This window comes from Manis javanica, chromosome 11 (genome assembly GCF_040802235.1).
Source record: "Manis javanica isolate MJ-LG chromosome 11, MJ_LKY, whole genome shotgun sequence".
Taxonomy (NCBI): Eukaryota; Metazoa; Chordata; class Mammalia; order Pholidota; family Manidae; genus Manis; species Manis javanica.
This window is the reverse complement of record NC_133166.1, coordinates 24,576,266-24,648,354: the sequence shown is the minus strand read 5'-3', so window position 1 is coordinate 24,648,354 and position 72,089 is coordinate 24,576,266. Positions and strand designations below refer to the sequence as shown.

Sequence of the window (72,089 nt, the reverse complement as noted above, 5' to 3'; positions counted from 1 at the left end):
GAAATTGCCAACAGAGTATATCTAAACAGAGAAGTTCAGGCTGACAGAGAAGCTGAAAGAAGAATGAAGAAAAAGGCCAGCCTCCTGGCAGGTGCCCTAAAAGAAAAGGATGACCAAATGAAGAGAAAAGCCAGCCACCAAGACAGGGGAAGCCTAGGATCCCCCCAACTAGGGACCAGTGTGCTCACTGTAAAGAAAAGGAGCATTGGAAAAGCAAATGCCCCAACCAAGGCAAAGACCTGAAGACCAGTTGCTACTGGAAGGAGCCTCATGGTGAAAGAATCATGGCCTGGTAGAAACAGACTCAGACTGACAAGGACCAGGCTGTCTCATGCTCAGCCCCCATGAGCCCATGGTCAAAATGAAAGTGGGGGGGCCAAAACATAACTGTTATGATTGACACAGGGGCAGAACACTCTGTGGTCACCCTCCCTGTAGCCCCTTTCAGTAAAAAGACTGAAACTATTCTCAGAGCCACTGGGACATCAGCAGTCCAGCAACACTTTTGCCAAGCCTGCCAATGTGAACTTGGAAGCTACAAGGTCCGACATGAGTTTCTCTACCTGCCCCAGTGCCCTGTTCCCCTCCTAGGCCGAGATATACTCTCAAAGCTAGGAACCCAAGTAATTTTTGAACCAATTGGATGCACTAGCCTCAAACTAAACCCAGGCCAAGAAAAATCAGGGTCCCTTGTACTGACAATAACCACACACAGGAAGAGGAGTGGAGGCTGTTCTGTGCCCAGACCCTCTCAGGTAACCTACCTGCATTCAGAGCTGCCTTCCCCTTGGTATGGGCTGAAGACAACCCACCTGGACTTGCTCATAACTGAGCCCCTTACATTGTAGAATTGACTCCAGGGGCCCAGCCACAAAGACAGCAGCAGTATCCCCTCTCACAACAGGCGAGAGCAGGCAAACAGGAACACCTGATCAGACTCAGAGAGGCAGGCATTCTAATTGAGTGTCAGTTGCCCTGGAACACCCCACTTCTACCCGTCAAAAGGCCAGGAGGAGGGTACCAGCCTGTTCAGGACCTGCGAGCCATTAACAGAGTGACTATTTCTTTATACCTGGTGGTCCCAAACCCGTGCACCCTCCTCAGCCAGATCCGAGGGTCTGCCAAATGGTTCACTTGTCTAGACTTAAAAGATGCCTTTTTCTGCCTCCTGCTGGCCCCCTTCTAGTGGATTGAACTGGACACAGGGCAGCAGATGCAGTCAACATGGACCTGGCTTCCACAAGGTTTCAAGAACCCACCCACTCTCTTTGGAGAGGCATTGGCTGCAGACCTTGCCAGCTTTCCATGGGAAGCCATATGCTGCACTTTCCTACAGTACGTAGATGACCTCCTCTTTGCCAGTGACACCCAGGAAAATTGTGCAAAAGGCACAAAGGCCGTCCTACAACTCTGTCAGACTCAGGATACTGAGCCTCATGGAAGAAGACACAAATCTGCCAGCAGCAAGTCCGGGACTTCGGCCTCCTCTTCCCCCAGGGAAAAAGGTCATTAGGGGTGGAAAGGGAAAAGGTCATTATCTCCTTATCCCAGGCCCAAAGAAAGGCATATTAGAGTTCCTGGGGGCTGACGGGTTCTGCAGAACATGGATTCCTGGGTTCTCGGCAATGGCAAGACACTTCTATAGCCTCCTGGGGGGACCAGACCGAGAGGCCCCTGTCTGGACAGAAGAGGCAAGAGCTGCCTTCCCGGAAATAAAGGCTGCTTTAGGACAGGCACCAGCCCTAGGCCTGCCAGATATAGAAAAACCCTTCAATCTCTTTGTACATGAAAAGTAAAAGGTGGCCCTTAGGGTTCTCACACAGACTGTTGGGCCCTGGCAGTGGCCAGTTGCGTACCTGTCAAAGAAACTGGGCCTGGTTGCAGTAGGGTGCCCACCCTGCCTCAGGGCCCTGGCAGCCACAGTTCTACTCATTAAGGAAGCAGATAAACTCACCCTGGGACAAGACCTAAATCTCAAGGTTCTCTGTGCTGTTGTGAACCTCATGAATATGCAGGACACTGCTTCCTCTCCAATTCCCAGCTGGCACAATATCAAAGGACTCCTCTGTGAAAACCCTTGGGGTACTCTTGAAACAGTATGGACACTGAATCCAGCAAGTTTCCTCCCCACCAAAGATGAGAAACCAGATCATGACTGCTCTGAAGTAACTGACGAAGTCTACACAAGTTGTCCAGATTTGCAAGATCAAGCAATACAAAATCCAGAACTCACACTGTTCAGTGACAGCAGCAGTTATCTACAGGAGGGTATCCACAGAGCAGGTTATGCAGTAACTACTGCCACTGAGGTCTTAGAAGCAAAGCCCTGCCAGCCAGATGGTCAGCACAATGGGCTGAACTGCATGCCTTAATTCAAGCCCTCACCATCGGCAAGAGCAAGTGAAGCCAACATCTACACAGACTCCCGACATGCCTTTGCCATTGTACACATACATGGGGCAGTCTACAAGGAAAGAGGTCTCACAGAAGTAGGAAAAGCAATCGAGAACAAGGAAGATAAACTAAAACTCCTCAAGACTGTCTGGCTCCCAAAGGACATAGCAATTCTTCATTGCAAAGGACACCAAAAGGGAAACGACCCTATAACACAGGGGACCTGGCTGGCGGATGAAGCAGCTAGAGCAGCAGCTAGTAAGGAGACAGGTAAAGCTCCTTCCCTCACCATGGCCCTAACACCCCCGGTGGAGGCCCCTCCAACCAGGTACACTGAAAAAGAGAAGGACTGGGTCATGGCTGAAGGAGCCACTTTAACTGAAAAAGGATGGTGGATGCTGTCTGACAGATGCATCTTCATCCCAACTGCAACTGGAAGGCATCTAGTCAGCAAATGCCATCAGCTCACCCACCTAGGAAAAACTGAACTGGAAGCCCTCCTCATAAAGCAATATTATATCAGCCAGTTGCCAGCATTATGCTGAGCAGTAAGTGAGCAGTGTGTAACCTGTGCCAGAAATAACATTCGATCTGCACCACAACCCCTACCTGGGTCCAAAGAGCAGGAGTTGCCCCCTTTGAAAACCTTGAGATAGACTTCACAGATGTCCAGCCAAGGAGAAGACTAAGATACCTCCTAGTAATAGTGTGTACATATCCCAGGTGGGTTGAAGCCTTCCCAACCAGGACAGAATGAAGCTGGTAAGTAGCCAAAGTCCTCCTGACAGAAATTGTCCCCTGGTTTGGCCTACCATTCACAGTAAGAACGGACCTGCCTTTGTAGCAGGTGCAGTACAGATTTTAACTAAATCTCTCAACATTACCTGGAAACTCCACTACTGCATACAGACCACAAAGTTCAGGGAAAGTAGAGCAAGTGAATCCTACCCTCAAGGGAACCCTAGCTAAGTTTTGCCAAGAAACTGGCCTGCTATGGCCCCTGGATCTCCTGTATGCTCACTGCACACCTGAGACTCAAGGCTTTTCCCCTTTTAAATTAGTGTATGGATGTCCTTCCCTATGTCTAGGAAGCCTCCCAGGGAACTTATGCCAGGCAGGAGATAAGGGAGCAAGAGAACAGCTCCAAGCCTTGGGAGCCACCCTAAAAAAGCTGCAACAATACACCATAGAAAGAGCCCTGATCTCCTTAGAGACCCCAGTACATTCCTTCTAGGTTGGGGACTCAGTCTGGGTCAAAGGTTGGAAAAGGGACGCCCTCAAACCTCAGTGAACTGGCCCTCACATTGTTGTTGTAACCACTACTACTGCCCTCAAAGTTGCAGGCATCACTCCGTGGGTCCATAATTTCTGAGTGAAAAAGGCCCATAATTCAGATGAAGAAATATATCAGTGGAAAGCCCAGCCAGACCTCCAGAATCCTCTCTGCCTCCACATCCGACTATTACCCTCTGACTAATGAACACCTATGTGCCATGGATCCTGCCCCTCATCAGAGTGGTATCTCATCCTGGTCATTGGACTCTCTGCTTTTGTGCACCTGAGCTGGACTATTCCTCAAAAAGTTGCCCTTTCTATTGTCTATTGGGTACTCATAGGTTGTTTGGTGTGCTTACCTGTTTCTCCTAACTATACTGAAGCCTCAGCCTGCATTTCCCCACTACCACGCCGTGATGTTATTTTTATACCTTCTTGCCCTTCCCTTCCTCCCCCTCATTCCCAGGGAACCTCCGTGGGGTTGCATAAAGTCAGACAAATGAGGGACTGGGCTCAGTGCCTGGTAAATGTTATGATAAGAACAGGGTCATCCTTTGCCTTAAAGACAGGAAAAAGTACTGGACTGGAACAATAAATAAATGGGACTCAGATTATGCAGTTAGGGGAAGAAAGAGATCCACTGTCTGCTGGACCTACCTCACCCACATTAGTATGTCTGATGGGGGGTAGTCCAGGCTCAAGCATGCAGGGACAGTGATGAAAAGGTCAAGCAGGCCCTAAAGGCACTGACTAAAGAGCCAGCTTACCACAATAGTGACCTCACAGGACTCTAACTCAGACCCTGGCGCCTACCCACCAGGTCAGCCAGGTCATTACAGCAGCCTACGAGTTAATGTGAAACATCAGCAGCCAGGTACAAGCCTGCTGGCTTTGCTTGCCCTTAACCCACAGGGCCGATATTGGAACCCCAGTGCCCCCATACTGGAGCTCCACTCAGGCAACCAAAAATAATATAGCTCAGAACCAAACCAAACTAATTGGCCCGGAAGCCTACAACATCCAGCTCCAATCCACCTCAGACAACATAACGTGCCTGACCAACTCAAAGGCAGGCAACATTAGCTATGGCTCTGTCCCAACCCAGTTGTGTTCCAAAAACTACACCACCAATCAATCAGAATTATTGTGCCCCCCCCCCCCCCGCCCGGGAATTTTTCTCCTGTGCACAGGTACCATCTCCTGATGCCTCCAGATGAACTGGACAGGTTTACACATTCTGTTCTGACCAAGAGCTTGAACAAGCTCTCGGTCCCTTTCCAAGGATACAAAAGTGGGCAGCTCTAAGCATGGTTTGGTTGGGTATGGGAACACTTGCAGGAATTGGAGCTGAGGCAGCTAGCTTAGGCTCTTGGCTCCACTTCTATCACAAACATTCTAAAGAACTAAACGAGGACATGGAAAAGGTTGCAGACTCCCTCCCTTCCCTGCAAGGTCAGATTAATTTGCTTGTGGCAGTCATGCTCCAAAACCGAGGAGCCCTAGAGATGCTCACGGTGGAAAAGGGAGGAACCTGTGTATTCCTAGGGGAAGAGTGCTGTTATTATGTGAACCAATCAGGAATAGTGACCACAAAAATCAAAGAACTGAAAGAAAGAATATTAAAAAGGAGAAAGGAGTTAGAAACAGTGGGGATCTGGGGACTCAGCCAGTGGTTCTCCTGGTTACTTCTACTGGCTGGGCCCCTCATCTCCATCCTCCTCCTCATCACTATTGGCCCATGTGTACTAAATGCCCTCATAAAGTTCATAGAAAACACTGTTATAAATCGAGCCACCACTCATATACTGGCTCTGCAAGGCTATAGGTCTGTCATAAATCAGAATGATGTTCCCTGAAAACGAAGTGTTTAAAGGAGCATCAGAGCGGGGAGTGATAGGGAAATATTTACAAGTCAGCAACCTAGTACAGGTAGCTCCCTTCTGCTTCTCTTCTTTAGCAAAGTCAGCATAAATTCCCGGTTCCCTCTCCCCTTCACTCCCTCCTCCACCAGGCTTGCACTCCCAAAACTCACTCCCCCTTGCTTGCTGTGCTTGTAGAAATGCTGCAGATATGGAAGCAGAAAGATATATATTGCTCCCTTGCCTTTGTCCAGGGCTTAGACCTTGGGAGATTACTCCCCTCTGAGCCCGCTGGTATAAAATCTTAACACTCCAGACTTCCGAGTGCCGCTTGGTTCTTCTGTCAGCAGATCCAGTCCAGGTTTTTCAGGTTTTTTCCGTAACACCTGCATTACAAAAAAGAAAAACCAATGGTCAGATCTTATACTAGGTGGATTTATTGCACTGGTTAAGGCTCCACTGTAATTGTGGGCTGAAGTGATGAGAGTTTGCATAATTTTCTTATTATAGATCTCATGTAACATTCTTAACATTTCACAATTGAAGTATGTTTGCTAGGAATTTTTGTAACTATATTTATCAGAGAACTTGTTTACTTTCTATTTTTCATTTGATTCAGTGTTTTATCAAGAATAGATGCTTAATTTCATAAAATTATTTTCTGTGTCCTCTGAGTTTTTTTATGACCCACATAGTTTTCATTAATTATTCTATTAATAGGAATGTTAGGCAGGAAAACAGATATGAGTTGGGTGGAGAGAGAATTAAAGCCAGTAAAGCCCACTACAAGGAACTCAGAGTTAACCAGTTAAAACTAGAGAGCCAGAAAAGACTCAGAGTAAATGAGTTAATCAGTTAAGCTCAAAAGGCCAGAAGCAACTTGGCCTGGAATGTTTGAATATTCCCCAGATAAAGAAAAGTATCTGAGCACAGCCCATGTCTTCATTGTGTCAATTATATCATGCCATTGTGAGATTTACTTTAGCCTGCTAAAAGGCCCAGCGATAAACAGCATAATACATGAAGATTCCACCTTAAAGCTAAAATTGCATTTTAAAACCCAAGAAATTAAGAAGTAAGATTCTTTGAAAGGAAAGGAGCAACACACAGCAGCAATTCACCGGAGAGTTCCGCTTTATTAGGGAAAGGTGCTGGGTTATATAGGAAGGGGCATAGGGTGATTGTGGTGTTACTTCTACGGGGCTGGTGGCTGTTGGCTAGGTGCTGGCATTCGGAGGAGGGCCAGAGGTGATTGGGCTTCAGGTGGCGCTGGCGGGAACCGAGGACCCTGAAAAGAAGCCGGAAGTTTGCCATCTTACTGGTGGGGACCCTTCATTCCCCCCTTTCTCCTCTATGGGTTTGTGGACGTTGCTTTCTCTCTGACTGCTTCTTGCTGAACGAGGGCGTAGAAGGGAGTGAGGGTTTGAGGATTGGGAGGAAAGGGTTGACAGGACTCCCCACAGTAAGGATGAGTAGATGTGGACTTCTTCAGGTTGGAAATCAATGAAGGTTCCGTGTAACCATAGGTCGAGGACCTGTTGATTCCAATGGTGCCAAGAGGATATGGGTGTCAGGGGCCAGGCGTCTGCCGCCATTGTTTCCAGGAACAGTTTCCAGCAGAGAGAGGGGTCCATCTCAGCGTGTGGTGAGGAGGTCATGTGAGGGTGAGGGATCTTCTGTGGCCAGAAGCTGGTAGTTCCTGAGTAAAAGCTGGTTGAAAGCTTGATTAGAGATTTTTTTGATTTGATGAACTTTATTATACAGGGTAAGAAGAGACAGACGAGAAGAATGATTATTATGGGGCCTGCAATGGGCCAGAGCCAGGTGAGGAGGGGATTTGTTAGTATTGAAGAGAATGGGTTGGAATTGGAAGCAGAGTGGAGACTGGAGGCAAGGTCGGTGAGTTTGGTGATATCAGTTTCTACAATGCCGGATTCGTTGATGTAATAGCAGCACTCTTCCTGGAGGAAGACGCAGGTGCTGCCCTTCTCTGCTGTAAGTAGATCTAGGGCCCGCCGGTTTTGAAGGGTGACTTTAGCTAGCGAAGTGACCTGTCTTTGGAGAGAGGCTAGGGAATCGGCAGTGGATGTCAGGGCTCCCTCAAGTTTGGCTTCGAGATCTCTAACTGCCCACAGAGAGTGACCCAAGGCTCCTCCCAAAAACCCCACCCCAATGGCTGAGGTGATTAAAGAGATACCGACCATGATGGGAAGGAAAGCAGCCCTTTTTGTGCGTGAGGGCAAGGGAGGTTGGAGCTGAAGGAATTCTGCCATGCTGTAAAGTGTAAGATGTGGGATTAGGGTGACGAGAATGCAGGGTGTATCGGAGTTGAGAGGCAGTGAGTTGAAAAGACTGCCATTACACTAAAAGAAGTGTCCTGGTTGTGTAAAAGTCTTAGAGCCAGAGGTAGGGGTGTAGATAGAGAGGCAGTGAAGTGTGCTGGAGGGGGGTGAAGTTGGCCCTACACAGTGGTGGATGGTGAGATTATCTGCGTATTCTGGTTCCCATAGGGGTATGTCTGCCAGGGGGCGGGGGAGTTGTCCTTCTGCATGGAAAGAGTAGTTGGAAATATTAAGGGCATGGCAGCCAGCAGTGGGCACTGTAGTGATGCGCACAAGAAACAATTGGCGGTGTTGAGGGTGTGGTTGAGAAAGATGGTGGTGTCTTGAATGAGCTGTAACCAAGAGTAGGAGGAATAAGAAGATGAAGAGGTGCCATCAAGAGTTTGGATAATGACTTTCTCGGAATGTCTGATATCTGATGCAACTTGAGAGATCTGGGAATGAGAGGGAACATACTCTCGAGAGATATGAAGGGTACCGTGGGGGATTGAGGACCCCTTGTAGTAAACTGAGGCTGTTACTCCAGCAGCCCATCGAGAGTCTCAGGGATCTGGGATTGATAAGGAGAATGAGCCATTGGGATATTTCATGAAACTGTTGGAGGAGTAATACTGTGGGTACTGGAAGTCACCCATGTAGTGAATGGCACAAGACCAGTAGGGACATCCCCCGTAGGTGTCTTGCCATCGCCTGCAATAGGCTTGTCTTTGATCATAGAGGAAGCAGAGGTAGGGAGAATAAAGGTAGCTGTTAGTGAACACTTCGGTGGAGGGAGGAAAATGGAGGTATAAAGGCTCAGAGCAGCCTTTCAGAGGGCAGTCTGATGTGGCAATGAGAGCAGTAACTTTTGTTTGATGCTGTGTGTAAGTCTGCCTGACTTTGAATCACCATACAAAGGAGGGTGGGGTGGTGGGGAATACAATAGGAATGAGGGAAAAAAGCGAGAGAGCAGTAAAGGAGGAAAAAGTCATGATTCGGGTATGGATGGCAAAGGGGGTGCATGGGAGATGCGGAGCTTCAAGGGATCAGAGGGATGAGGTGTGGTAGAGTAGACAGCATCTTGGGCTGTATTCAAAGGACTCTGGATTGTGACTGATGGGTCTTGGGTGTCCAGAGAAGGTGGGTCTTGGGTATTTGGTTTCAACCTGGAGATATGAATCCAAGGGGTGACAGAGTTATCAGGCAGTGAGAGCTTGGCGGCTGAGGGGGTGCAGAGAATAACTGGGTGTGGACCTTCCCATTTCAGGGTGAGAGAGGGCCGATCCTCTGGTGGCTTATAAAACACTAGTTGGCTGGGCTGTAAGACAGGAGGATTTTGGGAGGCGGATGGATCAGGAAGGAGCCAATCCTGATATTTCCACAATTCAGTGTGGAGGAAAGAGAGTAGTGGAAGGGCTATATTGGGAGGAATTGGTCCTTTGTGGGAAGGGAGCCTGGGGGTAGAATTGGGCGGCCGTACATGATCTCAAAGGACGACAAGAAGGAAGGTTTCTTTGGGAGGGCCTGAATGCGTAGTAGAGCTAAGGGAAGTAAGCGAACCCAGTCAAGGTGTAGTTCTAGAGATAGTTTGGTCAGGATGTCTTTTAGAGTCCTATTGGCTCTTTCTACTTTTCCTGAAGCTTGTGGTCGATAAGGACAATGTAAATGCCAGGGGAGCGAGAGAGACTTGGAGAGGTTCTGGATAATTTGGGCAGTGAACTCAGGGCCATTATCTGATTGTAGGGAAGTGGGCATCCCGAACCTAGGAAATACCTGGGTGAGGAGGATAGAGGCAACCACGGACGCTCGTTTGTTAGTGGTGGGGAAAGCTTCGACCCATCCTGAAAATGTATCTACTAACAGGAGTAGGTATCTGGTACGTCATACAGGGGGCATGTTAGTGAAGTCTATTTGCCAAATTGCAGTGGGGACATTACCCCTTGCTTGATGAGCCGGGAAGGGTTGGGCTTTGAGGGGGCTATTAGGGTTAGTTCGTTGGCAGATGGTGCACTTGCAGGTGATTTGGTTAAGTAGGGTTTTGTCTTCAGGAGAGAGAGGAAAAAAAGATTTTAAAAAATGGATCAAGTATTGGGGGCTGGGATGGAACAGGTCATGTAAGAGGCAGAAGAGAGACTCTTTGTCCTGGGAACAGATGGTGTCTTGTGATAAGGCTAAAACCACAAGGGCAGACGGACTGTTGTCTGGTGTGTTTTCTGATAGGGCAACTGACCGGGCTACTCTGTCAGCTTTGTTGTTACCTCTTGCAATGGGGAAGTCATCTTTTTGATGTGATTTGCAGTGGACTATGCCTAGTTGGTGTGGGAGTTGTAAAGCCTCTAGAAGTTTAGTAATTAAGGCTGAATTAGTTATGGAATTCCCTTTTGTGGTGAGGAGGCCTCCTTCTTTCCATACTGCTGCGTGAGACAAGAGAATGTGGAATACGTACTTGGAGTCAGTGTACAATGTGAGAGACGTGTCCCGGGCCAGAGTGCAAGCTCTGGTGGCTGCAATGAGTTCAGCCTGCTGATTGGTTGTACCAGGGGGTAGGGCTCGTGCCTCAATGACATCTTCAAGGGAGACTACTGCGTATCCTGAGTAGTGGGTGCCCTCATGTTTAAAGGAGGACCCATCAGTAAACCAGATGAGGTCGGAGTGTGAAAGGGCTCCTTTGGAGATTGTGGAGTGGCACGGAAGGAAGTTGTGAAGGGCTTCTAGGCAATCATGCGAGGGAGTATGAGGAGAGTAGGGTAGAGGAAGAAGAGTGGCCGGATTCAGGGGCTGGCAGGGGAGGAAAGAAATGTTTGGATTTTGGAGGAAAGAGGACAGTAAGGTCAGGAGTCTGGAGGGAGGGAGAGTCTGTAAACTTTTGTAGGTTAAGAGATCTTTTAGGTGATGTGGGGACAGAATGGTAAGGGGCACTCCGAATGTTAGTTTATGAGCTTCTTTCTGCAAGAGCTGTCCCGTGGCTAATGCTCATAGGCAGGGGGCCCATCCCCGAACTGTAGGGTCTAATTGCTTAGAGAGATAAGCTACTGGGGCAAAGGATGGGCCATAATATTGGCCTAGGAGTCCTAGAGCTTGACTGGACCTCTCATGAAAGTATAATGAGAAGGGTTTTGACAAATCAGGGAGATGGAGAGCTGGAGCTTCTACAAGGGCTTGGCGGAGATTAATGAAGGAGTGTCGGGGTGAGGATGATAATGGTTCTTCAGGGGGGCCCTTGCTGAGGTTGTGTAGGGGTCTTGCCAACTGGGAGAAGTTAGGGATCCATGCTCTAAAATACCCAGCCAGGCCTAGAAAGGAAAGAATTTCTGTCTTGGTTTTGGGAATGGGCAGGTCAGAGAGGAGTCATTTTCTGTCTAAGGTAATGGACTTTCTTTGTTGAGACAGAAGGAATCCAAGATAAGTGACAGAAGGGGAAGAGATTTGAGCTTTGACAGGGGATACCCAGTAACCTCTGGAAGCTAGAAGGTTAAGTAGAGACGCAGTGTCAAGTTGAGACTGTTCCCATGAGGGACTGCAGAGTAGAAGATCATCTACATATTGTAATAAAGTGGACTCGGGGTGATCATGGTGAAACTGTTTGAGGTCTTGAGCTAGGACTTGTCCAAAAATATGGGGACTATCTCGGAAGCCTTGTAGCAAAACTGTCCAAGTAAGTTGTACAGAATGTCTGGTGTATGAGTCCATCCAGGTGAAGGCAAAAAAATCTTGGGAGGAGGGGTCTAGAGGGATAGAAAAAAATGCGTCCTTGAGATCTAGGACCGAGAAGTGGGATGCGGAGGCAGGGATCTGCGATAAAAGGGTGTATGGATTTGGAACTAAGGGATGGATAGGGACAACGGCCATGTTGATGAGGCGAAGGTCTTGGACAAGGCGGAAAGATCCATTGGCTTTTTTAACAGCTAATATTGGGGTATTAAATAGGGAGTGAGTGGGTCTGAGGTAGTTTTTGTTTAAGAGATCTTGAATGATGGGTTGGAGGCCTATGAGGGCTGAAGTGGTTAGGGGGTATTGGGCCTGACAGATATACTGAGAGGGGTCACATAATTTGATAGAGGCAGGGGGACATAGGGCCATGGAGGGGCTTGTAATGTCCCAAACTTTGGGATTTACAGGGTGTATAAGGGCGGAACCGGAGCTTTCATTGGGTAGAGGGGGGTCGTCGGCTATGAGGGCCATCAGAAAGGGAGTACTGGGGGCTGTGGGAGTGGATATAGTTATAGAAACATGGAGGAGGGAAAGGATGTCCCATCCTAGTAAAGGGATGGGACACTGGGGCATAACTAGGAAGGAGTGGGAGAAAGGTATGGGACTGTATAGGATTGTGCATAAAGGGGGGGGGGTTTAATGGGAAAATCTATTTACCTCCTACCCCAACTATAGGAGTAATAGCTGGCGTGGTAGGGCCCCGGTATTCTCACAAGACTGAGAAGGTGATTCCTGTATCTAGGAGGAAGGAGATGGGGCGACCGTCTACTGTTAAAGTAACCCTGGGCTCCTGTTTGGTGATGGAAATGGTCAGGCAAGAAGCCCCCGGGCCCCGTCAATCTTCTTCTGCCAGCCTCACTACGGCGGGCTTAGGATGGGGGTTGTTTGTCCAGCCTCCCCTTCGGGTGGTTGGGCAATCAGACCCCCAGTGGCCCTTTTTGTGGCATCTGGGGCATGGGGTGGTAGGAGATCTGGGGGAGGGGCATGCCCTTGACCAATGTCCCTCTTTTCCGCACTTGAAACAAGCTCCTGGGGGGGGGGCTTGTCTGTAGAGGGATGCCCAGGTTGTGGTTTTATCAGCTGGGCCAACATCTGGAAATTGGCCTGATCAGCTTTTTGTTTACGGCGTTCTTTCTCCTCTTCCTGGTTATGGAAGACTTTAAAGGCCACTGTTAGGATCTCAGTCTGTGGGGTAGCGGGGCCCTGTTCTAACTTTTTGAGTTTAGCTTTAATGTCGGGGTAGCTTTGAGCTAGGAAGTATATCATAAGGACCTGTCTTCCTTCAGGTGTTTCTGGGTCCAGGCTGGTATACTGTAATAGGGCTTGAGTGAGTCTGTCTAAGAACTTGGAGGGGGTTTCGTCTCTCTTTTGAATTATGTCTTGGAGCTTTTGAAAATTGACTACTTTACGAGCTGCCTTTTTCAGACCTGCTATTAAGCAGGAGGCAAAAATATCTCGAGAGTGGAGACCCACAGCGGTGTTATAATCCCAGTGTGGGTCTTGTTCGGAGACAGCAGTGGGGCCAGGGGGACAGGTGGGGTCAGTCCTGTGGGTTTCAGTAGCATGCGTTTGGGTGAAGTCCCAAGCTCGTCTACGCTCTTCAGGGAGGAGAGTATTGGCCAGGAGCATGAAAATGTCATGATGTGTGAGGTTGTAAGACTGGAGGGTCCATTGAAACTCCCTGATGTATGTCGTGGGATCAGTGGAAAAGGAACCTAGGCGTTTCTCTAGTTGGGCTAAATCTCCTAAGGAGAAAGGGATGTGAACGCGCACGATGCCTTCGGATCCTGCTACTTCCTGGAGGGGGGCGATAACTTTGGGAGGCCCTCGGGACCGAGTCTGAGGGGGACTGAAGGGTTCTGGCTCAGTCTGTGCGGGGGAAACAGGTGATGGGGGCAAAGCCGCGATAATTTTGGGAGGCCCTCAGGACCGGATCTGAGGGGGCAAAGACGGACGAGGCTCTTGGAACTTAGTTAGAGGGGGACTGAAAGGCTCAGGCTCGATTTGCGGGAGGGGGGAAGGTGAGGGGGATGGAGGAGGAGGGGGTAAGGTGCAGGAGGAGATGGTGGAGGAGGGGGAAGGGAGAGGATGGGAGGCTTCTGCAGGGGTGGAGACGCCAGTGGTGGCGGTAGAGGAAGGGGGAGGGGCTGTTGTAGGAGAAGAAGGGGAAGGGAGAGGACAGGAGGCTTCTGCTGCAGGGAAAGAGGCAGCGGTGGTGGCGGTAGAGGAAGGGGGAGGGGCTGTTGTAGGAGAAGAAGGGGAAGGGAGAGGACGGGAGGCTTCTGCCGTGGGGAAAGAGGCGGCAGCGGCGGCGGAGGGTGAAGGGGTTGTAGGAGGGGGAGGGGCCGAAGGGGGAAGTCTGTATGGCAGAGGCTCATTGGCCGGGTCAAAGGTAATTGAAGAGGGACTGGGAGTGTGTCGAAGGGAGGGAGACGGCTTGCAGGCTAGGAGAACTTGGGGTGGGGAGCAGGTGGTGCAGAGGCTGGGATTTTGAGCTAGGAGGTGAAAAGCTTCAATATAGGGAATCTCCTTCCATTTTTTCAGGCGCTGGCAGTAGTTAAAGAGATTGCGAGTGATGTTAGGATCAAGAGTTCTCCCTGCGGGCCATTGGTTGTTATTGTCTAGGGGGTACATCGGCCAATCTTGGGAGCAATATTTACGGAGAAGTTTAGGTTTTATATCAGGTGTCAGGGAGAGGGTAGCCAGATGCTTAAGCAGGCATTCAAGAGGTGAACTTTCAGGGAGGGATGAGGAGGCTCCCATGGCTGAAGGACAGAGAAGGAGACAAACAGGGGAAGATGAACGGAGATCCTCGGACTGGAAGCAGACCACAAGGAGACAAAGGGCATCCCTGATGATCCTTGGTGGTCTGTGGAAACTCATATACGAGTCGGAATTTCTTAGGAAGTGTGGGTCATCACCCAGACTTCCCTAAGAAGGCAGAGTGCCAGATTCACGAGGTACCTAGCGCTAGGTGTTTTTGGCGGACGGAGCAGAAGGAGGAGGGGGGGAAAAGGGAGCGTTCTCATCCACAAAGGAGTCACCTCGTTTATGGCTGTTGGAGGGGGGTGCCTGAGAGTCTGCCACAGCCGTGAAGGCCTGAGGCGGGGATTTATGGCTGTCGGAGGAGGGGCCTGAGGGTCCGCCGCAGCCGTGAAGGCCTGAGGCAGGGAGCGTTTCCTTCTTGTCCCCGAGCATCAGGGCCTTCCCGGACGATCACGGTCAATGGCACTGCGATAGCTCGGGGAAGAGTGGCCCACCCCGGGGAAATTTTGCTTAAAAAGTTTCAGGCCTGAGGCGGGGGCTTATGGCTTTTGGAGGAGGGGCCTGAGGGTCGCCGCAGCCGTGAAGGCCTGAGGCAGGGAGCATTCCCTCCTCGTCCCCGAGCGTCAGGGCCTTGCCGGACGATCATGGTCAATGGCACTGCGATAGCTCGCGGAAGAGTGGCCCACCCCAGGGGGAAAACTTACCTAAAGGCCAGAGAGGAGTGGTGAGTGTGATGAGCCAGCGCCGGAGGAAGACGAGGGCAAGCTGCTGCTGGTGTTGGGGTGAAGACAGGGCCCAGTTGGGGTGTCCCGTCTCCCGGGTTTCGGCACCAATGAAAGGAAAGGAGCGACACACAGCAGCAATTCACCGGAGAGTTCCGCTTTATTAGGGAAAGGTGCTGGGTTATATAGGAAGGGGCATAGGGTGTTACTTCTACGGCGCTGGTGGCTGTTGGCTAGGTGCTGGGATTGGGAGGGGGGCGAGAGGTGATTGGGCTTCAGGTGGTGCCAGCGGGAACCAAGGACCCCGAAAAGAAGCTGGAAGTTTGCCATCTTACTGGTGGGGACCCTTCATTCTTAACTTACTCTTTAGCAAACAGACAATAACTCAGCCCACCTTGGAGTCTGGGCAGGCATCTTGATTGATAGGTTCCCAGACCAGGCAGCTGCTATCCTGGGAAGGAACCAGAGAAGTAAATTTCTTCTGTTAAGCTAATTTTGCAGAATTACAGGGAGGACTGGTAAGAAACAATGCTTCATCAAAAATAAGCATCTTGAGCTCACTTAACAAGTCCACACCCCCAGCCCTTTGTCATATTCCTGAAAAATTTTTAAAAGGAGGAAACCCCCTATCTTTCAGTGTGTTCTTCTCTCTGAGGTTGCCCACACTTTCTAAGTACATAGCCTTAAACTTTTTCTCAAACTTTCAGGGTGCCTCTTTTCCCTGAGATTGCCTGTACTTTTTCCTCTTTTTAGGTAACTTTAAATAAAACTTTAGCTTTGCTTCACTACTTGTGTCTCCACCCTTCAATTCTTTGTTGCAGCGGGGACAAGAACCAAGGTGTAAGTCTGGGGAGAGGAAATCCAGAGGCAAAATACCTCTAAAAACCAAAATCAGTCAAAGGGAGAAATAAAGTTTAAAACCCGTTTATTGCTTATAAACTACAGTCCAGGGCTGTCTCTCTCATCTGCTCCTGAAGAAGCCAGCAGGCAACAATCCAGCCCCTCCCTTTAAACTCTCAGGTTCAGACATGCCCTTGGTTGCCCAGGTAATTACCCACTGATATGGAGATGAACTTCTCTCCATCAGAGTATGTGCAAATTCACTAAAGCCAGGTGAGATATTCTGGAAATCTTACAGTTTTAACCACATGAGGAAAATAAACAATGCCCCAGGAATAATTATATTGATTGATTTTAAAATATCAACTTTACATTTCTGGAGGGAAGTTAAAAAAACACAATTCTGGAGTTGAAGGGTCCCCACCAGTAAGATGGCAAACTTCCGGCTTCTCTTCGGGGTCCTCAGTTCCCGCCGGCGCCACCTGAAGCCCAATCACCTCTCGCCCCCCTCCCAATCCCAGCACCTAGCCAACAGCCACCAGCCCTGTAGAAGTTACACCTCAATCAATTCATGCCCCTTCCTATATAACCCAGCACCTTTCCCTAATAAAGCGGAACTCTCCGGTGAATTGCTGCTATGTGTCGCTCCTTTCCTTTCATTGGTGCCAAAACCCGGGAGACGGGAAGCCCCAACTGGACCCCGTCTTCCCCCCGACACCAGCAGCAGCTTGCCCTCGTCCTCTTTTTCCGGCGCTGGCTCATCATACTCACCACTCCTCTCTGGCCTTTAGGTAAGTTTTCCCCCTGGAGTGGGCCACTCTTCCCTGAGCTATCGCAGTGCCATTGACCATGATCATCCGGCAAGGCCCTGACGGTCGGGGATGAGGAGGGAACTCTCCCCACCTCAGGCCTTCACGGCTGCGGCAGACCCTCAGGCCCCTCCTCCAACAGCCATAAATCCCTGCCTCAAGCCTTTACAGCTGCGGTGGACACTCAGGCCCCTCGTTCAAAAGTCATAAACTCATTCACCGTCCCTTCCATCAGTGCTGAAACTTTTTAAGCAAAATTTCCCCGGGGTGGGCCACTCTTCTCCGAGCTATCGCAGTGCCATTGACCATGATCATCCGGCAAGGCCCTGACGGTCGGGGATGAGGAGGGAACTCTCCCTGCCTCAGGCCTTCATGGCTGCGGCGGACCCTCAGGCCCCTCCTCCGACAGCCATAAATCCCCGCCTCAGGCCTTCACAGCTGCGACGGACCCTCAGGCTCCTCCTCTGACAGCCATAAATCCCTGCCTCAGGCCTTCACGGCTGTGGCAGACTCTCAGGCCCCCCCCTCCAACAGCCATAAACGAGGTGACTCCTTTGCGGATGAGAACGCTCCCTTTCCCTGCCCCCTCCTCCTTCTGTTTCATCCGCCGAAATCTGTTCTGTCTGCTGAAAACGCCTAGCGCAAGGTACCTCGTGACTCCGGCACTCTGCCTTCTTAGGGAAGTCTGGGTGACGACCAGACCAGAGAAATTCTGACTCATATACAAGTTTCCGCAGATCACCAAGGATCATCGGGGACGCCCTTTGTCTCCTTGTGGTCTGCTTCCAGACCGAGGATCTCCGTTCATCTTCCCCTGTTTGTCTCCTTCTCTGTCCTTTAGCCATGGGAGCCTCCTCATCCCTCCCTGAAAGTTCACCTCTTGAATGCCTGCTTAAGCATCTGGCTACCCTCTCCCTGACGCCTGATATAAAACCAAAACTTCTCCATAAATATTGCTCCCAAGATTGTTTTACATACCCCCTAGACAATAACAACCAATGGCCCGCAGGGTGAACTCTTGATCCTAACATCACTCGTGATCTTTTTAATTACTGCCAGCGCCTGAAAAAATGGAAGGAGATTCCCTATATCGAAGCTTTCGGCCTCCTCCTTCCCCCGCCCCCTCCCAAGTTCTCCTAGCCTGCAAGCCAACGCCCCTGCAGAAGCCTCCCATTCACTCCCTTCCCCTTCTTCTCCAACAACAGCCCTTCTCCCTTCCTCCCCCACCATCTCCTCCCCCATCTCACCTCCTCCACCTTCGTCTCCCGCAGATTAAGCCTGAGCCTTTCAGCCCCCCCTTTAACTAGGTCCCAGGGGCCTCCTTCATCTTTGCCCTCATCACCTGTTTCTCCCCTGTTAGGGACCACCTTTGTCTTCTCACATGTTTGTAGAGATAATGGGAAAGCACCTTCCCCCATGTCTGAATGCAGCATGGGAAAGCACAAGCTAAAGAACAACTGGTGCAGTCCTTAGAAGTTATCTGTCCACAAAAACATGTGCAGTCCTTAGAAGTTATCTGTCCACAAAAATATATCTTTCCAAGACTCCTCACTCTGAAAATAGGGAGACCTTGAAGATGTATAGAAACACCGCCTCTGCTTCTAAATATGCCCTTCCCCCACTTGCGGATGTGGCAGGAATGGAGAACAAAGAACATTCTGTTTACGCATTCCATAAGCAATTAACTGGAGCCCTGCTGTAGCTCAGTTAGTAGAGCATGGGACTCTTAAACTCAGAGTCATGAGTTCAAGCCCAACTAGAGCAGCAGAGGCAAGAAGCTGGGCTGCTAGCTGGTGACACGTTGGTCCGATTCTATCTTTCTTTATTTTCTTTGCCTCCCTTCTGCACTTCAGGACCTGCTCAACTAGGCACGACTAGACCACGTCACTCCCCCACAGACTGAGCCAGAACCCTTCAGTCCCCCTCAGACTCGGTCCTGAGGGCCTCCCAAAATTATCGCCCCCCTCCGGAGGTAGCAAGATCCTAAGGCATTGTGCGCGTTCACGTCCCTTTCTCTTTAGGAGATTTAGCCCAACTAGAGAAACGCCTAGGTTCCTTTTCCACTGATCCCACGACATACATCAGGGAGTTTCAATGGACCCTCCAGTCTTACAGCTTCGCACATCATGACATTTTCATGCTCCTGGCCAATACTCTCCTCCCTGAAGAGCGTAGACAAGTTTGGGACTTCGCCCAAATGCACGCTACCGAAACCCACAGGACTGACCCCACCTATCTCCCTGGCCCCACTGCTGTCCCTGAACAAGACCCACACTGAGATTATAACACTGCCATGAGTCTCTGCTCTCGAAATATTTTTGCCTCCTGCTTAATAGCAGGTCTGAAAAAGGCAGCTTGTAAAGTAGTCAATTTTCAAAAGCTCCAAGACATAATTCAAAAGAGAGACGAAACCCCTTCCAAGTTCTTAGACTCACTCAAGCCCTATTACAGTATACCAGCCTAGACCCAGAAACACCTGAAAGAAAACATGTCCTTATGACATACTTCCTAGCTCAAAGCTACCCCAACATTAAAGCTAAACTCAAAAAGTTAGAACAGGGCCCCGCTACCCCACAGACTGAGATCCTAACAGTGGCCTTTAAAGTCTTCCATAACCGGAACAAGGAGAAAGAACGCCGTAAACAAAAGGCTGATCAGGCCAATTTCCAAATGTTGGCCCAGCTGATAAAATCACAACCTGGGCGCCCCTCTACAGACAAGCCCCCCCCAGGAGCTTGTTTCAAGTGTGGAAAAGAGGGACATTAGTCAAGGGCGTGCCCCTCCCCCAGATCTCCTACCAGCCCATGCCCCAGATGCCAAAAAAGAGGCCACTGGGGGTCTGATTGCCCAACCACCCGAAGGGGAGGCTGGACAAACAACCCCCATCCTAAGCCCGCCGTAGTGGGGCTGGCAGAAGAAGATTGACGGGGCCCGGGGGCTTCTCGCCTGACCATTTCCATCACCAAACAGGAGCCCAGGGTTACTTTAACAGTAGACGGTCACCCCATCTCCTTCCTCCTAGATACAGGAGCCACCTTCTCAGTCTTGCGAGAATACCGGGGCCCTACCACGCCAGCCATTACTCCTATAGTCAGGTAGGAGGTAAACAGATTTTCCCATTAAACCCCACCCCCTTTTATGTTAAAAAAACCAGTGGATCTTTCAGCCTTGTCCAAGACCTTTGCCTCATCAACATAGCTGTTGTCCCTCTCCATCCCTTAGTTCCAAATCCATACAGCCTTTTATCGCAGATCCCTGCCTCAGCATCCCACTTCTCAGTCCTAGATCTCAAGGACCCATATTTCTATCCCTCTAGACCCCTGCTCCCAAGATTTTTTCATCTTCACCTGGACGGACCCATACACAAGACATTCTGAACAACTCACTTGGACAGTTTTGCCACAAAGCTTCCGAGATAGTCCCCATATTTTTAGACAGCTCCTAGCTCAGGACCTCAAACAGTTTCATCATGATCACTCCAAGTCCACCTTATAATATATAGACAATCTTCTACTCTGCAGTCTCTCGTGGGAACAGTCTCAACTTGACACTGCCTCCCTACTTAACCTTCTAGCTTCCAGAAGTTACCGAGTATCCCCTGTCAAAGCTCAAATCTCTTCCCCTCCTGTCACTTACCTCAGATTCCTTCTATCTCAACAAAGAAAGTCCATTACCCAAGACAGAAAATAGCTCCTCTCTGACCTTCCCATTCCCAAAACCAAGACAGAAATCCTTTCCTTTCTAGGCCTGGCTAGATATTTTAGAGCATAGATCCCTAACTTCTCCCTGCTCCCTGTTGGCAAGACCCCTATACGACCTCAGCAAGAGCCCCCCCCCAAAAAACCATTATCCTCCTCACCCCGACACTCCTTCATTAAGCTCTGTCAAGCCCTTGTGGAAGCCCCAGCTCTCCATCTTCCTGATTTGTCGAAGCCCTTCTCATTATACATTCATGAGAGGTCCAGTCAAGCTCTAGGAGTCCTAGGCCAATATTATGGCCCATCCTTTGCCCCAGTAGCTTATCTCTCCAAGAAATTAGACCCCACAGTTCGGGGATGGGCCCCCTGCCTATGAGCATTAGCCGCTAGACAGCTCTTGCAGAAGGCAGCTCATAAACTGACATTCAGGGCGCCCCTTACCGTTCTGTCCCCACATCACCTAAAAGATCTCTTAACCTACAAAAGTTTACAGACTCTCCCTCCCTCCAGACTCCTGACCTTACTGTCCTCTTTCCTCCAAAATCCTGTTCACCTCCTTTGCCATCCATACCCAAATCATGACTTTTTCCTCCTTTATTGCTCTCTCGCTTTTTTCCTCATTTCTATTGTCTTCCCCGCCACCCCAGCCTCCTTTGTATGGTGATTCAAAGTCAGAGAGACTTACACACAGCATCAAACAAAAGTTACTGCCCTCATTGCCACATCAGACTGTCCTCTGAAAAGCTGCTCTGAGCCTTTATACCTCCACTTTCCTACCTCCACTGAAGTGTTCACTAGCAGCTACCCTTATTCTCCCTACCTCTGCTTCCTCTATGACCAAAAACAAGCCTACTGCAGGCGATAGCCAGACACCTACAGATGTCCCTACTGGTCTTGTGCCATTCACTACATAGGTAACTTCCAGTACCCACAGTATTACTCCTCCAACCGTTTCATGAAATATCCCAATGGCTCATTCTTCTTATCAATGCCAGATCCCTGAGACTCTTGATGGGCCGCCGGAGTCACAGCCTCAGTTTTCTATGGGGGGTACCCTTCATATCTCTCGAAAGTATGTTCCCTCTCATTCCCAGATCTCTCAAGTTGAATCAGATATCAGACATTCCAAAAAAGTCATTATCCAAACTCTTGACGGCGCCTCTTCATCTTCTTATCCCCACCCCTCTTCCCATTTCTCCTACTCTTCATTACGGCTCATTCAGGACACCACCATCTTTCTCAACCACACCCTTAACACAGCCAATTGTTTCTTGTGTGCATCACTACAGCGCCCACTGCTGGCCGCCTTGCCCCTTAATATTTCCAACTACTCCTTCCATGCAGAAAGACAACCCCTCTGCCCCCTGGCAGATATACCCCTATGGGAACCAGAATACGCAGATAATCTCACCATCCACCACTGTGTAGGCCCAACTCCACCCCCCTCCAGCACACTTCACTGACTCTCTATCTACACCCCTACCTCTGGCTCTAAGACTTTTACGCAACTGAGACACTTCTTTTAGTGTAATGGCAGTCTTTTCAACTCACTGCCTCTCAACTCCGATACATCCTGCATTCTCGTCACCCTAATCCCACAGTTTACACTTTACAGCATGGCAGAATTCCTTCAGCTCCAACCTCCCTTGCCCTCGTGCACAAAAAGAGCTGCTTTCCTTCCCATCATGGTCAGTAGCTCTTTGATCACCTCAGCCATTAGGGGCAGGGTTCTGATTCCCTAGCCTCTCTCCAAAGACATGTCACTTCGCTAGCTGAATTCACCCTTCAAAACCTACGGGCCCTAGATCTGCTTACAGCCGAGAAGGGCGGCACCTGCGTCTTCCTCCAGGAAGAGTGCTGCTATTACATCAATGAATCCGGCATTGTAGAAACTGACATCACCAAACTCACTGACCTTGCCTCCAGTCTCCACTCTGCTTCCAATTCCAACCCATTCTCTTCAATACTAACAAATCCCCTCCTCACCTGGCTCTGGCCCATTGCAGGCCCCATAATAATCATTCTTCTCGTCTGTCTCTTCTTACCCTGTATAATAAAGTTCATCAAATCAAAAAAATCTCTAATCAAGCTTTCAACCAGCTTTTACTCAGGAACTACCAGCTTCTGGCCACAGAAGATCCCTCACCCTCACGTGACCTCCTCACCACATGCTGAGATGGACCCCTCTCTCTGCTGGAAACTGTTCCTGGAAACAATGGCCGCAGACGCCTGGCCCCTGACACCCATATCCTCTTGGCACCATTGGAATCAACGGGTCCTCGACCTATGGTTACAGGGAACCTTCACTGATTTCCAACCTGAAGAAGTCCACATCTACTCATCCTTACTGTGGGGAGTCCTATCAACCCTTTCCTCCTGGTCCTCAAGCCCTCACTCCCTTCTCTGCCCCCGTTCAGCAAGAAGCAGTCAGAGAGAAAGCAATGTCCACAACCCCATAGAGGAGAAAGGGGGGAATGAAGGGACCCCACCAGTAAGATGGCAAACTTCCGGCTTCTCTTCGGGGTCCTTGGTTCCCGCCGGCGCCACCTGAAGCCCAATCACCTCTCGCCCTCCTCCCAATCCCAGCACCTAGCCAACAGCCAACAGCCCCGTAGAAGTGATACCTCAATCAATTCATGCCCCTTCCTATATAACCCAGCACCTTTCCCTAATAAAGCAGAACTCTCCGGTGAATTGCTGCTATGTGTTGCTCCTTTCCTTTCAGGAGTGGACACTTCACTTTATTTTTTCACTTATTTATTTCCAGATTTGATTTATTGATGTTCTATTTAGGATTTTTACATCTATGTGCATCATTGAGAGAGGCCTGCAAATGTTTTTGTCATGTTTTGCTATAAGATTATGCAGAGCTCAAAAACAACTTAGGAAATATTTCCTTTTTTCCCAACTGTAGGTTTTTGCATATAGTTATGTAATGACCAAGAGGAGGCCACCCCAAGATGAACCACTGGAACATGCAGATTATTTCAGAGTTGAAAACAATCAAGGCCCAAAAGTCTGAAAGAAAGTTTGACCTCTTCCACTGACCAACTGCATAAAAAGAATTTAGATAGAGGGTCTGTTATAGGAAGAAAGCTAATCACCATAGATAACTACAATATAATATAACCCAGGGCTGGTAGACAGGAAAGGATGTGGCAAATTCTGTTAAAATTCCTCTCTAAGTCCCATTGTTTCTGTTGTTTACCAAACATTTACTGTTTCATATTCCTGTGAATTGTTTCCCTTTTCCTTTGAAGCTCCAGACCCATACCCCTTCTTGCTGGTTCTGGATGACATACATACCTTACTTTCCCAGCCTATCTTTGGAATCTGTATCTATGGATTCCCCATAAGTATGTAATTAAACTTTGTTTTTTTTCTCCTGTTAATCTGTCTCAGGTCAATTTGATTCTTTGTGGGCAAAATTACAGTATTTCCAGAATCTCTCACCTGGCTTTAGTTCATCTCCATATCAACAGGCATTTCCAAGGGGTGGAGAGAAGTAGTTCATCTCCATATCAATGGATAATTACCTGGGTGAGCTAGGGCTTATCTGAAGCAGAGAGGTTGGGAGGAAGCTTCCTTCACTTCTGCTGCAGCAAAAGAGTTAGAGATGCCAGAAGGCTGTTTGTAAGCAATACACAGGTTTTAAACTTTATTTCTCCCTTTGACTGATTTCAGTTTCAGCCAGGTATTTTGCCCTGGAATTTCCCCTCCCCAGATTTACATTCTCAAACCAGCTAAAAAAACCTCAAGGGGTAAAGGAAATTTCTTCCTGCTTGGCATGATTTCTATATTAAATGGCTCTCCAAGGGTAGTTTTTAATTATTGTTTTGATAATAGTTAAAGGACAACTCAGATATTCTCCTTTGTCATTTGTGGAAATTATTTGCGGAGAGATAAAATTAGATTTTATTTTAAAACATTTATAGAGCTACTTGAATTATCTATTTCTCCCTTTGCCTGTTAAGTTTTATTTACCTAATAATGTATATTTTAGATACACATTTTTATATTTATTGACCAAAAGTTACATATTATATCTCTTTATGATTTTCAGTGTCTTCAGGAGAGATAAGATTGTGGCCTTTTCCCATCTGGTACTGGTTTTATGTGCATTCTTTTATAATTATCAGTCACACAGTAAATAATAATGTTATAGACCTTTCAAAAAGTCATTCATGAGAATTGCATTCTCCAGAAGTAAATACAGAGGCCAAATTTGGAATACAAGTTATTTAGTTGGAATCACCATTTGTGAAGGGGAAGAGGGAGGAAGTCAGAAGGGCAAAGAGAAAAGCAAAACTGCCACACAGGCCTGACAACGTCTTGGCCAATGCAAAGGGGTCTCTGAGGCATTACTCTAAAAGAATTTCCATATCAGGTGGAAGTGGCAGGGCATTTACATCCTTGCTTCATCCATTCATCTAATGGTGGGATGCCCTGAGTATGTGTAACCTCAGGGAAATGGCTCTGTAGGAAAGAGTATAAAACTTAAATGTGATTTATTCCCACTAAAATGTTTAAACATTTTAACAGTAAGGTATTAACAAGGCCAGGCGGTGGAAGCTGCTTGGGCTGAGAGTGGGGGTGGGGGAATTGATAAGGGCCTGGTTATACCTGTTTGAGTTTTTTAAACCTACCAATAAGATTAAGACAAATGTAAAGGAAAGATAAAACTGCGGCCGGGGGAGAATGTGAACCCTGTAGTACTCAGCCAATGAGGAACCAGGGGAGGGACTCACACACTAGGAGATAAATTATTGGCGCCAAACTCCCCAGGTGTGCCTGCCCATCAGACACTGGATCTTGCAAGTCCATCATTAAAGCCTCGCTCTGCTGTTCTCTTTGTCTCCACTGTTCTTTGTCCCTTTGTGTCCACTTATTGAATTTGGACCAGTGAGTGTGTTTCTCACAATTCACATCCTTGCTTCACCCATTCATCTAATGGTGGGATGCCTGAGAATGGGTAACCTCAGGGAAATGGCTCTGAAACCGAGGCAAACCACAGAAACCCCATTTATGTCCGATCTTACAATTCAGGATTCATACCAATTTTCCTGGCTTCCCACATATAATTTCCTCCAGTTGCTCTTAGGAAATCAAAATGATCATTTTCTGCACAATAATTTGAGTTTTTTCTGAAATCCCAAATATTCTTTTTATTTTCAAGAAGTGTATAGGTATATACATATATGTACATGCATTCATCTAGCTATATTAGCTATAATGTCTCTTATAATGAAAATGTTAGGCAGGAAAACAGATATGAGCAGGCTGGAAAGAGAAAAAGGCCAAGAAAGTCCACTAAAAAGACCTAAAGTTAGTTATTTAAAGCTCAAAAAGCCAGGAGCAACTTGGCCTGGAATGTTTGAATATTCCCCAGATAAAGGAGGATACCTCAGCATAGCCCATGTCTTTATTGTGTTAATCATGCAGGCCCAACATGCATGATTAAACAACATAGTAAAAGGCAGGAAGAATTCCATCATAAAGATTGTATTTTAATAACCAGGAAGTTAAAATTGAGAAGACTCTTTAGCAAACAGACAATAACTCAGCCCACCTTGGGGGCTGGGCAAGCAGTATGTTTGATATGCTCCCACACCAAGACACCAGTATCCCAGGGAGAAATCAGAGCAGGAATTTCCTTGTGATAAGTTAATTCTAAGTATTCAGAAACCACTTAACAATTCTGCACCCCAAGCCCTTAGTCACATTCCTAAAGAATCCTTAAAAGGGGTAACCACCAGCCTTTCGGGGAGCTCTTCTGTCTGAGGTCACCCACACTTTCTAAGTGCATAACCTTTTAACTTTAAACTCCATCTTTTCAACCTTTCAGGGGGCACTCCTCTCTCTGAGGCCACCCACACTTTCTAAGTGTGTAACGTTTTAATCTTAAAATTTATCTCGTCAACCTTTCAGGCCACCTCTCCTTGCTGAGGTGGCCTGTACTTTTTCTCTCTTTAAGTAACCTTAAATAAAACTTTTACTCTGCTTCACTACTGTGTCTCTGCCCTTCAATTCTTTGTCACAGCCAGGACAAGGACCGAGGAAAATACACAACACTCCCCCAACAGAAAACATTGATATTAAAATATCATACAGTTCCTTTATGAAATCTGCCTTTCATATCACTTTTCCCTTTCTTTCTATACCCCTTATAGTAAGTCTTTCCTGATCCATCTTAGAAATAATATATATAATATACTAGTCTCACTTCCCTAGGCAGATGTCTTTACTTCAGCTTACCCACCAAACTCAATTTTGTCATTTTGTTAGGCAGAAAGACAGACATGAGCAGGAAGGACAGAGAATAACGCTTGTAAAGCCCATTAGAAGGGACTCGTAGAGTTAACCAGATAAAGCCAGAGAGCCAGAAAGGACTCACAGAGTTAATTAATTAATAAGTTGAAGTTTCAAAGGGCAGGAAAACAGGACAAGGGTCGTGCCACTGTAAAATCTACTTAGCCTGCAAAAAAGGCCCAGTTTATTCTTTAACTTAATCTGGAGGCTGTTCTTCCTCTTCTTCCAGCCGGTTAATCAACTAAGTAACCTTGTAACCAGGACAGGATATAGACCTCTGAAGAGTAAATGAACCTATGTGGATAAAGAATGCCAAGATCCGGGTCAACACAGTCACCCAAATAACCCTATTCTTAAGATAAAACTTCAAAGGAGTTATGAATCACCTGCATATGTAAGAATAGAAATAAGTTAGCATAAGAGTAGCCATCTTAAGGGCCTAGAAGCCATTTTCTGAGTGTGTGTGACTTAAAAAGAAAAACTGGAACTGGGTAAGGTCTTGAAAAACAAGTTAATCAATCATGAGCACCGGAATCAGGCAGCAGTGACCCCTGGTCAGCTAACCTTGGTCAGTAAACCCTACATACCAAACTTATCGTGCGGAACCGCCCTGACATTTGAGGAGTGGTCTTATCTTGCTCTCCCTTAACCCCAGGATGTATGTCTTGCAAGAATAACGTGTAGCTGTAGAAAATTACTATGAGTTAAGTGCTTTGAAAATGCTATATAAACCCTTGGCTTTGAGTGCTCGGGGTCCTTGTTGAAACCCGCTGTGTCAGGCAGACACTTGGACCCCAGCTAGCTGGAACAATAAACCTCTTGCTTGTTGCATGGATCTGCCGTGGCCTTCGTCTCCTCACTGGGGGGAAGCACAGACTGGAATAAGGCCATTGGGTCTTACACATACATCATGCCTTATTCTGACCCCTACCCAAAAGGTCCAATAAAAACCCAAACCCTTCAGCGCACCTCCTCTCTCAGGTTGCTTGCACTCCCCTTTCTAACAGTGTGCACTTTTTGCCTTCTATCTGTCCTACTGTAGACAAGTAGGGAGGGGTTGCTGAGGGCTCTGATTTGGCCTTGCAAGTTCCTGCTGCCTGGGTGACGCGGGCAGAACCGCAGCTGTGCCATCATGCTCTTCAGTAGTCCGCCTGTCTAGCAGTAGGCAGGCCCTTTCTTGGCTTTGTTTTCAGTATGACGTCCCTGTGTCTCCGAACCAAATTCCCTCCCAACAATTTCATGCTCCTTATTACCAAAAGGCTGTTGTGTGAGGAAGAATAACCCCATGCATCAGAGAATCTCTCCAGTTGTCTTGATTCTAAACTTGGAAGATGAGTGCTTATGCCTGGCTGGGGAGAGGGATAACCCTTCAGTCCTGTGATTACATGAGTCAGCCCCGCACACTGCATACTCGCCATACAGGATTTCCTCCTGTAAATGTGGGCAGTGGGATGTGGGCTTAGCAGGGCATATTTATATCTAATATCTCAACAAGAATAATTCATAATACCCAAAAATTGTGCTGCCAAGGACTGATTAAAGAGGATTACAATTGTTATATCCTTTAGCCGGGTGACAGTAGATGACTGAATCATGGAGATGAAATAACTCCCCCAGTCTCAGAGCTAACAAGTGAATATGCCACTATCCTCACAGCTGCTTCCTAGCTGCAATCTCCTTCAGTACAGCATATGGGACATTCCTCAAACTCTACCCTTGTGCTAACACACAAAAGTCTATTCCTAATCTTACTTTTTCTTAACCTTTCCAGCTAATTCAAGAGGTCCACGGACCCCTCTCCTAGAATTCTCCATGCTACTATACTCTTCTCTCTCACGCTGATCACAGAGATTGAACATAACAAATAGTGAGACATACCAAATTGCAAGAACAGAAGTTTACCCCCAAACCATCTTTATTGTGATGTGGAAGTGTTCTGAGCTTTGACTCAGTTGCCCTGGCAAGGTTCCATTCTTCAGGGTTTGGTTCAAGCAGCCCCAAGACTGCTCCAATGATTTCGAGCTCCTCCAGTGAAGCCGCTGAAATGCCAAGTGGAATGTTCCAGCATTCGGGCATTCAGATTAACATCATTACCCTTATGGGGACAGAAGAAAACAGTAAACTCCAAGTGTAATTTCTTGCCCAGGTACCCTCCCTTCCAGCTGGCACAGACCATACAGTTGCTGGATTCTTTGGATATCATCAACAGCAAGGCGGAAGGTTCTAGGGTCCCGATATATATATCTGGGATACATTATGGAGTCCAGATTCCTGGAGTGCCACAGGCCCACAGAGTGACCAACTTCATGAACGGCGACCAAGAATAGATTAAAACCTGAAGAGGACAAAAATTCACTATGCATAGGGAAAGCCAAAAGTGTGTGAAAAAGGAGGGATTAAAAAAAGCAAGAACATAGGAGGAAAGAGCAAATGTTAGAGTGCAAGAAGAAGATTGGAAATGAGGGAAAGAATCTAGGTGGAAAATAAACTGGCAAAATATACAGGCAAATTAAGTAGGCAGTGAACAAGCACTTGGAGAAAACTGAGAGACTGATAAATGGAAGCAAAGAGATAAAGAGAGAGGAAAGCACATCATTTGTTATAAGGGCATCTTTGTTCAGAAATGATCCCACCTCCTCCCCCTCCACGAGGAGACCAATTTCTAAGCCAAGTCTTCCTGTTTCATCGTGGCCACCCTGAATCCTCCCCCGCACCCACTTTGCTATATTCTAGGCCCAAAGAGAGGCCATTCATACCAATCCCCGAGCTCCCAGAGAATTCTAGCACTCCCCCACATAAGGTCTTTACCTCTGTGTGAAGTTGACCAGTGTTCTGACCTGTCAAAGTGGACAACTCCTGGATTTCCAGAATCTGGTAAAAAGGCATGGCCTAAGATACCACCTGGCCCATCAAAGGGCCAACCATCGCCATGGTCTGTGGATAAGGACAGAGCTATTGTCACAACAGGAGGTCGAGGGCAAGGGCAGGAATGGTCTTAAGTAAGCCAGCACCTAAGGGTACCATGCAGCTCCAGGCACTGATGGAGGTGTGTGAGGCTATAGCGCCATCTATGAGAGGAGTGGAGTGGCACCAAACATCAAGCTGCTTCCCAAATTCTGGGGTAAAAGAGGGGAAGGTGGCAGAGACTGAAAGTTACAGGTTAGACATAAAAACCTCTTCCCAAAATGGAGGAGACAGGAGGAAACACAGGCTTTTTCTTTCTGAAGGCTTTTGCAGATAGGCTGGGGCAACTCTGAATAGCAATTCAACAGATTTGAGGGCTATACAATTCCCTTTTGATAGGAAAACACATGGTCCCCAACCCTTATGAACCCTTACTCTGTTCAAATCACAATTCATCCCCTCCCCTACCTACTGCCTGATCACCCTAAGTATGTCTTTCCTGTTTGATAGACACGGATTTCCAATAGGATTTTGCCTGAATTTTTTTTTTTTGCTCAGAAACTGGACTAGGTGACTGGGGTTTTGTTTATTACTTATTGTCAATTGAAACCATTTGCCTTTTACATGGGATACTACACCCTCCCTCCCGTGTCAGTTTCTTACCAAATTCCCAGAAAGAAATCTTGATGTCTGCATTTTCATTCCTCACTTGCTGGAAGGTCAAGGATGTCACATTACTCCAGACGGTGACTGCATCACGCATAATGTCTTTCACCGTGGATGGATTCATGTCTTTTGGGTAGTTGATAATACTGAAAGAAGAAATCTTTTAAGTGCAATAGCTTAGATGTATGGGAATTATCCCAGCTCTAAAAAGGAATGACTCTGCTTGGGGATAAATCAATTAAGTTCCAGACAAACCAAATAAAAAAACCCAAGGAATTAAACCTGCAAAATACAGATTTCTAAAAATGTTAACCAATTACCCACATTATTCTTATGTAAACTAAAGTCTGAGAACCACAGCCTCACAGTGTAATTGTGAAAAAAAAATCAGTGTGAACTCATTTGAAATTCACAGCCTTCCACAAAGTTCAGTATCGCTTTGCTTTGGATGTCTGCAATATGCTTGGGATCCGAGTAGGAAGAGTAACCTAGATGGGGAGCAAAAACACACTAACACTATACACTCTAAACACCCTCCCCCCGGCCTCCCTCCCACACACACTGAAGAAGGGAGGAGGTTAGGGAGAGTAGGAAAAGGAGAATTGCTCTAAGGGAAGAATAGTGGATTCATAACCAGAGGATGGCAGTCAGACTTCACTTTCTAAAGAGGTGATCTGAGGAGGTTGGAGTGAGAACTGGTAGAAGTGCCTTCTGTGAGGGAGACTGGGGGTTTTGGAAAGACTGCCAGGTAAAGCAGAGGACAGGAGAGATGCCTCCAGGAGGGACACTGTAGGAAGTCCTTTGAGAGAAGCTCCCCACTAATGCTCCAGGCCTTCAAACACCTGTAGGTCAGAGTGTGCTTTTTCCATTTAGAATTTCTGTGAAAATAGGAGTCATTAGCCCCATCAGCCACTCCACAGTGGGGCTCTTTCAGAAACTCTGGCATCTGCTTTCTCAGTAGGTCTGTCTCTTCCTGGCGGAACTGCTGCAGGAGCTGTAACTGTTCCTCTTGGGTAAGCAGTGGAGACTCTTCCTTGTTCAGGAGAAACTGATGGATATAGTCCTGGGTAAGAGACCAGGAAGGGATGAGTATTAGAGATAAAAAGGGTGAACTTCCAGGACCAGCAACCCAGAGCATTTCCTCACTGAGGACCTGGGAAAGTGCTTGTCTAGCTGGCCTTCTTAAAATCCCAAATGTCTCTGTCAATTGATAGCAACTATCCCTGATTCTCTTATCACTGGGAAATTAATATTACACATGGGTGACAGAATGAAAGTGACCTAGATAATCTGTTAAAAATTCTCCAAAAATAAAGCATCCAAGTTTCAGGGTAGAGGGGCCCACGAATAAAGATTATGAAAAAGTATTAGAGGAGAATTGCCCAAGGAAGACGATCTTGGGTCTTTTTGACTGATTTAGGTTTTCTCAGTCAGGACAGAATCTGACTGCTTGGGCAAGACTGTGGCCGTTCTGCATACACAGTCCATTTAAATTTATACCTTCCATTCCATTATGAACTTTTAAAAAGCTCATCCACCACCTACTCCCTGTCTCTATTGACTTTCTTGCCAGTCTGGCACACTGAATTTCAACTTCTGAAGAAAAAATAATAGCACCTTTTATTATAGTCAGGATTTCTGTGTCAATATTTGAACTCTAACTGGACTGAAGCACTTTAAGGGCAATGCTCATGCCTAATCCAACTTGGTCTATACCACAGTTCTCATGATAGTACTTGATATAAACCCATAACTGTATAAAATTGCTTTTTTATGCCTTTATTTTATTGTGACCTTGGCTGGACATTCAGAGGCATATGACTTACCATATTTTTCTGGGTTAAGTGTTAGCAGTAAATTCTGCCAAGTCCCTGAACCATTGTAAAGTATTTGACTAAAGCCAGTTATAAGGAGTTTCAGGTATTTGGGATGCTTCAAAGGATTGTAACAAATTTTCAGTTTCTTGAGGACTTTGAAAATATGTGATAGACAGTTTGAGAGATTTCTCAGTCAGGAGGAAAGACATTTATTAGGTCACCTGAATCATTTCCCTGGATCCTTAGCCACCTAACAGACTCAGAGATCCAGATACCTGAGAGTCCATTCCAAGACTTATAGGAGGCTAATAGTGCACTGAGGCTGAATTAGGCATTACCACAATAAATACCACCCTTTTATGGGCCATAAAATGATTTAATTACTTTTAAAATCAGAAGAAAAAGAAATGAACTTATAGATTGAAGAAAGTGATATGAAAGGCAATATTAATATATTTGTCTGTATACTATGCAGTAATGTGTAGGCATATAACACATATGAAAAACAGCCTGCAATAGTCCTAATGTGATGTTATGGTCCTACCTTAACGACATCCAGTCCTTTAGGGTCTGCAGAAGGCGGCACTGGGAGCGCCAGACACCAAGGCAGAAAAATAGCAGCTTTTAAGATGGCAGGCGCCATGGCAAATGCTCCTTTGTCCCTCTGCCTGAATCCATGCACCTAACATTGGCCTTGGGGCCTTTATAGCCAGGCCGGCAGTGTCCAGTGACTCACACTGCTAGCCTGTCCTTTCTTTGAATCGGTTGGTGTCGTCATTGCCCCTTCTGGGTTGACAGAGTGGTCAGCCTGCCAGGGCGATGAAAGCAGCCATGGGACTTACTTGCATGTTTATTTTACACCTGATGGTGCTCAGGATATTTGCCCATAGTCTTGGCCAAGGAAACACTGATATACCTCAGGTTAGAGGCTTTTATTATTTAAAACATGGAGAGGAAAAAAAACGAAAAGCAGAGACCCAGGAATAATTTATTACAGCTTTACCTATATAACCATTTCTTTCCTAATCACAGACAACTACTACTTTGCCTCAGAAGCTAAAAGGACAAGAGAGAAAGAAATTGTGGAAGGGGAGACCCACTATAGTGAAGACCTAGATCAGAATATGAAAAATATGAGACCCATATAGGAGAGATTTTGGAATACACAGGAAGAGAAAGTTGCCAAAAACATGTTTTAGAAAATAAATCATTGATAGTAAGTTGGAGAGACACAGTGTGGATAAAATGAGGGTTCCTGTGGCCAGGATTCTCACCTGGCCCTGGTTGACTAGCTCACTGCATACCTGTGGGCAATACATGGCTGTTGACTCTATAAAAGGAGCTCCACCCAGTGCTCTGGGTGCGACATGGTGGCAGGGCTGCATGGTTGCAGGAGAGCAGAGCAGAGGCAGGAGTGGTGGCAGTGCAGAGGACAGAGGCCCAGAGGACAGCTGTGAGGGACGACTGTGCAGAGAGGCCCAGATGATGGCTATTCAGGATGGCTGTGCAGACAGAGGGGTCCAGAGGCAGAGACTGGCTTGCTGCATGCAGACTTGCTCTGAGTGAATGGGATTCTAGTGACTGACCTGCCACCTGGAAATAAAGTTGAGTATAACCCTTTCACCCCAAGAACGTTTTGCTGTCATTTTCTTTGGTCACACTGAATCCATAGCAGACTTGCCTGGGGCTGAAACCCACTGGCAAGACACACAGAAGTATATGTACACAGCATAAGGTTTCAGCTAATAGCCTTTGAAATCACACAGGTATAGGTATGAATGTTAACTCTGTTCTTTAAAAGCTGATCTGCTAACAAAACAAAACAAAACAAAACAAAATAAAATAAAATAAAATAAAATAAAATAAAAAAGCTGATCTGCTTTAAGCAAATTTTTAACGCTATAAGCCTTTTTCTCTTTATCAGTAAATTAAGGAAAGGAATCACCTTCATATAATATGACAGTAGTGGAGATGGGAACGCTGGATCTGGTATACAGTAAATCGCAATTGACAAGAGTTGCTTTGTAATTATTATTGCATTCACACAGACATACAATAATCATAAAAATTAAGTATGTGTACTGTGTCAAGAATACACTATTTCGCTTCATCAACACAACCATTTGTGAAGTAGTTTTGTTACTTTTCACCTTATATTTAAGAAAATGAGGCTTTTGTATCATGACAATCACAATGCTCAAAGGGATGTATAGAAGTGACAGAGTGTTTTACTCTGAAAGCAGAACATTTAATCACTGAACTGGACTGTTGATTTCAAAGAGATTGCTGCACCCCTTGGGGGCCACACATTGCGGGCATTCCCAGGGTGCACCATGCAATCTGATAGGGCAGACTTAGATGACCAGCCACCTGTAAGACTGACCCAGTACTCAAGTAAATGAGTGCCAGATGCTAAGGCCTAGCTTACCTAAGTAAATGAGTGACTTATTAACAATTCAGCCACACATAAGAAGCACCTGTTGGAAGTTTAGCAGTGTTTCTTAGAAAGTGATGTGGATGTGGATATGAATCACCTGGGGATGTTGTTAAACATACAGATTCTGATTCAGTAGGTTTTTGATGACCTAATATTTTGAATTCCTAATAAGCTCCTAGGTAATACCAGTGCTATTTGTCTGAGGCTCATACTTTTTGAGCAGTTAGATGTTGGGGGTGTTGAACATGGAGAAGCTATAATTTCAACCAGTTTTCAAGAACAGCAAATTTTACATTTTATTTTACAAATGAAGAGCTATGAGAAAAATAGGAGCCCCTGTTGGCTCCCCTTCCCAACTATACTTTCACCCTTTTCATTGTTCCCATCTGATGCCTGGGGCTGAGAAGTCTGGCTTATACCCAAAACCTTTTCCAGTGAGTACAAATTGTTTCCCAGCTCCTTCTGAGTAAACTACCTTGCTGGCAGGAGAAAAAGCATTTTCAAAATACAGCAATGTATTGCCTTCCCTAATGTGGGTGGCCCTCATCCAACCAGCTGGAGGCCTAAATAGAAAAAATGACTGATCCTCCTAGGAGTAAGAGAAAACCCCTCCTGCCTGCCTACCTTGAGCTGGGACATAGGTTTTTTCCTTATTTTGGACTCCACATGAACCACTGGCTCTTCTTGGGTCTTGAATTTGCTTGCTCTTGGACTAGAACTTACACTACTGACTCCGTGGTTCTTGGGCCTTGGTCTCGGTCTGGAACCACACTGCCAGACCTCCTGGGTCTCCAGCTTGCTTGCTGGCTGTGGATCTTAGGACTTCTCAGCCTCCATGATTATGTGAGTGAATTCCTTTTAATAAATATCTAATAAATATAAATCTTATTGGTTATTTCTATGGAGAACATGACTAATGCATCAAGTAAGAATATGCTTGGTATTAGGTGATCCTTGGGCATCCCTTCATACTTGCATGGACTTGATGGTGCAACAGACTGAATATTAGCATCTTCTGAAAATTTGTATGTTAAAATTCTAATCCTCAATCTGATGGTATTAGCATGTGGGGACACTGAGAGGGTGATTAGTAAACTTATAAAAGAGACTCCAAAGAACTTTCTAGTCCTCTTTCTGCCATGTAATACATCAACAAAAAGTCTGCTAGCTATGAACCAGGAAGTAGGTCCTTCCCAGATACCCAGTCTACCAACATTTGATCTTGGATGTCTCAATCTCCAGAATTGTAAGAAATAAATGTTTCTTGTTTAAGCCATCCAGTTTATGGTATATTTGTTACAGAAGCTCAAATGGACAAAACAGATAGTAAATAGACAATTGTAAAAGCCACAGTTTGAGAAATTATGGTGGTCAAGGATGAAGTGCTAGCTGAGAGCAAAAGGAATCAAAAATGGATAGTAGAGGAGAGAAATAATGTGTTAACAGTTGTGGTCTCAGGACATTTGCAGTTGTAAGGAGCTGTAGATAATCCCACTAGCCATCTTCTTGTCAGTTCCTAATTTAAAAAATACAAATATATGACTCATGGAGAAGCAGCTTTCAGAATGTGTGACTGAAGTACATGGATCCAAGCATGCAGGGGGTGAACTAAAGTTGACACTGTGCTGTGTCACCCAGACCTCCTTGTCTTTCTGGCACAAAGCAAGCATTCCTCTACTGGCATTATTACAGATGACAATATTATTTGAGTCCTTCTTGAGCATTGTTCTCTTCTGAACAGAGACACTTTACCCAAGGTCATATCTACTCTTTGTGGGTAGACCACAGCCAATGACCAGTCAACAGGTGGTTTAAAAGTGCTCAGGTCCTTTCTTCAATTCAGAGCAATTCTAAAGGGTCATCTTAGTTCCAGAGAGCTCTGCAGGATTGAGTGTAGCCTCTGTTAAGACTGCATGGAGTTCAACTTCTCCCTCTCGTGGTTCTGTTTCATTCTTTCCCCACAGACAATGTGAGAACACTGTCCACATAAGCTGCATGCAAACATTCACCTCTGTGTTTGAATCAAAAAAAGCAATGGAACCATCTTTACAAAGATAAATACAAATGACACAAGAGGAAAAATATATTTGCATGCACATCACAATAAAAGGCTATATTCTGTAATACAAAAAACCTGACTACAAACTAATAATTGAGCTGTTTTTAAAAGGACATACTTGACTGGCCTCTAAAAAAGAAGTTCAAATGCTCTTGAACATGAAAAGAAGACTAACATCATACATTTTATAAGGCACATGTTGCATTTATTAGCAAGTAGCAAAACTGAATCTGAAAACTCACTTACAGTGCAGACATAATGTCCTAGAAAATAAAATGTGACAAGTGCTCCAGAAGGGCTGCATCTGGGTGCCCTGAAATTGCAGTGAGTGAGCAATTAATTCTGCTTGATGCAGGAGAGCCTCATAGGTCATTAACCATAAGTGACTAACATATGCATAAAGGGAATTCAGCTAAACTCTCCTTGAAATAATTTATAAGGACTTATCTGTGGGCTTTTTAGTCCCTCTGGTTATAGACTCCTAAGCTCTTATCTCCAGAGACCTGTTATACTAAAAAGGCCTCAAGGTAGGACTGGAATCAAAGTGTCATGATCAACCCTGTGCCTAACAACTAGGACTGGGTGACTTCACCCTCGGTTCATCCCTTTTTTGACCCCAAAGTGTAAATGCCGTGGCCAACAACTGGGTAAGTACCTGAAAATGCTCATGTTCTAGCTGTGGATCTCATTAATCAAGAACATTAAGATGTGTACCTTATTCCTACTAAGATGTTATGATTTTACTTTTTAATACCTGCTTCAATCTCAGGATATGCTCCAGACCTGAAAAAGTCCCAGTAGCACCATCCTAACTACATTAAACATTGCCCTACTTTTAACATGAAGAACTGATAAACAATTTATAAATTTATTAAAAGACTTCCACATAAAAAATCAACTTTATTCTAACTCCATCCTTGGAAGAAAGTCTGTATCCCTTTACTTAAATTGCATGATTTTACAATTTTTCAAACTAGAGAACAAGGCTGAGTAGATCCTTCTGAGATTAAAACAATGTAGTGGAAAATCTTCTGTACCACATTCCAGTTTCCTCTAGACTCTCTAAAAATGTCACACTTCAAAGCAAATAAAATAGCTTTTCCCAAGAGGCATACAATTTTCTAAAGAGAGAGATACTCTTTTTTAGTAGTTCAGAAGTAAGGTTGATAATGAAGAATAAATAATGTGCTAGTTGAAAATTTTCTCATTACTTTTTTTTCTTGATTAATCAGCAAGCAAATACTTGTAATTCTATTGAGGTAACTGATATGGACACAATGTTATTAATAGGATTTGGTGCACAGTGATTTATAACCCATTTTATAATGCTTAAACTGATCAAAAGTTTCAGAATTATTAAAGGGATTACTATATATCAAAACATATCAAGTTATTGGCAACCAATATGAAGTTTGAGAGAAATTTTGGAGATAACATCCAGGAGGAGAATGTCAGAGGACCAAAGAGGAATGGCTTGAAGTGGGGGTGGACACATTGACAGGGAAGGCTGAAGACATAAAGACAGAATATGTGTGTTTAACAGACAAGCCAGGCTGAAGAGGGACCCAGGCAGCAAAACATTCTTCACAAACATCTCACCTAATTCAACAAATGTAACATTACACATACTTGCACGTCATCCATCCTGTAGGGAAACAACTTCCCATAACTCAACTGTATGGTTACACAGACCAATCAAGCAAAACTCTTGCACAATCCCTCTTGGAATAAAACTCCCATTTCTCATTGAACATTTATGTCACCACTTTCAGATGAGCATCAGAAGCAATTTTGCAAGTTGTGAAACACTTAGGTCTAACGGACAGCTGGTAGTTGTAATGGACATAACTGGATTAGGGTGCAGGTAGGCAGATATCACAGTGGTATTAGTCACAGTAGCAACAGTTTATTCATTGCCTTCCTAGAAATGAGAATTTTCCAAACTATAAGGTGAACAAAATACCTTACAGGTGCCAAGTTGTTTTGTGCCCCCACTCTATTTTTATGTGCATTATTTATTATATAGTCCAGAAATTCCTATGCATTTCTTTTTTTTAAATTAAGGTATTATTGATATACACTCTTATGAGGGTTTCACATGAAAAAACAATGTGGTTACTACATTTACCCATATTATCAAGTCCTCACCCATACCCCAATGCAGTCACTGTCCATCAGTGTAGTAAGATGCCACAGATTCACTATTTGCCTTCTCTGTGCTACACTGTCTTCTCCGTGATCCCCCACACCATGTGTACTAAACATAATACCCCTCAATCCCCTTCTACCTCCCTCCCCACCTGCCTTCCCACACACCTCCCTTTTGGTAACGACTAGTCCCTCCTTGGAGTCTGTGAGTCTGCTGCTGTTTTGTTCTTTCAGTTTTGCTTCGTTGTTACATTCCACAAATGAGGGAAATCATTTGGCACTTGTCTTTCTCCACCTGGCTTATTTCACTGAGCATAATGTCCTCCAGCTCCATCCACATCGTTGCAAATGGTAGGATTTGTTTTCTTCTTATGGCTGAATAGTATTCCATTGTGTATATGTACCACATCTTCTTTATCCAATCATCTACTGATGGGCACTTAGGTTGCTTCCATATCTTGGCTATTGTAAAAAGTGCTGCGATAAACATACCTATGCGTTTCTTTTTAATCGTCTGTCTCCTTGACATCTTGCTCCTTTTCAAACTTGGCTGAATTTTTTTAAATTGAAACATACTCAATTATATTGGGTTTAGATGTACAATACAGTGAGTCAACAATTATATGAATTACTAAGTGCTCACCACAATAAATGTAGACATCTAATTTTTAAGGGGAATCAATGTCACTACAATATTTACAGACAACCCAGAAATGGAAGTAGTTTGGGCAGAGGAATATAACTATGGGAAACAGGAGATGGGGCTCAGTCCAGAAAATCTATTCAGAAAGCAGTATAAATACAGGACGTGACAAGAAGTAGTTCAGAAACCTCAGAAACTGAGGGTGGATTACAGTGATTAAAATTTGAGATTGCAGGAGAGAAAACCTGCAGAAATGAAATAGTTGAGAAGAAAGGGACATGAACTTTTAAGAATTCTCCATCATGGCAACAGGATCATACAGTAGAAAAACAGTTGAATATATAAGTGAAAATAAAAATAGTGACCTAATATTACTAAGAAGCTGCCTAAATATCTCAGATCTGAGAGAGATTATCAAACCCCTCATGACAAGGACTGATGGTGAAACCTGAAACTAGTTCTACTGTATTACTGAATTAATTAGAATATGAATTTATGATTTTTCTAAGGGCAGATGATCAAATAATTCTAAATAAGATAATTTTTTCTGAACCTAAGTTCTAACAGGTTATATATTTCTAAGATATATGAAGATTTTATGTAGTGTAGGGAGCCAAATCAGATATATCAACTTCCACTCTCCACCAAACATTATACAATAGACACAATATAAAAATGACAAAGACATTACCACGCTCCTTAGAGAGACAAACAGAGAACACATAATAGACAGATGATAGAGAGGGAGAGAGAGAGATGGGGTGCAGAGTAAAAGCACATAATTCTTTGTTGAAGTTGAACATACAAAAACCTGGCTTCTGGTCTAGAAACGTTATCGGTGGTTGGCAGCTCTGTGCCTGTGTGAGACTCAGCATGCACTACTCGGTGTTTGACCAGAGGCCAGTCTGAGGTGCTATGCAGAGGAGGAATTCTCCTTTACCCTTCAAGGTTCTTCTCACTGGTCTAAGAATCAAACTGGCATGAGACAGACTAACAAAAGAAAAATACCCAAGTTTCATTATGTGTGCACAGAGGCCCAATATGAAATTGACACCCAAAGAAATGACCAGAGCAGGGAGTTTTTATACATATTAGACAGAGACAATAAATCTATGAGAAATTGATAGGACAAAGAAAATTTATGTTTGGGACCTTCAATTAGTAAGGAATTCTAAACAGCATTTAGAGAAGGGCACTAAGTTAGTTTTTTAAAAAAGTAACAAGATTTGTTTATGCAGCCTTCTCAGATCTTCATTTCCTCAGTTTGGTGATAAGATGTCTCTACCTCCTGGTGCAGGAAGGGTAACTTTCACATGGGAGATTTATTTCCTGGTTTCATGGGGTACAGGGGAGGGTCGGGTAGTCCTCTTGCACAGATTGTTTCTCCAATCAATATGCCAAAATGGCACATTTTGGGGCAGCCTACCCTTGGACCCTATGGTACTCTGCTTGGGACATGAAGCTTTCAACCCACATGTGACAACAGCTATCATCATAGCCCAAGGCTGTGACAAACTAGGTCTTGAGATCACTGGGGAAAAGAAATGGGCAAAACTGTACTGAGCTCTCCTTGGAAACAAGATCCCTTAACCATAAAGACTTGGTACAATTGATACACTTCAGGAGTGAGGAAAAGCCACCTACCACATGTAATCATGGGGCATGAACAAAATAAATCACCAATCAAGGAAATTTCCACTCAAAATGAGACTACAAGCAAAATTCAAAACAAATTTGAAGATTAACACCGAGAAAGAAGTTCTACAATTTCAATAGTAAGTATACTCACTAACGAGAAAATAAAAGGTAAAGCAACTTAAAAGGAATTTTGAAGTAGACATGGTTAAGGTCCTCAAATTTAAAGGCAGCATAATAACAATAAAATGAATGAAGAATCATGTGGGGATTGATAGATATAAGTTGAAACTGAACGTTATTAAAATAACCTTCATTAGAAAAGAAAAATAGAGTAATTGAAATACAACCCAATAGTTGGAATACATTTGAGACCAGATATGAATGACAGAATTAGTAAGTGAGAAGGCAGCGCTAAGGAATGCACCAAAATGCAACAGAGACAGATGAGGAGTTTGTAGATATGAAGCAAACTAACTGGGAAGTTGGACTGAGAAGGTTCAAAATTTTCCAACTAGATATATTGCTGAATAGGCAATGTTGAAAGTTATAATGGCAGAGATAATCAAAAGTAAAGAAATAGATTTTTTGGTTGAAAATACTGTGTCGGGCAAAATAAGTTAATGATGAGTTATCATTAAGAAAAATAGAAAAATAATAGAGAATAAATGATCCTATAAATAATAGCAATAGCATCATAAGGATTCTAAAAATAAATCTTACAAAATATGTAAAATCTTCTATGGAGAAAACTGAGTATTTTTGAGAGACATACAAGAGGATGGGAAAAAGGAAAATAAAATAGATATTTACATTAAAGGACATTATATAAAAATATATTACTTGTCTCTGAAGTTTATGTTGATTCTTTGACATTTAAAAAAATTGTTAACAGTACATAGATTTATTTACATTAAAAAAATATAAACAACTAAAAAGTCTCCAGTTCTTGAACTGGAAAATAAGGACCTGTATCATTTTCTTAGTTGACCGATCAGTCCTTGCAAAGAATTTATATCTTTAATAATCTGTATTTGTTGTAAGATTCAACTTTGATATCAATTTGTTTTCCTCTTATCTCAGTATTCATTTTTTTGCTGGTTATTGATGTTTACTTCTCTACTTCTCTATTTTTCTTCATTTAGATTTGTATCTAAGAATTATGCATATATCACTTGGGTTCACAAGCCTTCAATGATCGCAAAAGAATAGAGTCAAGCATTTGAGTCCGTCTACGTGCAGAAAGCCTCTCCTGAGCCTCTCATCTTGATTCCCTACCTGGCATGTCCACTTTCAACAGTTCCGAAGTGGCAATCTCTACCTTCTTCCTGATTGGGATCCCAGGGTTGGAACATGCTCACATTTGGGTCTCCATCCCCATTTGCCTCACATATCTCATTGCCATCCTGGGGAACTCTACCATTTTGTTTTTTATAAAAACAGAGCCTTCTCTGCATGAACCCATGTATTACTTTCTTTCCATGTTGGCCCTCTCTGACCTGGGATTGTCTCTCTCCTCTCTCCCTACCATGCTAAGGATATTCTTGTTCAATGCTCCAGAAATTTCCCCTGATGCCTGTATCACTCAAGAGTTTTTCATTCATGGATTCTCAGCTATGGAGTCATCAGTACTTCTCATCATGTCTTTTGATCGCTTTATTGCCATCTGCAATCCTTTGAGATACACCTCCATCCTGTCTAGTGCCAGAGTCACCAAAATTGGGCTTGCTTTTTCTCTCAAAAATGTTTTGTTGATCCTCCCTTTCCCTGTCACTCTAAAATATCTAAAATACTGTAAGAAGAATCTCCTTTCCCACTCCTACTGCCTCCATCAGGATGTCATGAAGCTGGCCTGTTCTGACAACAGGGTCAATGTCATCTATGGCTTATTTGTGGCTCTCACAGGTATCCTAGACTTAACATTTATTTTTGTGTCCTACGTGTTGATACTGAAAGCAGTGTTGAGCATAGCATCACAGAGGGAAAGGCGTAAGGTCCTCAATACATGCATTTCCCACATCTGTGCTGTGCTCATTTTCTATGTGCCCATTATGTCCCTAGCTGTTATTTACCGGTCTGCCAAGCACAGTTCCCCAATCATTAGGATCCTCATGGCTGATGTGTTCCTTTTGGTACCTCCATTGATGAACCCCATTGTATACTGTGTGAAGAGCCAGCAGATAAGAAATTTGGTCTTAGGAAAGCTGTGTCAGAAACATGGTTGACAGGGATTCTGAACTACAGTGAAAACCCAATCAGTAAATGACATAGAACAAGCAGAATGAATCAATAAGGAATCATACCATATATTATGATGATATCATCTCTCAATATGTTTATTAACATTAAAGAATCAGCCTTGCAGATTTGTTGGTTTAGGATTTAGGATTTTGGATTAGAGCTTTTACAGAAACATAAAATATCTATGGTTCCACTTTCACCCAGCTTGCTTTATTAGCCTTATGAACACGACATATGCTTGATATGTTCATCATGTTTAAAGTATTATTCTGTGTGTTTATTTGAAAATTAACAGTATACATTTATATGACAACTGGATAGTGATCAGAAGTGACAGAAGATTGCCTCTTCTTTAAAAATATCCCTCTTCAACACATAGTTTTCCCTTTTATTCAACTTAAGTTGAAATGGGCAGTGACTTGCACACATGGATCCAATGTCACAAATATGTACACAGGCAGAGGGTACAAAATGGCACAAATTTCATTCATTCATTCATTTCAATATTTCCTTCTGAGCTTTAAATATCACTTTATAAGTTATGCATGGCAGAAAGTTTCCTTCTTACATGTTTCTATGGGAGTTCTACCTAATGCCATAACTCATTATCCTGTATGTGATTTGTCTCTCTCCCGTGTGCAAGAATGTAAATCCAGCTGAAGACTAATTCACAAAAAAAAAAAATTTGTGAAAAAGACAAAAACACAAAGTTGTAATTTTTTTTAATACAGAGGTAAAATGAACATCCATTAACCATCTTATTTAACTCATTTTAATGACAGAACCTTGCAAATGATACAACCAATTCAAAGGGACTCCATATAAAAGATACATTTCTAGATAGGAATGTTGACCTTAATTTGCAAATGAATATAAATATGGCTTCTTCCACCTTGTGGGACACATACTAGTTGGAAGGAATTTATATGCATGATTACTACCACCATGAGTTACTTTGATTGCTACTAGTATCTGCAACTTAACAGAGTTGGAAAACAGCTGAAAAGCTGTGAAAACACAGAATCCCCACATAATCAGAATCAGATAATCCACGAGGGTATACTCTAAACAATTCATAGTTTTTTACTGGGCACACACTTTTCCCTATAGTGTGCCCCATTTTAATAGAATAAAATTTCAAAGAAGGATTATTCTTGACTACAAGATAAACCTAACCTTGTTAGATTTGACCTCATTATTTACACATGCAGAAAGAATGTTAATTTATCAGATGGATCTTCTTAAGTTTGTAATACTGGAGATTTCCACACAGAATCTCAGACTGGTTGTTTAAAAGCTGCCATTATATGCTATATCTAAGATAGGGAGCTATAACTAAGTACCTGTCTCCATCCTTCAAGCACCTATATATTTTGGCAATATTTTCTTTTCTCAAACTCTTCCCCAAACCCCAGTATTTGGCTTACTGTGTAAATCACTTCCTACTACCTCTAAGGGCTAGACTGTAAGCCAAGTAACAGGCTAATTTACATAGGATGGTTTTGTCAGCACAAACTCTATAAAGTTAGCTTTAGTTCCTTAAAAGCAACCAGTCATACTTGATTAAATGAGCAACATTCTCAAATATGACATTCTAGGAAAGGCCCTGGCTACATAACCAATTTTTCAAAATGCATCCTGGTTTAAAAGAGGACAGGTTCTTATCATACATATGCAAATAACATGCCATGAAAAGCAAAGATACTCGAGAGTTTCTGAACTCTGAGGATTCGATGAGAATCAGCTATAACAAAAATGTTTCATTTCAGTTAACAAAATCAGAGTCTACTAGATAATTATGAGTTGGAAATAGCTTGACAGAAAAAGAAAAGCCTCATTATATATTCAGAAAACAGGACATAAAACATCAACAATATTCTAAACATGTACAATGAAATATTACTAATCCATTCATTCAGTCCTATGCAATTAGGTTTTATTCCACTGGATCTAGGGTTGTCTCCTGAAGCTAGCTAGCTATCTATTGACTAAAAAGAGTCTTGGAAATCGCTACTAAGCCCACTGGAATAATGTGAAAATTACCCAAGAGTCTGTTCTTTGAAGTTTAATGTACTTGGTGTAGTCCTTCACCATGGACTGTAGCAGAGTCCTTCTCTGTTGAAGACAAAACTCCAGCCTGTTGCTTGTTGCAGAAACTTCATGAATGTATCAGTCAAACAAAAACTATCTATTATTTTAGGATCATTAAGCTAACGTAAGAGAGGATAAATTTATCTTAAAATGGCCATTGTCAATTTATTATTTTTACCATTCAAATGTAAGAAGTTTACTGGGAATTGATTAATAAATTATGTAACTGACAAGTAAATTTGGTTGTTTCCTTGGCATGCAAAACAAGATAATAAAGCTATTACCAAAAAAAGAAGTTTTAAACAAAATGTCTCTAATGGTAATGATATAGCCTATATTTAAGGACAGTGAATATTACATCTGATATATAAAAATGAATAAGCATAATTTTTACAGTGGAAACAATATTGATATATAACAATAGCCACACTATTGTTATATATCAATATACACACTTAATATACAATATACATAATATACAAGAAAATACCAACCCTGTACCAACTATATATAGTAAAGCAGTTCAGTGACTCTGTAGTAGAAATCTAGATTTTATAAAACTGCATCATGAGGTCTGACATGTATCCCTGTTTGAAAACTACTGGCCTTGAAGATGTTAGATGAAAATTAATTTTCAAAACCTTCTCAATTTGTATAAGGAAACACCTACAAGTTTAAAGGAATAAAATCTAGAGGAGGAGGCAGACACATAAAGGCATAGATATCATACACCATGAAACTGCTCTCAGATGCTTCACACAGTGCTCTCCCTGGTAGAACAAAAGAGCCTAATTCTGCCTGAGGGAGCAGAAGAGGCCTGAGGAGTGTTTTCCTCAAAGGATTGATTCTTCCCATTCGCAGGAGGCTGGGTGAGTCTCCTTGGCTCCATCCCCTTTGAGGGCTCACCTACAGGGAATTTCCTCTTCCTCCAGCCTGCTGAGCTGGAATTTACAGAGCTTTCTGGACCTTTGGGAAAGCATCAGGGAGGGCTAGATTCTACAGGTCAGGATGAATTGTTGTGCCTACATAGCAGTTAAACTGATAACTGCATGCCACCTCCACTTCCTTTTTACAATGATATGTGGTCCAGTGACCTACTACCAACTTACTGGTAAGTTTCCAGATGTTCACAGCTGCCTTTGCACCAGCTCAAGCAAGCACTTTTCATATTAGCTGTCTGACGTGGTTTTCCAGTGATTAGGATGGATTTTAATAGCCTAACCCTATAAAAAGTCCAACAGTTTCTGTAGAAACATTGGTGGAGGTTCATAGTCCTGGGAACTCATGAAAACCAAGTAGGCTCTAGGCCAGAGTTACCATCTCATCATAGAAAGAAATTCAAAGCCAGATATCTGGAACCAGCTCTGGGGTGGTGTGTTCCAAGGATAAAATATTGCCTTACGTGTTACTCTAAGTTATTCCTAGGTACACATATGTGAGAGTATGGATTCGCAGTGCGCATCAGTCCAAAGAAAAAGACGACCACTTGGAGTTTCTGTCTCCATTGTCTTTTCTAACTTAGCATCCTTCTAACTAGTTTTATATCTTTATATTTTCCTTTCTTGATAAACAAGAAAGCAATATATTGTTCAAACAAAAAGCTATCTATAAGCTCATGGATTTTAATAAATCATGTAGGGGTGGATTTGTTCAAATTTTAAATGCAATTAGCAGGCAGAAAGAAAATCATATCATGAGTAATTGATTGATTGGCTATTCCATTCATGTTTGGAAGGCACTCGCCACAAGTATCAAATGTGTACACAGCGGTTACGAAGTGCCTTTGTGCCAGGTGCCAGATTTGTCTTCCCATAATGTTATTTTAGTATTTCTATCTTCTCTCAAGAAAATCAGAATGACCCCCACTTCCCAAAGTCAGATACCTTGCAAGACATGCAAAGCCCTGCCCTGTCCCCTGCCAGGAACACACACTTTCAGCCTCTTAGACAGCCCTACTCCCCAACTTAAGTCCTCTTACTACCAGGTGGATTAATTAGCCCCTAAACACACACACAATAATGCTTCCAGGTTACATGTTATTACTTCAGAAGATGATTTGAAATGCAAGAGTATAGTGATCTATGCAAAGTAATCATTTCTTTCAAGGATGCATATTTTTTATGTAATAGTGTAATATTTTTATTTTAAATAGGGAACCTTAGACAGATTTGATATTTTGAATATTATAAAACTTGAGCAGCACCCGTGGTTTCTCCTACTTGGCATGCCAGTTGTTGATTCTTGTTGCTGTTGTTTGCTTGTTTGTTTTAGCCCTGCCTACCACATGAAATGAATCCACAAACTTCAGATCAAGAGCTAATTCAGTAATGACAGTAATAGTAGCTCAGTTCATAGTGTGCTTTTGTTGATAATGTGGCCGCCTTCCCTCTTGCCTCTAGCTTATAGTATCCTATACAACCATATATCATTTTGATATACACTGATATTCACTGAATGAATGAAAAGTTGTACCCTCAACTTGGGGGGTCTCTATAAATGATTACATTGTGATCATTATGATAAGTGCTTAGTCCCATATTTTTTCTATTTTCTGTTCACTTCACAGAAAATATCCACATTGTTTTCCTAATGGGAGTCAAAAATTCCTTTTTAGGAAGGCAGCATTTCTCTTCATCTAAAACTCCTATGCCCTTACCAAATCATAGGGTGTATTCTACAATAAGTGTGAATTTTAAACTCCCAATCTGTGAACCCATTATGATTATAAAAAGCATTGTATTTAGCACCCCAGAGAATATATGTAATCAAACACATGTAAAATATTAAGTGTGCTTCTACTATAACTTCCCAATACTATAAATTTTCCAGGTAATTTATAAAATCCTTAATTGGACAACTACAAATACATGTTTCTGTTCTGCTCTAGTTCAGATACGCTTCTCTAACATAACAATAAGTAGGAATTATGGGGTTTCATGAAAAAAAAACTATTGTTTATTGTAACTTCTCCTGTCATTTTTTGACTTTTGTAATGTAGGCCATCCATTCCTGGATGTTTCATATAGACTGGGACAGTACCAGACATTTCAGGTAATATTTAGGTAAGAGAAGTATTTATGGCAATTTAACTTAAAAAATACAACTAATAATTAAAATGTTTAATGAACTGCTTCCGTCCTCAGTCAAAAGTAAGGTTTCTCCCTTTTCCCAGGTCAAGGTGAGTTGCAAATAGCACTTTCTCCAGGGGGAAGAGATGATGTTCGTCCTCGTAACCCTCTCTCCCTCACCACTTCTCCCTCTGTCCAGCTGACGATCTTTCAGATGCTGGAGTACAGGAATAGAGGGGAAAAAATTGGAGACAGGAGTTTTTATTTGACTAGCGTTGTTATAAAACAGCTTCAGGCTTCCCATGTCTGGGCTATTTAAGGCTACCTCTTTCTCCCGGGTACCTCTGCAACCTTCATAGACTCTTCTGGGGGATCTTTCACTGCCACTTTGAGGTTTTAGTTGACCATCTTAATTTCCTCAACTCATGTCCTTACTGCCTCAGAAGGATCTTTTCAAAATGACCCCAGGTTGGCATTCCTACTTCATATATCATATTTGGCACCTAAAGTCATGTACCTTTGAACCTAAAGTGGTTGGCTAGCCATCTCAATTATCCTCAAATTTCCCTAGACATTATTCAGACTAGTCTACTTTGTACCCCAGTTACAGGGATGAAATACCAAGTATTCAGGTAACTATTCCTAAAAAGTGCTATTTTCATATTGCAAATTTTACATTTAAAAGAATAATAAAGGTAAGTATTTTAGAGAAACTTATATAACAGCTTTACTGAGACTTAATTCACATAGCATGAAGTGCAAATTTTTTAACGGAAGAGTAGTTGCATACAGCTATTAGTTTCAGGTGTACAATATACTGATTCAGTAATTACATACAAAATGCTCACCATGTAAGCATAGTTACCATCAGTCACCATACTGTTGACTATATTCCCTATTCTGTACTTTGATATCCATGACTTATTTTTTTTATTGAAAATTTGCAGCTCTTTATTCCCTTCACCTATTCAGTTTTCAATTATGCAGTTCAATGGGCTTTAGTACATTCATAGAACTCTACAACTGTCATTGGTATTTTCAAAAACCCAAGAAGAAATCCCTTATCCACTATTCGTCACTACCACTTGACCCTTCACCTTGAAAGGTCAAGGCCCCTGCAAACTACTAATATACTTTGTGTTTCTATGAACGACTATTCTGAATGTCACATACACAGGAAATAAGACAATACGTGGTCTTTTGTGACTGTCTTCTTACATGTAGCATAATGTTGCCAAGGATTGTGCCTGCTGTAACATGTCTCAGTACTTCATTTTTATAGCCAAATAATACTCCATGGCATGAATGAAGAACAGTTTGTTTATTCATGCATCAGTTGATGGAAAATTGGGCTGTGTATGAGGCTTGGTTTTGTTTTTAAAATATATATCTTTACTTCTCTTAGAAGTATATCTAAGTGTGGAATTTCTGGGTAATATGGAAACTCTATGCTTAACACTTTGAGAGACTGCCAAGCTGCTTCCCAAGGTTGGCACACAATGTTATGAATCCACCAGCAATGTACAAAGGTTCAACTTTCTTTAAATCCTTGCCAACATTTGTTATTGTTTGTTCTTTTGATATTTATTAGACAGCCAATCAGTACAAAATGTTATCTCATTGTGGTTTTGACCTACATTTCCCCAATGATCTTTTACATCTTCATAAGGTGTTGTAAGGATTCTTTCTAAATTCTGGATGCACATCCAGATATATGATTTGCAAATATTTTCTCTCATTCAGTGGGTTGTGTGTTGCCTCACTTGATGGTATCCTTGAAACACAATTTTTTTAAACTTCAGTTTCTGATTTTTTTCCTCTTTTTCTTTGTATTTTTGGTGCCATAAAAAGCCATTTCTTAACACAAGTTCATGAAGGTTTACCATGTTTCCTTCAAATACTTTCACAATTTTAGGTTTGTTATATAAGTTTATATTATATTTTGATATAGTTTCTTTCTCTATGGGATGAGGTAGGAGTCCAAATACATTAATTTGAATATCAATATCAAATTTTCCTATCATAATTTTGAAAAGAATATGACAAAGGCCAAATATTAAGCAATTGCAAATGTAGTGTGATGTTCTTGATTTGAACCTACATACAGTTTCCACATTATAAGAGATTACTACCCTAATATGCTCTAAGAAATAGACCTGAGAAATTTTCTGTTTCCTTCCTGTGTACTGGGGCTAAAGAAACATCAAAAGTATATATATGGCTGAATATATGTGATATAAAATTATATTCATGTTTCTCTTGTTATCCTAATTATATGTGACATGATATTATTACTCTCTATATTTTATAAATGTTTTGTTTTAGTCCTAATAAGTATTGTAGAGGATCACAAGATTTCCACTGACCAAATGAATAAACAAACACCTAAACAAACATACATATAAGCATATTAATTCAGGCCATTGAAAAAGCTCTTCTGACACCCATGTCCTGATTCCCTCATATTCCTGCGATGTCAGCCCTTAACACCTCTGACGTGGAAATCTCTACCTTCTTCCTCATCGGGATTCCAGGGATGCAGGATGTTCACATTTGGATCTCCATCCCCATTTGCCTCATGTACCTCGTTGCCATCCTGGGAAACTGCACCATCCTCTTTTTCATAAAAACAGAGACCTCTCTGCATGAGCCCATGTACTATTTCCTCTCCATGCTGGCCGTTTCTGACCTGGGCCTGTCCATCTCCTCCCTTCCCACCACGCTGAGAGTCTTCCTGTTCAATGCCACTGGAATTTCCCCTGATGCCTGCTTTGCCCAAGAGTTTTTCATTCACGGATTCTCAGCTATGGAGTCATCAGTTCTGCTTATCATGTCTATCGATCGCTTTATAGCCATCTACAACCCTCTTAGATACACCTCCATCCTGACTAGTGCCAGAATTATTAAAATCGGCCTTGCATTTGCTACACTGTGTCTTTTGCTTATCCTTCCTTTCCCCTTTACTCTAAAGAGACTGAGATACTGTAAGAAAATCCTTCTATCCCACTCCTACTGCCTCCACCAGGATGTCATGAAGCTGGCCTGCTCTGACAACAGGGTCAATGTCATCTATGGACTGTTTGTGGCTCTAATGGCTATGTTAAACTTATTGTGCATTTCTGTGTCATATATGCTGATCCTGAAAGTTGTTCTGGGCATCTCCTCACACAAGGGCCGCCTCAAGGTCCTCAACACTTGTATCTCCCACTTCTGTGCTGTGCTCATCTTCTATGTGCCTATTGTCACCTTGGCTGCCCTGCACCGCCTTGCCAATAAGGTTTCCCCAGTTATTAGGGTCATCATAGCTGATACCTTCCTTCTGGTTCCTCCTCTAATGAACCCCATTGTGTACTCCGTGAAGAGCCAGCAGATTCGAAATCGGATCTTAGCAAAATTATATGAGAAAAAAGGTTCATAGGAAAATTCAGCTGCAATAAATGCCCAGCTCACTGGGAGGTTTTTGAACAATGTAGGGATCCAAGAAGGACAATGAAATAATAGACTGATATATACTGTGTATACTCAACAGATTCATTAAGTTCAAATTACTGGTTTAATTTATGAGTAACAACATAGTAGATGGCATGGTGTTATGCTACCCTGATAACTATGTTTCCTCCCTCTGTTCTCTCTTCTGCCTCTCCACACAACAAGCTATATAACTGAATCCACAGCCACAGAAGCACTACCATAATTTGATTAAATAAATTGTCAATGTATAATTCTAAAAAAATAAAATTAATATGTCAATTTAGGAAACAGCAAAGGGCTCTAATTTACTCAGGCATGAGCAGCAGTGACTAAAGTGCACTGAAAGATGAATCTCTCACACACACATACACTGTATTTTAATATTGTTAAGCTAACTTAAAATAATTGAACCTATCTTATAATGGCCATGCTTAATTTATTATTGATACTATCAAATGTAAAATGTGTGACAAAAGAGGATAACATGAATAATAAAACTGACAAGAAAACTTGTTTGATTCTGTGGCATACCATACAAGATAATAATAGAATTAGTTTTTAAAAAAGAGTTTCAACAAAGTGTCCATAAAAATAATGATAAAGTCTATTTTCAAGGGCATAGAATTTTATATCTCATGTATCAAAATGGTTGAGCATAATTTGTCAGTAGAAAAAAATCAATGTATAACATAATGATCATAGATAATGATACACTACAAAATATTAAGAATATACCAAGAATATGCAGTAAAAATATCAGTGGCTCTGGAGTAGAATGAGAAATCCAGATTTTTATAGAACTTCATAGTGAAGTCTGATGTGCAGACCTTGTTGAAAACTACTGGCCTTGAAGATGTTGGATGAAAATGAATTTTCAAAACTTTCTCTGTTTGTAGAAGGAAACACCTACCAGTTTCAGGGAATAAAGGCTAAAGGAGGAGGCAGCCGCATAAAGGCATAGTTATCATATGCTGTGTAACTGCTCTCAGATGCTTCACGTGGTGCTCTCAGTGATAAAACAGAAGAACATAATTCTTCCTGAGGGAGCAGAAGGGGACTAAGGGACATTTTCCTCAGCGGATTAGTTCTTCCCATTTGCAGGAAGTTGGATGAGTCTCCTTGGCTCCATCCTCTTTGAGGGCTCACCTACAGGGAATTTTCTGTTTTCCCCTGAGTACCACCTGCTGAGCTGGAATCCCCAAAGTTCTCTGGGCCAATAGGAAAGCATCAGGGAGTCAGGACTAGGTCCTGCAGGTCAGGATAAATGATTGTGCCTTCGCAGCAGGGAAGTTCTCGTGACTACATGTCACCTCCGTGCCTTCTTTTCTGGGATATGTGGGTCCAGTGACTTAACAACTTACTGTAAGTTCTGTGATGTTAATAGCTCCACTTGCCTTTGTACCAGCTCAAGCAAAAATTCACATAGTTCCTGTGAGCTGTGGTTGCCAGGTGATTACGCTGGCCATGTAAAAAGCCCAGTAATTCTGTAAATGCGTGGTAGAAGCCCAGGGTCCTGCCACACAATGGCAATCAACCAAGTGTGCGGCCAAAAGCACTGACCGACACAGAAAGAAATTCAAACAAAGCCAGGTACTTGGGCCGGGCTCTTGACTGGCATGTTTGCTGACTGGTGGAATTATTGCCTTAGTGTTAGTGTAAATCATTCCTGGGTGCAGATAGCAAGACCGCTGGTTTGCAGCAGGTATCAGTGAGAAGGCAATGGTGACACACAGGAGTTCCTTTTCCATAGTCTGTCCTAACTCAGGATGCTTCTTATTAGGCTTAAATCTTTGCTTTATGTTTTTCCTCTCTTGGTAAATAAGAACTCAACCTTATGATTTCTAACAAAAAGCCAAGAGTTCATGGATTTTAAGTAATGGTGTGAATGTGAGTTTTGTATAAATTCCATTTAATCATTTAATTTCTATGTAGAGGCCTCCAAAGTGACTGTATAACTTTTCACTAATCCAGTGATGTCAGTGTATGTCAAATGGCAACTGCTTATATGAGATACCATAAAGCTAGAGGCATCACTAAAAGTAACAATTATATCACGGAGAGGCCACTAAACACTCACTTACCACAACTCTCATTCCTGAGTTAGACTTTGACCAAGGGTTACAGGATTAATCTGCGTTTACCATGTAGACAGAGTAGAAATAAACAATAACATAAGTAAATAAAACAGCATTCTAAGCAACTGAAACAACAGGTGTTGCTTGTATGGTAAATATTGCAAAAGTCCAACCTGTTTTAGGTTCCACTTTATTAAAGGAAAATAATTTATGCTATTATTTAAAAGGTATATATCCTTCAAACATATTACTGCTTTTTACTGATGAATGCACACTTCATTTCAGATAATTTTCTGAAGTAACAGAATGGAAGCAGAATGCTATATGGTACAAGTGTTTAGGGGCTAATAGATCTGTCTGTCAGAAACAGATGACTTAAATGGGGGAATAAAGATGTTCTGGAGGCTGGAAGTGTGCATAGCCTTACTGAGGAGAGGTGAGGATTTGTATTTCAGTCAAGGTGTTAGACAGTGGGGCATCTTTCTGAGATCTCTTAAGAGAAGACAAATATTAAAATTTATGTTACAGACAGACAAATCTTACACCTTGCACAAAGGCATTTTGTAACAAGTGAGTACACATGTGGTGTCTTTTGATACAAGTGGTGAGGGACTTCCAACTTTGAATGTAATAGCTAACTAATCAACTGCTAGTAAGCTTTTTATTTTTCTTAAAATTGCATCCAGAAATTCCCACATATTCTGTTAGTTATCCTATTATTTCATGTCCATCGACTTCAAACTTTATTTTACTGTAGATATGTTTATCATTACACTTTATAACCAACTCAGAGAAAGAGAGCAAGCTAAGCAAATAATTCAACTGATAGAGATATGGTATAACTCAGGGAAATCAATTCAAAATATTAACAGAGAAATGGCCACAGAAGTAGAAGCTCAGAAACACAGTAGCAAACATTTATGGATTGAAAATTAGATACAAGTGAAAGCATGCAAGAGAAAAAAGATGCAATCAAACAAAAGATGTAAGATGATATATATTTAACATAGAGTTTTTTGTTGTATATATAGTTTGTTTCACATATATAGAGGAATTGAAAAAAGTATTATGAACATTAAAAATGGTGGGAAAAGAATCAACAATAGAAGAAATATGAGCTAATTATATGCAAAAGAAATGAACAATATCTGAGATGACAAAAGAGATCAATGCAGTATATTAAGCAATTGACTGGATGCTACTTTAGAGAATAATATCAATTTCCTAATAATCAATAATTGGTATGACAGTAAAGCATATTTTTTAACTTTGTATTTATTTACAGTATGCCTTTTTAACACTTTGCAATTACAGTTTTTTAATGATGTGAAAATATTATCTTCAATAACATTGCTTTTATGACAACAGGACATGAACAGACATATGATTGGGAAATACTGTCATCTTTGTGGTGATGCCATTTGAATCACAGTTTTTAGTTTTGATGAAGTTCAATTTACACATACATTTTTCTGTTTGACCTTTTGGTGTCATCTAAGAATTCATTGCTTAACTCTGGGTCACAAATATTTACCACCTTGTTTCCTGCTAAGACCTTTATTGTTAGCTCTTTACCGCATGTCTGTGATATATTTCGAGATGATTTTGGTGTAAGATGTTAGTAGGCATCTGAGTTCATTCTTTTGGATGTAAATATCCAGCTCTTTAGCCCAATTTTTAAAAGAATAGTATTTCTTAAAGTTTGACATTCTTCAAAAACTATAAATGCAATTATAAGTGATGTCTTTATTTGACTCCATATTTATTCATGTAAGTTTCAATCTTAAAAGCACCACACCTTAAAAAATATAGTAAATAGACATTGTGAAATTTCCTGGTTTCTTTTTATAGGATAAGTCCAGAACAAGCTTTTAAAATATTTCCATTTCCTGTTGATTACTTGTGCAGATTAATGTGCTTCCATGTTACTATTTATGTCCTACTTATGTGGGTCCTGATATTACTCCTATTTATATATTATAAAATATATTGCTTTAGTCCTAAGAATTGTTGTAGGAAAATAGCTACCATGCCAAGGTACATACCAACGAGATTACTAAAGCATGTACATGTAGCTACACTATGCCATTGCAGGTATGTTCTTCTGACACCCATGTCCTGATTCCCTCACATTCCTGCGATGTCAGCCCTTAACACCTCTGAAGTGGAAATCTCTACCTTCTTCCTCATTGGGATCCCAGGGATGGAGCATGCTCACATTTGGATCTCCATCCCCATTTGCCTCATGTACCTCGTTGCCATCCTGGGAAACTGCACCATCCTCTTTTTCATAAAAACAGAGACCTCTCTGCATGAGCCCATGTACTATTTCCTCTCCATGCTGGCCGTTTCTGACCTGGGCCTGTCCATCTCCTCCCTTCCCACCACGCTGGGAGTCTTCCTGTTCAATGCCACTGGAATTTCCCCTGATGCCTGCTTTGCCCAAGAGTTTTTCATTCACGGGTTCTCAGCTATGGAGTCATCGGTTCTTCTTATCATGTCTATCGATCGCTTTATAGCCATCTACAACCCTCTTAGATACACCTCCATCCTGACTAGTGCCAGAATTATTAAAATCGGCCTTGCATTTGCTATACTGTGTCTTTTGCTTATCCTTCCTTTCCCCTTTATTCTAAAGAGGCTGAGATACTGTAAGAAAAGCCTTCTATCCCACTCCTACTGCCTCCACCAGGATGTCATGAAGCTGGCCTGTTCTGACAACAGGGTCAACATCATTTATGGACTGTGTGTGGCCCTAACAGCTATGTTAGTCTTGGTCTGCATTTCTGTGTCATATATGCTGATCCTGAAAGTTGTTCTGGGCATCGCCTCTCACAAGGGCCGCCTCAAGGTCCTCAACACTTGTATCTCCCACTTCTGTGCTGTGCTCATCTTCTATGTGCCTGTTGTCACCTTGGCTGCCCTGCACCGCCGTGCCAAAAAGGTATCTCCAGTTACTAAGGTCATCATAGCTGACACCCTCCTTCTGGTTCCCCCTCTAATGAACCCCATTGTGTACTCTGTGAAGAGCCAGCAGATTAAAGATAGGATCCTGGCGAAATTTTGTGAGAAACAAGTTTGATGGGTAATTTCAGCTTCAAGGAAAGCTTGAGTCATTTCTGACAGTTGTTGGAATCTGAAGATGGTAATGAGAGGACAGGGACGGAACACAAAAATGCACTGCATATGCTCAATAGGCTCATCGAATGTCAAGTTACTGACTTCATCAAAAAAGAACAACAATCTAGATTAGATGGTTTAGGAGTTTGGTTTGGGATCATAATCTTTCTATAATTAAGTTTCCCAGTTCGTCTGATTTTATCTCTATGAAACGAGCATATATCAACCTTAAAAACAGTAGTGCACACCTAATTAGGATTAAAGACATTTTCAAAATATTATTGTAGGCAAAAATAGAAAAGAATAAAATGTTCATTTAGAGAAGAGCAATGATGGCTCTAATTTGTTCAGGCATGATCAGCAGTGACAGAGTGCGCTGAGAGGTGCAGCACGCACACTCACCCATGCACAGACTTAGCACCTCCTAGACACCCTGTGTGTGTGTGTGTGTGTGTGTGTGTGTGTGTGTGTGTGTGTGTCAGTCTTCAGCAGCTCCTATAAAATATTAAAAATTCCCTTGTTCAAAAATACTGTGAAACATGTTTGGAAATATAAGGATCACATACATAAAATAAAATTAAATGTAAAAATAATACAGAAGCAAATATTCATTTATATTTTCAATTGTTTATCATATATTGCATAGATTATCTGCTTTAAGTGTTAAATATTTTGTATCCAAATCTGTACAAAACTCTCTATTTGCAACCATTATAATCCTAAACAACACTTTATGTTTTACGGTATATGCAGACTGACATACGAATGGTTTAAGCAGCAGATTTTAACTTCTGTTTGTCAGTACCTGGCAAAGTAGTGAAATATGAATTATTCATTGTATATTTATTAAAAACCTGGTGATTTTAATTAATTTTGAAAATATGAATAAAATGTATGATAGTAAAGCCAAAGAATCAATTATGCTATGTCTGGGAAATCCTGTGTAAGTAGAGCTCACTTATTCCACAAATTAATTGCTTTGGGTAGAAAAGAAAAGAAAATTAAGTGAAAATAGCACTTGGAAATCATTAAAAAATGCAGTGATCTCATGAATATATAGGATCTGATCACACTGGCACTGAAAGTTCCCTGACTGAATGTAAACCTAATTCTATATGGTCTAGAATCATAATCTACACTCACATTTGAAAACCAAAAAGCCTGCTTTAGTAAAATACGCACTCCATTACGACAAGCCAAGTAATATTATCCTAAAAAGACATTCTTAGTTATGATACTAGAATGGTTCACAGATAAGAGCTAAACTCTGTAGAGACCTGGGGAGTCACAGGACACAGAGGTGCTGTGAAGAGGTCACAGCACCATCAACTCTCCTGTCATTAACTGTCTTCCTACTTCCAAAGTATTCTGCATGATGATCGCCCACATGGTGTATTAAGCGACCACAGGTTGGATAAGTAGGCAGTGGGGACACTTTTTACATCTTACCTAACAGAGGAGAGAGAACTTTGACTATGAGCTCCACTTAGAGACCTAGTGAAATGACTGTATACATCTTTCTTAATATCCTAGAACAGAACTGATCACTACCCCCAGGGATATGAATTTACTGTGATTGGCAAAACGGATCATGGGCAAATCCCTATGCCACTACCTCAGCTATTGTGACCACAATATATTAAGTAAGGAGATTCTCTTTTGAGAAAGGTGGGTGAAATGGCATTGCACAGGCATTAGGCAACCCCACAAAGATCAATAAATGAAAATAAAACCAAACAATCCCAGTAGCTGTCTACTAGATCCACCTAAGATGGCAGAATGACATCAGTGAGAAATAATAACTTCAAGAACATTATCTAAGAAAAATGGTTATTACAAGATACATAAGAAATCTACTCACATAACAGAATGTAGGGATTTTATTGGTAGTTCTTAGAAAATACATCTACCATTCCACCAGTGATTACAACCAATGTATTTAGCAATAATTCTGAATCAAGATGAGAAAATAGTTATCTTGTATAAGAAAATAGTAATTTATCCTCCATTTGTCCCATGGTCCCAAGCAAATAAGCTCATGAGAATCATGCCTGTACTTGCCTGGGGTTTGCCTGGACTTGCCTCACTTTATTTTTAAACATTCCTACCCTCCCCCAAGTCAACAGGCCAAGCAGATCCGTCCCTACAGAAGACACAATGCTCTGCACCATGCTGCTGCTCCCTCTCTCTCTCTCTCTCTCTCTCTCTCTCTCTCTCTCTCTCTCTCTCTGTGGGCAGCCACTTTCTCTTTCAGATAACAAAATCTCTTGCATGGGCCCATGTTTCCTGAGTCGTTCTGGGTAAGGAGGGTCGTGGCGAGATACCCTTTCATTGGTGCCATGACTCGGATGAGGTTCTCCCATTAACTTTTCTCTTCCTCTGGGAACCTGAACTGCTTTGGGAACCCTCACTGCCCGATCCTCCTCCACGGGCTCACTGTCCATTTCCCCTATCACTTGTCTTCTCACCCAACACCAGCCTTCCATTTGGTGAGTCTCCCCTTCATGGTTGACTTAAATGTCCCTTTGGAACCTGGGAAGTGACTGTTGAGTGTCTGGCACCCCCAAGGGCTCCACCGGGATAGGGACAACCCCAACCATGACTTTCACAGTCACTGCTGATCCCCATAGTCGACCCTTCTCTGCCTCCCTGTGGTAAGAATCCTCATTCACTGAGGCCTGGTCTCCCTTTATCTACGTATCTACTCTACTAGCAAACTCCTGGTACCAGGAACCGAGCCTCCTCGGTGTCTTCGCTTCAACCCCTCAGTTAGAGGTGGTGATGACCCCCTAACTGTTTCTGGTCTCCATGACCTTCTCAATCACTCTGGGATGCCTCAGCAACTTCTGAACAGTCTCGTTCTCACCATGGGATCTGGCCCCTCTGTTCCTGCAGATTCACTGCTGGGGTGCTTACTCAATAATCTAAAGCCCCTTCACCTCACTCAAGACCTCAAACCTTTTCACTACTGTAATGAGATCTGGCCACAATATTCCTTGGACAATCAGTCTAAATGGCCCCCCAATGGCTCTTTAGATCCTAAAATTCTCCACAACTTATACAACTCCTGAGAGTGCATGGGCAAATGGAAAGAGAACCCATATATCCAGGCTTTCTCCTACCTCTGAACCAAGCTCTCTCTGTCTCCCCTGCAATCCTAAACACATACTACTTGCCTTAAAGCCCACACCCCTAAGCTTTTTTCATGTTCCCAAATATCCTGAACTGCCTATAAAACCCCAAGACAATGCACCACCATGGGCTTGTCTGCTCCTGGCTCACACCAGGAGCTCTATCTGTCTTCTCACTGTATCATTATGTCTCAGTCTGTATGTTTGTGTGTCTAAGTGTGTAAATGAAAAATATTTTTCTTCCTCTGGATGGTATTAATAAAAATTGATTTAGAGACAAGCACTTGTGAAAATTGGGCATTCTAAAACTTCCAGAAAATTCTAATAGAAAATATTAAGCATTAATGCTAATTTAAGTTGAATTGAAATGGACATGTCCTTATAGTTATCAGCTGCCTAAGTTTACCTAAAGTAATTTTAGTTAATGTTTTCTGTTAAATCTTTCAAAGACAAATACTTAAAGTAAAGTGAAGCTTTGTCTAATGTGAGCAAAATATCATAGTTGTTGGGAATGAATAAACCAAGTGTAGCAAGTGAACATCTTAATGATAATGTGCTACAGTGTGTATACCAACAAACATCCTGAGAATCTTTGTGGTAACCTAAAATCTTAAAGGTTTGTTAAGTTTAAACATATTTTGTGCTTAGAGATTGAGCTATAAAGCACACAGTTCCAGAAATTATAAAGTGTGTTCATAAATTTTTAATCTAAGGAATGCTAGTGTAATAGTTTACAATAGCCCACTTCTCAGTGTTCACTGAAAATTAAGGTATCTAATAGTTTTAAATTCTAATTAAAACTACTTGAAGTAGAAAAGAGGGCAGCATGAGAGGAGAGACACAGGCTTCCTCCTAAAAGTGGATACAATTAGAAAATTTAATTGCTGCAACTAATCCTGAGAGAGCAACAGGAAAGAGGATGGTATCAGACTGCACACACCTGGAGAAAAGAGCAGACCTCAGAGAACAGGGTAACATACCAGACCTGTGGCTCTGTGCGACACGAGCCTCTCCCCCATCCCAGCACACTGGTGGGAGGAAGACAAATGGAGCAGGGAGGGAGTGGAAGGCTTAGGACTGCTGAGTACCTAGCTCCGGAGATCTGCTCTGGGAGCACAAACCTACATTTCATGGTGCTTTCATGAGACTCACATGATTACTGGGTTGTAAAGTTAATACAGGAAGAGTTCCTGGGAAGACTGGGATTCCAGCTGCTTGTGGAAAGCAGGGATCCATATCTGGCTGCTCTGGGACAAAAACTTATACCTGTGTGACCGGCCCACTGGCTTAGACAGTGGAGACAGGCACAGCAGTCAGGAGGCAGGGAACAGCTCCTTCCTACCCCCAGGCACCAGTACAGCTACCCTGCGACCCCTGGCATTGCTTCAGGGATTCAGCAGCTCCAGAAGAGAGGTGCCATATGCCAACATGAAATGCCAAAGGAACCTTGTCCAGAGTAAAACTGTTAATACAACTCCTGAGAAAGACTTAAATGATATGGACCTCATGACTCTTTCTGAAAGGGAGTTCAAAATAAAAATCATCAACATCCTAATGGAGGTACAGAAAGACATCCAAGAACTCAGGAATGAATTCAGGTCAGAGATTCAATCATTAAAGAAGATGATGGAGGGTATTAAAAGCAGGTTGGATACGGTGGAGGAAACAATAAATGAAATAGAAAGTAGAGAAAAGGAATACAAAGAAGCTGAGGCACAGTGAGAAAAAAAGATCTCTAAAAATGAAATAATATTGAGAGAACTGTGTGACCAATCCAAGCGGAACAATATTCACATTATAGGGAAACAAGAAGAAGAAGAGAGAGAAAGGGATAGAAAGTGTCTTTGAGGAGGTAGATGCTGAAAACTTCCCGAATCTGGGGAAGAACATAGTCTGTCAGGCCATGGAGAACCACAGATCCCCCAATACAAGGGACCCAAGGAAGACAACACCAACACACATAGTAATAAAAATTGGAAAGATCAAGGATAAGTACAGACTGTTAAAAGCAGCCAGAGGCAGAAATAAGATCACATTCAAAGGAAAGCCCATCAGACTAACATCAGACTTCTCAGCAGAAACCTTACAGGTCAGAAGGGAGAGGCATGATGTATTTAATGCCATGAAGCAGAAGGGCCTGGAACCAAGATTACTTTATCCAGCAAGATTATCATTTAAATTTGAAGGAGGGATTAAACAATTTCCAGATAAACAAAATCTGAGAGAGTTGACCTCCCACAAACCATCTCTGCAGTCTATTTTGGTGGGACTGCTATAGATGGAAGTGTTCCTAGAGTTGGAAGGCTATGACCAGAGGTAGTAAAATCATGGTAGGGAGGGTGGAGTAGCTGATTGTGAGGCAAATGCAAAATTAAATTGGCTATCCCCAAAGTCAATCAAGGGATAGACAAAAAGTACAGAATTTGATACCTAATATATAAAGAATGAAGGAGGAAGAAACAGGAGGAGAAATATAAAAGAACCTTTAGATTGTGTTTGTAACAGCATACTAAGTGAGTTAAGTTAGACTCTTAGATAGTAAGGAAAGTAATCTGGAACCTTTGGTAACCATGAATCTAAAGCCTGAAATGGCAATAAGTACATACCTATCGATAATCACCCTAAATGTAAATGGACTGAATGCACCAATCAAAACACATAGAGTCACTGAATGGATAAAAAACAAGACCCATCTATATGCTGCTTACGAGAGACTCTCCTCAAACCCAAAGACATGCACAGACAAAAAGTCAAGGGATGGAAAAAGATGTTTTATGCAAACAATAGGGAGAAAAAAGCAGGTGTCGCAGTACTAGTATCAGACAAAATAGACTTCAAAACAAAGAAAGTAACAAGAGATAAAGAAGGACATTACATAATGATAAAGGGCTCAGTCCAACAAGAGGATATAACCATTCTAAATATATATGCACCCAACACAGGAGCACCAGCATATGTGAAACAAATACGAACAGAACTAAAGGAGGAAATAGAATGCAATGCATTCATTTTAGGAGACTTCAACACACAATTCACTCCAAAGGACAGATCCACCAGGCAGAAAATAAGTAAGGACACAGAGGCACTGAACAACACACCAGAACAGATGGACCTAACAGGCATCTATAGAACTGTACACCCAAAAGCATCAGGATACACATTTTTCTCAAGTGCACATGGAACATTCTCCAGAATAGACCACATAGTAGGCCACAAAAAGAGCCTCAGTAAATTAAAAAAAATTGAAATCCTACCAACCAACTATTCAGAACACAAAGGTATAAAACTAGAAATAAATTGTACCAAGAAAGCAAAAAGGCTCACAAACACATGGAGGCTTAACAACACGCTTCTAAATAGTCAATGGATCAACGACCAAATTAAAATGGAGATACAGCAATATATGGAAATAAATGACAACAGCAACACAAAGCCCCAACCTCTGTGGGACGCAGCAATAGCAGTCTTAAGAGGAAAGTATATAGCAATCCAGGCATATTTAAAGAAGGAAGAACAAACCCAAATGAATAGTCTAATGTCACATTTATCAAAATTGGAAAATGAAGAACAAATGAGGCCTAAAGTCAGCAGAAGGAGGGACATAATAAAGATCAGAGAAGAAATAAACAAAATTGAGAAGAATAAAACAATAGAAAAAAATTGCTGAGACCAAGAGCTGGTTCTTTGAGAAAATAAACAAAATAGATAAGCCTCTAGCCATACTTATTAAAAGAAAAAGAGAATCAACACACATCAACAGAATCAGAACAGAGCCACAGACCAGTGGAACAGATTAGAGACTCCAGACATTAACCCAAACATATATGGTCAATTATTAATATTCAATAAAGGAGCCATGGACATACAATGGGGAAATGACAGTCTCTTCAAAAGATGGTGCTGGCAAAACTGGACAGCTACATGTAAGAGAATGAAACTGGATCACTGTCTAACCCCATACACAAAAGTAAACTCAAAATGGATCAAAGACCTGAATGTAAGTCATGAAACCATAAAACTTAGAAAAAAACATAGGTAAAAATCTCTTGGACATAAACATGAGTGACTTCTTCATGAATATATCTCCCAGGGCAAGGAAAACAAAAGCAAAAATGAACAAATGGGACTATATCAAGCTGAAAAGCTTCTTTACAGCAAAGGACACCATCAATAGAACAAAAAGGTACCCTACAGTATGGGAGAATATATTCATAAATGACAGATCCGATAAAGGCTTGACATCCAAAATATGTAAAGGGCTCATCCACTTCAACAAACAAAAAGCAAAAAATCGAATTAAAAAATGGGCAGAGGAGCTGAACAGTCAGTTCTCCAAAGAAGAAATTCAGATGACCACCAGACACATGAAAAGATGCTCCACATCACTAGTTATCAGAGAAATGCATATTAAAACCACAATGAGATATCACTTTACACCAGTAAGGATGGCTACCATCCAAAAGACAAACAACAACAAATCTTGGTGAGGCTGTGAAGAAAGGGGAACCCTCCTACACTGCTGGGGGGAATGTAATTTAGTTCAGCCATTGTGGAAAGCAATATGGAGGTTCCTCAAAATGCTCAAAATAGACTTACCATTTCACCCAGGAATTCCACTTCTAGGAATGTACCCTAAGGATGCAGCACTCCAGTTTGAAAAAGACAGATGCACCCCTATGTTTATCGCAGCACTATTTACAATAGCCAAGAAATAGAAGCAACCTAAGTGTCCATCAGTAGATGAATGGATAAAGAAGATGTGGTACATATACACAATGGAATATTATTCAGCCATAAGAGGAAAACAAATCCTACCATTTGCAATAACATGGATGGAGCTAGAGGGTATTATGCTCAGTGAAATAATCCAAGTGGAGAAAGACAAATACCATATGATTTCACTCATCTGTGGAGTATAAAAACAAAAGAAAAACTGAAGGAACAAAACAGCAGCAGAATCACAGAACCCAGGAATGGATTAATAGTTACTAAAGGAAAAGAGACTGGGGAGAATGGGAGGGTAGGGAGGGATAAGGGTGGGGAGGAAGAAAGGGGGTATTATGGTTAGCATGTACAATGTGGGGGGTGGGGGAAAGGGGAGGGCTTTGCAACACAGAGAAGACAAGTAGTGATTCTACAACATCTTACTATGCTGATGAACAGTGACTGTAATGGGGTTTGTGGTGGGGTCTTGGGGTAGGGGAGAGCCTAGTAAACATAATGTTCTTCATGTAATTGTAGATTAATGATAACAAAAAAAAAAAAAAAGAGAGGAAAGGGGGATTACTCCCTGATAGGATAAAACTAATGGTAAATCAACGATTAACGCATGCTTTAAATATCCTTAATTTTAATCACTTAAAGGGTGTCAGATGATCGGCTATGGAGGTATTTTCTGATAATATTCCTTTCTCTTAAAAAAAAAAGCAGTTCCTGTGTGGTGACCTCCAATGAGTTCTACACAATGGTATAAAGGGCATATCAAAGTGTGGGCAAAGGGTCTGTTTGTGTTTATACAGAGGATCAAAGCCTAATTTGGCTACCCAGAAAAAGAACTAAGATACGATATGAAGAACTTCCAACATCAGCAGTCTCTGGAAGACTCATACCAGAAGATGATCATCAAAAAACCTCCACAAAGATCCAGGCGATGCTGCAGTTGTAGCTGCATCCATCCCACCGTTTCCTGGACTTGCCATTGGAATGAAGAAGGAGATAATTTAGCTGGCCTGTGCATACAGTAAAACAACAAATTTGACTGGATCTATACTGTTGGAACTCAACCAAGAATTAGGAGAAGTGCAAGTTGTAGCGCTCCAAAATCTTACGACTACAGACTATCTATGGTTAAAAGAACATATGGGATGTGAACAGTTCCGAGGAATGGGTTGTTTTAATTTGTCTGATTTCTCTCAGACTGTTCAAGTACAGTTGGACAATATCCATCATATTATAGACAAATTTTCACAAATGCCTAGGGTGTCTAACTGGTTTTCTTGGCTTCACTGGAGATGGCTGGTAACTATAGATCTGCTTTGGTTATGTAACTCTATTCCTACTATGTTAATGTGTGTGCGCAATTTAGTTAGTAGTTTAAAACCTATACATGCTTAAGTTACTCTACAAGAAGATATGTCAAAGAAATAACCAATCCTCCCATGTTTTCTTCCATCTGCTACCTTTATAGCTTTTCTTCTTTTTCCCTAAGGCTTTAGAGATAGTCCCCACCTTTTTGGACAGGCTCTAGCACAAGACCTCAAATCCCGTACCCTCTTGAGCTCCACCCTTCTTGAATGTGTAGATAATCTTCTCCTGTGCAGTCCCTCCCTACAAACCTCTCAACAGGATACTATTCTCCTTTTAAACTTTCTCTCAGAACACGGCTATTGGGTCTCACCCTCCAAAGTTCAGCTGTCTGCCGCTTATGTCACATACCTGGGAGTTCAGCTCTCCCTGGGCTACAAGGCCATTACCATAGACAGGAAAAAACTTCTCCAAACCATGCCCACTCCAAACAACAAAGACACCATCCCCAACTCCCAAATGGCAAGGACCATACACAATAATCCTTTCCACGCCAACTGCAGTTAAACTCGAGGGTCTTCCCCATTGTATACACAACTCCCACCGTAAGCCGTTTGTCTCACCTTATTCCCCTCTCACCAAATCTCCCACAGGTTCCTACTCCTCCACCCTGATGGGATCTCTTACTCTCCGCATTTCACAATGCTCATCTCCACTTCCACTCATCACTGAAGTTTTTGCCAGCACAGAGTCCTAAGACCTCCCTTACAACTGCCATGCATCACGCTTCAGGATTGTTAACCCTGGTCTCAACACTTACTCTCTCACCAGACCTATCTTCCCAACACCAGCCCTTTCCTCTCTTTCTGCCTACCCATATGTCCCCAAAGAATGCTATAATTCAGCCACCCTATGTAAACATAAACATCAGCCCAATGCAAAAAATTTCTAACCAAACCTTTAACCAGCTTATATTGCAGGGTTACCAACCCCTCTTCAAAGATGATGATCCTTATTGAACCTGGAAAATGCCATCACCACTGCAGACCAAGGGCTCATCTGAGCACCGCCCCCCATCAATACAAAAATGAACTTCATCGCCCCTAATCAGCAGCAAGCTGTTACTGAAGACTAACCTTCACCCCTTCCCAAATCCTCTACCACTTATAAAACAGAAAAGGGAGGAATATAAGAAAATAGTAATTTATCCTCCATTTGCTCCATGGTCCCAAGCACATAAGCCTGTGAGAATTATGCGTGGACTTGCCTGGGACTTGCCTGGACTTGCCTCACCTTATTTCTAAACATTGGGACCCTAACCCAAGGAAACAGGCCAAGCGGATCAGCTCCTACAAAACACAACACTCTGCACCACGCTGCTGCTCCCTCCCTCTCTCTGTCTCTCTCTCTCTCTGGGGGCAACCACTTTCTCTTTCAGATAATAAGATCTCTTGCGTGGGCCCGTGTCTCCTGAGTCATTCTGAGTAAGTGGCAAGATACCCTTTCATCTTGAGAATGCTATGCTTTAGAATAGAGACAGGCATCCAGCAGTACATCATCTTAATTGATAGCATCTATACAAGAGTCATGGATAGCCCTCTTCTCAACCTTGGCAAGACATTATTATCACCCAGGGAGCTTTTAAAAGTTTGGATCATAGGGTAACATCACAGGCCTGTTAAATCAGAATACAACGTTGTTTTTAACCAGTTCTCCAGTTGATGGGTATTAAAGTTGTATCCAGATTTTTGTAGCTGTGAAGTTTCTACAGATATTCTTAGAAATATGTGTGCTTGAATATGAGCTACTTTCTCTAGAAGTGGGATTTTTATGTCACAAGGTAGGCATTTATTTAGCTACAGTAGATTATGCCAAACTGTTTTTCACCAAAAACCTTGCACCAATTCGTACTTTCACCAGCGAAGCATATGAGAGTTCCAGCTGCTTCACATTGTCACCCAAATTTGGGATTGTTAATCCTTTTAGTGTTAGTCATTCTGGAGTGGATATTACAGTACCTCATTGTGATATTAATTTGCATTTTCATAAATGCAAACTGGACAGTGCCAGTTCTTAGTGCCAGTACACTGACATTTTTATGGTCTTTTATATACTACTTTGTAAGAGCTCTTTATATGTATTTTGTCAGATATGTGTAATGAGAGCCTTTATTCCCAGTGGGTGGTTTGTCTTTTCATTCTCTTAAGTTGTCTTTCAATGAATAGCAGTTCTTTCTTTTGATTAATTGCAAATGATCATTTATTGCTGCTTCAGGATTTAGCTTTTGGTATGCTTGGTTTCCCCAAGGTCATGAAGATATTAGAATGTTTCTTCTGAGACCTTTTTATTAACACTTAATGTTTCAGTCTATTATCCAAATTAAATTAATTTTTTATAAAGTTCAAGATTTATTTTTTATGTTTATGTAAATGGTTCCATTTTTTGAAATGGCCTTCCTTTCCCTATTGATCTGTGTCCTTCTCATAAGTTAGGTAACCCTATATGTATATGTCAATATCTGGATTCTGCTTTATCCCATTAACTGATTTTTTTTTTATTCGGGTGTTAATGCCACACTGCTTAATAAATGTAGCCTTATAATTAGTCATGAAATCTAATGGTGTAATCCATCCAACTTTTTTCCTACTCTACCTATTCTAGGTCGTTTAAATTTTCAAGCAAATTTTACAATCAACTTGTCAGTTTTCACAATAAAACCTACTAGAATTTGACTAGAATTGTGATGAATGATTATATTATTTTGGAAAGAGTTGTCATCGTTAAGATGATATATATTGTAAAAGTAGAGAGTTTTCCAATTAGTAAACCAGGTATTTCTATTTATTTATTTAGTCTTCTTGAAATTTTCTGTAATATTTTGAAGTTTTCAGTTTAGAACTCTGAAAGTATTTTATTACACTTGTTTTTATATATTTCGTGTCTTTGAGCCTATTGTTTATGGTATTTTAAAATTGAATTTCAGATTTTTTTCAATTATGGAAAATTTCAGTTTCCATATTGTTTTTATGTTGGGCCAACTTTTCTAATTTCACTTGTTTAATATTTATCTATTCTATATATAAAATCCATCATCATAAATACAGACATTTGTACTTTATCCTTTTGAATTGTTCTACTTTTTTTTTCTTTCTGTATTACACTGTCTTTTACATCTTTTAATATTTTGAACAGAAATACTGATAGAGACATCTTTGACTTTCCCTGACATCAGCAGGGAAAATTTTAATATATTTTCATTGAAATTATATTAGCTGTTACATATTTATATATGTCTTTTTCAAATTAAGTTAGTAGTCTTGTATTTCTACTGTACTCAGAGATTTTGTGATGAAAACATTATTGAATTTTATTTAATGAGGTGACCATGTGGTTTTATTCCTTTTGGCTATCTGTGTACTGTGAAGTACATTCATGATTTTTGAAAACTCTATATTCTTGGGATAAACTACTTTGTCATGATGCAATATTATTTTTATAATCATACAGTATTTGTTAATCTTGAAATTTTTGCATTTGTTTTCATAAGATATTTAATTACCTTTTCTCATCATTTAATTGTCTAGCTTAGATATCACTCATGAAACCACTTGGGAAGTGTTCTATTCTCTGAAATAGTATATGCAATATTGGTATTATGTCTTTCTTAGATGCATAGAATAAATTCAAATGAGGCCTTCTTGACTTGAACTTTTCTTTGAAGTCTTTTTTTTATTTATTACATTTTGTTAATAGGTACAGAACTATCTAGCTTTTCTCTTTCTTTATGTTTGTTTTCATAGATTTTTGTCTATCTCATCTCATCTAAGTTCTTTATTGTAAAAAAAAAAGTTGTTGATTATATTGATGTAGGTCAGGGACATAGGACAAACATCATGATTAACTTTTCCTGCCTATAATAATATATATAATAAACATAATAATATAATAATGAAAAGTGCTGAGATATAAATTGTATAGTAAGGACAAGAGAGACTCCATTGTTAAAGCTAAGATTCCATTTCAAAGACCAGAGAGTTAAGAAGTAAGATTCCTAACATATTCTTTAGTAATCAAACAATAACCCACCCAATCTTAAGTCAAGGCAAGCAGTCCTAACTAATACGTTCCCAGTGCTTGAGAAAAACCAAATCAATAAATTCCTTGTGTTAAGTTTATCTTACATAATTATCTAGAAAATTGACTGTAGATAGTAACAATATCTCTCACCAGAGAGCGACATCATGAGACCACAAGTCAAGCCTATGCACAACAGCTTCCACTCATCCAATCTGCTCAAAAATTCTTTCTCATTCAGAAACAAAAACCCTCCCTATCTTTATAATATCTGTAGGATCTATAGTTATGTTCCTGTTTTCATTATTAATATAAGTTTTGGATTTTCTTTCTTCTTGGTCAGCTTTGCTAAGTTTTCAAATGTATTTTCTTAAAACTTTTCAAAGTATAAATTTCCATTCTGATGACTTTTCTAGTTTGTCAGATTTCTGTTCTTATCTTTCTTTTCCTTTGGGCTTAAGTTACTCTTTTACTATCTTCTTAAAATGGAAGTTAATCTTTGTTTTCAATAAGTCTTCTTTCTAGTAAATGAGCTTAACCTATAATTTTTCCATAGAGGCACTATGTAAACTGTATCCCATCAGCTTGATATGCATATTTTCATTAATATTGGTTCATGGAACAAGGGGAAGTTCAACTAGCCTGTAATGTTTTATTACAAGAAAAATACTGCAAATGTATATAACAAAACATTATGATGCATGTGCACAATTTATCTTTATTGTAAGCTTAATATTCTATATGTATATAGAATATGTAATGGAACATTCTTTATACACAAAGCTCTCAAAATACATTAAATAAATTAAACATGCAAAATTAGATAAAAAGCCAGCTTGTAAAGTAAAAATCCATATAAATAGATGCTACATTTACCAAATTTATCCTTTTACTCAATAGACATAGATAAATGTGAAAGATCATAAAGGTAAGAATGGTAAAAAAATGTCATATGTTTTATGATGCAGTTTAAAAATTCAATTCATTAATAAGTCAGAGAAAAAGAAATATGATATTAATTCATTTATATGTGGAATCTAGAAGAACAATAAAAACAAAAAAGAAATACACTCATAAACACAGATAAAGGACTGTTGATTATCATAGGGGATAGGTGGTGGGATGGGTGAAACATAAGAAGGGTATAAAGAAATACAAACTTCAAATTATAAAATAAATTAGTCTGAGGAATGGGAGTATAACACTGGGAATATAGCTAATGATATGGTGATATCTTGGTATAGTGAAAAGAAATATCTGCACTTATGGTGGTGAATATTCAGTAATGTATATAATTGTCAAGTCACTATGTTGAACATATGAAACCAGTATAATATTGCATATCAACTATACTACAATAAATATTTCACTGAAATTCATTAATTCATTCAACAAATATTTCCAAAGCTACCACATGCCATTCAGTATGATAGTGACTGGACATAGCAAAATAACAATGACAGATGTGATTAACTGTTGTAGCATATCTATATTGTCATGAAACAAATGGAATCCTTTTCCAAAGTTGGGCAACCAGTCAATAAGCACATACCACTCCTGCAATTACCACACAAACAATAATAATAAAGAATCCAGATGCATTCTGCCATCTCTTTTATTAGAAGAACTGGAATTAGCTCAGAGATAAAGTGAAAGTGTAAGGTAGAGAATTTACAAAAATATAGCCAATAGGACTTTTTTTTATTAAAGTATAGTTGATATACTATCTTATATTAGTTTCAAGTTTACAACACAGGGCTTCAACAGTTACCCACATCATT

The 72,089-nt window shown here is 41.9% G+C and overlaps 4 protein-coding genes across 4 annotated transcripts; 3 read left to right on the top strand and 1 right to left on the bottom strand.

Annotated features, from left to right (window-relative positions):
- Nucleotides 1-28,613: 28,613 nt before the first annotated feature.
- On the bottom strand, nt 28,614-32,754 carry MMP26 (matrix metallopeptidase 26). The gene is made up of 6 exons (XM_037001010.2): nt 32,636-32,754; nt 31,117-31,337; nt 30,272-30,420; nt 29,513-29,638; nt 28,878-29,039; nt 28,614-28,799 (listed from the first exon to the last, which is right to left on the bottom strand). The coding sequence occupies exons 1-6, from the start codon at nt 32,732-32,734 to the stop codon at nt 28,795-28,797; spliced, it is 762 nt and encodes a 253-aa protein (XP_036856905.1). The 5' UTR covers nt 32,735-32,754; the 3' UTR covers nt 28,614-28,794.
- Nucleotides 32,755-42,165: 9,411 nt separating this feature from the next.
- LOC108391888 (olfactory receptor 51A4-like) lies at nt 42,166-45,525 on the top strand. The gene has a single exon (XM_017651758.3). It carries the CDS (start codon nt 42,297-42,299, stop codon nt 43,236-43,238), a length of 942 nt encoding a protein of 313 aa, XP_017507247.2. The 5' UTR covers nt 42,166-42,296; the 3' UTR covers nt 43,239-45,525.
- Nucleotides 45,526-50,886: 5,361 nt separating this feature from the next.
- Nucleotides 50,887-51,831, top strand: LOC108391884 (olfactory receptor 51A4-like). The gene has a single exon (XM_037000994.2). The coding sequence runs from the start codon at nt 50,887-50,889 to the stop codon at nt 51,829-51,831; it is 945 nt and encodes a 314-aa protein (XP_036856889.2).
- Nucleotides 51,832-56,099: 4,268 nt separating this feature from the next.
- Nucleotides 56,100-57,041, top strand: LOC108391887 (olfactory receptor 51A4-like). The gene has a single exon (XM_017651757.3). It carries the CDS (start codon nt 56,100-56,102, stop codon nt 57,039-57,041), a length of 942 nt encoding a protein of 313 aa, XP_017507246.3.
- Nucleotides 57,042-72,089: the final 15,048 nt, after the last annotated feature.

What these genes read in the sequence shown, in the direction of transcription:
- MMP26 (XM_037001010.2), bottom strand. Translation starts at nt 32,734, where the DNA reads ATGGCGCCTGCCATCTTAAAAGCTGCTATTTTTCTGCCTTGGTGTCTG. An exon ending in AAGCACACTCTGACCTACAG is followed by an intron (nt 30,421 to 31,116) that starts GTGTTTGAAGGC and finishes TTCTTCTTTCAG; the next exon opens with TATTATCAACTACCCAAAAG. An exon ending in CTGGTCAACTTCACACAGAG is followed by an intron (nt 29,040 to 29,512) that starts GTAAAGACCTTA and finishes TGTCCTCTTCAG; the next exon opens with GTTTTAATCTATTCTTGGTC.
- LOC108391887 (XM_017651757.3), top strand. Translation starts at nt 56,100, where the DNA reads ATGTCAGCCCTTAACACCTCTGAAGTGGAAATCTCTACCTTCTTCCTC.
- LOC108391884 (XM_037000994.2), top strand. Translation starts at nt 50,887, where the DNA reads ATGTCAGCCCTTAACACCTCTGACGTGGAAATCTCTACCTTCTTCCTC.
- LOC108391888 (XM_017651758.3), top strand. Translation starts at nt 42,297, where the DNA reads ATGTCCACTTTCAACAGTTCCGAAGTGGCAATCTCTACCTTCTTCCTG.